Here is a 60,948-nt window from a genome sequence, read left to right as displayed (position 1 = left end):
ATGTAGATGATTCTGTACATTCGGAACTGTTCAAATCTTGGAAAAGAATGCTTGCTGGAATCTGGGACCTGCCCTGGACTTCAGCATACAATTGAATTTCACACAGCATGCAGAACATGTAGCTGTGTAATAACGACTGAGTAAATTATATATGATAAAGTCTTTATATATGCCTATATTTAATAGCTGAGAACTATTAAATCTCACACACACAGAGGAAAATTGTTTATTTATCTACAGCTGAGCTCTGTTTTTCACTCATTTATACCTATTTTTTGAGGACTTTCATTAATGCAATGCTCCTTCATGCCAGATGAAGTCAGGCATCCCAGCCTCTTGACCCTAGCCAATACCAAGGAGTAGCTGGAGGTGTGCTAATAACTGAGTCGTTCTGAAAGGCAAGTTCATCAGCAGTCACCAACACTTGAGCTTTGACTTTGTCCCATGAATCATTCACAGATTTTCCCTATCACAGATAATAATAAAAATATTGGTTAGTGGGGACATCTAAAAGCCAGCTAGTCCAGCTTACTGCTTGGAGAAGGTCTATCACCAACGCTATACCATAATGCACTGATGTTTACATACATATATATATATATATATATAGCTATTAGGCTACACTGAGAAGCAGAGGCAGGAGGCTATTTACAGTCTGTCTGTTTCTAGTATTAGGTTTTAAGATTCTTGGGGGACACTTTCTATGTGTAGCCAAGCCTTGACAAAGCACCCGTTTTACAGTTCAGTGAGAGCCTCAGAGAAGTATGAGAAAATCATGGTCTTTTTTTACATTTTAATGCTTAAGAAAAGAATCTTCACTGCATTTTCTGAGCAATTTAGGACTTGTGTCTGCAATCTCAATAATTTTCAAAGAAATTGTTACCATAAAGTTTTCCTAATTTTTAAAAAATACATATGTTCTTTTTCAGGTTTTATCCAGTGAAGCTGAAGGGGAAAAGGTATCTCAGAAGGGTAAACACAGTCATCCTTTTGCCCTTTAAGTTTGCCATTAAGTTGGCACAACCACTATGCTAAAAGAAGTAACGGAAAAATCCAAAAGGTTTGGTTGAATGTAACAGGGAAGACTTTGATAAGGACCTATTGATTTCATGGTTAAACACAGGGAAGTGTTATCCTCCTGAGCTCTGTTGTAGTCTAGAGCTATATTTCTAGAAGGGCCCCAAGACCTTTCTGGGGTCATGAGCACATGTCCGTTTGATACATATTTCAAACAACCACGAGGAAATGGAGTCCTGATGAGAATGTTACTGTTGGTTGATTCTCCCTGCCCAATTAAGTCAATTCAGAAAACTGCCAGAAAACTGGCTTAGAAATGGCTCCGTCGGCACCAACTCTTCAAGTCACGCACGTGGACGATGGAGATCTTCGATCTGATAATCTGATGGCAAAGGGTGGTGGAATCAATTTATCATAGCTCGGGTCACAAATAACATTCCTGAATGTAACTACCGGACAATGGAAAATGAGAGGGGATAAAAACTAGACCTAAAAGCATTTTGAAAAATGAACCGTATATATTTCCAAAGTCTCCAGAGCCACATAAGGCCAGAACTTGAACTATAATATTACAGAACTAATTGCCAAAGAGCATTCCAGCAAGCCCTCAGAGGCTTGCATTATTCCCCATCAAAAAGGTTTATTTGAGCCTAAGCTTGCAATGCAGACTGGAATTCTGCTGAACTTGCACTTTCTTTAAGGATAATTTTCACTCTACCACATTTCTAATGGTATAGATAAGGAGGACCAATGTAGAACCATTTCACAGCGCAGACATCAACATTATCAAAAACTGGAAATATCTGCAGCACATTGGATTTTTGTCATACAAATCACAGCAACCATTCTAAACTGAATAAAAAAATTCCTAGGGCTTTTATTTCTTTCCCTACTACATTGCATATTTAACTAAATAGATGTTATTAAATCACTAGGGGCCAGCACTATCTCAAAGGCAATACAGTACTTCTGCGAAAAGAGCAACATTTAAAAGCTCAAATATTCAAAAAAACCTGTCACCCTCATAAAATTAATGGCCTTGGGTCAAAACCAATGAGATGTTAAACAAGTAATAAATTTGAGTCCTCCTTTCCTGATGCTCGTTTTCGAAGTTTTTGGCTGCATTCTTTCCAGACTTCTTTGTCTAATCAGGAGGGCCAAAACCATTTGAAACACTGGCCATTTAATATCATTTTATGATTCCAAAAATAGCGCGTTAAAAAGCCACATTTCCTAGGTCACAGGAAAAAATCTTGAGAATTGGCAAGGTGCTATGAAACAGATGGTTTAAAATCTGATGTTTCAGTGGCCCAGATTCTCTAATGGACTTCTGTGGTAGATTCTTGTTGACTGTTATTGATGTCCAATTTAGGTCTCCAAGATCAAAACTGGAATTTTCACTGTTGTACTCAGCATGTAACTTCGTGGGACGTACCCATGACCGGTAGTCCCCATTACCTAAGAAATGCTGAGATCTGAATTCTCTCATCAGTGGGAACAGATTAGAACCCACATTTCTTGAGGCATTATCACCACACCAAAACGCATTACAAAGTTGAAGAGCTGAAGTTATTTCACCGTGGTTAAATGAAATAAGGATAGAAGATGCCAGAAAAACAAACAAAAAGCTCCCCACAAACCGAAGGCAGAAATGAACGCCTAGCTTATCGGTAAGGAGACTATCTAATGTGGGAAGTCCTACTTAAGTGCTTGTGCTCTATTTGACTCACTTTTCTTCTGTCTACTCAAGGTCTACTTTTTGTATGTAAACTATAACCCTTCACCAAGAAGTGAAAATCCCCTCATACCATAGTTGCCTATGAATTAGAAGAACTGGAAGAAAGGGACAGATATATGATTTGAACTATTGAATCTAAAGGTTTCACCTCCTTTGAAACTGTGGTGCTAGAGGTGGGAGTGCAGTCTTACTTACTGATAGTGTTTTAAATGAGTCTTATCCAAAGTTAGCTTTGCAGATCTACTAAAGGTTTACTACTTTATCCAGGTGTCATAAAAGATCAACTTTAACCTTGCCAGCTGCAGTTTAAATCCATATTTTGTCTTGTTTGAAATGCATAAAAATAGCCAATGACTTTCTTCATATCATATCCTAGCCTCATTCTTCTCAGTCTTGGTCCAACCAAAGCCAATTCTTTCAGTCTTTTCTTTTTGAATCTGTTTTCCAGATCCAGACTTACATCATCCTTGTTACTTTCCTCTGTACTCTAGGGTGTTTCTTGATGGGTGGTTGTCAAAATTACAGACTTCACTGCAGTGGAGTAAATGAACACTCTACAAGCCTTACCTACACCAACTCTGGGTAACTTCCAGTATAATGTTCACTTTTTGACAATTTTAAGAAATGATTTGCAACTATAAATCGACTTCATCCAGAACTGTTGCTTTCCCAAGATCCTTTTGTGCAATTGCTAAACAAAACCAAACCCCTTTACTTTGTGAAGAAAAAAACATATGCACCAAGTTTCAAAATGAACTTGGACTGAGGGTCTTGAGGGATGCACCTCAACAGTTATGTTTACACAATTGTGTTGGATTTAAGGCATTGTCTCCTCCAAACACTAAACACAGTATATGAACTACAATGCTGTCTTTTCAGACTGGAGTTTATAAATGCTTAATTTTCCTCTGTGGCATTGTTGAAGCGGTCTTGGATTTTACTGATGGCTGCTACAGGAAGCCCCTATACTGATTAAGGCATGTGTAATTCATTAATGATGGAACTGAAAGCTGCAAAGTGAAAACCTCATGCTTAATGAAGCATTGTTTATTCTCCCACTAAACTTGCACCGAAGCACAGACTTCCAAGTGCTGGTCAGCGGTAGAGCAGAGTGGATGTGGGTGGCAGGATAAGGGTTACGAGCAGGTAATCCTGCCATTCATGAGCTCACCTGGCTGGAGGGCATAGCCACCCAGGGTTCTGGACTCCGGCCCAGGTTGGACTCCATTTACAGCCCCGCACCGGGGTGCCATGGGAGAGGTAGCAGGGTCACATGTACCACCAGCAGGATCCATTTGGAGTACTGTGTCCAGTTCTGGACTCCTCAGTACAAGAGGGACACAGACCTCCTGGAGCGGGTCCAGCGGAGGGCAACAAAGATGATTAAGGGACTGGAGCATCTCTCTTACAAGGAATGGCTGAAGGAGCTGAGCATGTTCAGCCTCAAGAAGAGATGACTGAGAGGGGACTTTGTCGCAGGGAATCTGTCGTGAGGCCTTGGTCCAGTGGGGGAAGAAAGACGCACAAGACACACAAGACACACAAGGATGGTGAGACAAGAGATGTCTACCTGCTCAGCGCAGCAGGCAGCCTTTATTGAGTTTGCCAACTTCACACACAACACATATTCCCACAACAACACCCAGGAATCCAAGCACCTGCACATTATCAAACCGTCTTAACCTTGTACTCCCTGCAACCCAAGGCCGTGTCCATGGAAACCATCTAACCAGCTCCACTGCTCCCATGGAACATGGCCTCACTTTTGCACTACCTCAAACATTAATTGTGGGGCTTCCCCCCACAGGACTTTATCAGCATGTATAAATATCCAAAGGGAGGGTGTCAAGAGGATGGAGTCAGGCTCTTCTCAGTGGTGCCAACCAATAGCATAAGAGGCAATGGGTAGAAACTGATGCACGGAAATTCCACCTTAGTATGAAGAAGAAATTCTTTGCTGTGCGGATGACTATGCATGGGGAAAGATTTTCCAGAAGGGTTGTAGAGTCTCCCTCACTGGACATATTCAAGAACTGTTTGGACACAATCCTGTGCCATGTGTCTGGGATAACCCTGCGTAAGAAGGAAGGTTGGACCAGATGACCCTCTGTGGTCCCTTCCAACCTGACCCACGCTGTGATCCAGGGGAGAGGACGGGGGCAGGAGCTGCTCGGGCACGGCTACCCGAGTGCCCCGCAGGCAGCAGCAGCCGCTCAGGGCGGCCAGGCCGAGTCCCCCCTGGGCCCGGCTGCCGCCCGCCCGCCCACCACACACCCCGCCCCGGCAGCTCCGCGGCACACGCGCGGTGCAGCGCAGGAACTCGCCGTTCTCCCTCGCCCCCAGCACTCGCGAGGCGCACGCGCACTTCAGGCCCGCCGGAGGCGGGAGCGGCGCCCACACCTCCCGCCGGCCCGAACCCCCTCCCTGTTCCCGCCGCGCGCACGCGCGCTCCCACCGGGGGCCTCCGGCCCCGCCCCCCCGCGCCATGGGCGCGCGCGCGCGGCGCTGCTTCCCGGGCCACGTGACATGGAGGAGGCGGGGACGGGAAGGGAAAGGTCGGCGGCGACGCCGGCGGAGGGGGGAGCGGAAGGTCAGGGCGCCGCGGAGCGGAAGTGGGAGCCGGAGCCCGTCCGCCATTGTGGGGAAGCGGAGCCCAGAGCAAGGGGGGGAAGCGGCGCTGCGTCCGGCCGGCGGCTCCTTCCAGCGGGAACGCGATCGACGGCGGCGGCAGCGAGCCCAGGCGGCGGCGGCGGCGACAATCAGGGGGAGGAGGCGGCGGAGGCGAGCGAGCGGCCCCGGCGTGCGGAATCACTCGAGGCCCAGGCGGAGCGGAGCGAGGGGATCGCGGCTCCCCGTGAAGAATGTCAGCCACCAGCGTCGACCAGGTACCGGCCGCGGGGCGGAGGGGCGGCCTCCCGCTCCCTGCCCTTCCCTCTTCCCAGGCCCGTCGCTACCGCCGGCGGGGGGGGCGGCGGCAGGGCGGCCACCTGCACCTTCCCTCGCCGCCGGGGCGGCGCGGTTGGCGGCCTCTTCACTCCCTCCTTCCCTCCTCTGCTTCCTTCCGTCCCCGCCGCCATGGGGAGCAGTGGTCCCTGGGAGCCGGGATGGCAGGCCCCTTTCCCGGCCCGGCCGCCCCTATTTATAACCGCGGATCCGTCGGAGCCGCTCCGCCTCCCGCCCGGCCGCAGGGCCCGCCGGCGCTCAGCTCGGCCCCGCTCAGCCCGCGCCGCCGCCCGGCCCCTTTGTGCAGGACCCACCCGGGCTGGCCCTCCTCGCCAAGCCCTCCCTGCTCTCCTGGTTCTTCGCTCCGCTCCGGGAGCGCCTCAGTGCCAGGTTCCCCGCGGTGCCCGGCGCCATATCCTCTCCCCTGCAAACCCGTAATTCCCTCTGGCTCCTCTTTACCGCATCCTTTCTCTTCCTGCCTTTCGCTTTCCTCACCCACCTCTTCTCTCTCCTTTCCCTCCGGCCTCCGTTTCTTCCACCGGTTGTCAGTTTATCTCCTTGCGCTGTTGGACACTTTTTTTAAGTTGGTCTTCCACGGAGCTTAAAATTTATTATTTCCTTATCTTTGCTAGGCCTCTGCCGGGCTTTCTTTCAGGCTGGAAACGGTTCTGTCTTGCTCTCTGCTTCCTCCGTGGGCTTCTGCCACTCCCCAAAAGTTTTGGCCCCGCAGTGTTCTGTCTCCTTTTATCTTCTCTCCGTGCCTTTAATGTTTTGTTTCTTTTGTTTCTGTGCATGCTCTCCAGTTTCCTTTAAGTACTTATTTCTAGCTCAGTGATCTCTTAGCTTGTGATTGTTCTGACTTCCACGAAGGCTACTTCTTCTCAACTTTTCTAGTTCTGTGTATCTTGGTCTTTACATGCCTTTGTGTCTGGATTAGATTTATCCCACGAGATGAGGTGGTTGGGGTCTTTAAGGTTACAGAGATAGGTCTCTGGTTGTGGGAGAGGGAGGTGACTAACCAGTGCAGATTTAGAGGGAGCAGTGTTGGACAGTGTATAGGCAGCTCTGAGACAGATACACATAAAAGCAACATGGAGGTGGTTACCTCCTAAAATTTCAAACCTCTGAATACTGAGCTCTTCGGGACTAAAAATTGTTAAGAGAGTGATGGAGCCTGGGGACTCACTCATGCTCCGTTGAAAATATGTGCGAAGATGAATTAGGTCTTCATGCACTAATGTTTGTTTTTCTAAACGATTTTATCTTGAGGAATTAAGGATACTGTAACTTGTAGTGTTACATTGATTCTCAGTGCATGACAGATTAACAGTGTTTTGTAATGACTAATCCTAAAAAAAAAAAAAAAATCCTCCTTAAGGTATTATTTCCTTGTGTGAAAGCTTCGTACAGGCTGTATCATTTTCTCAATGTAATTGCCTAGGTGAGGAATGCACAGCCTGAAGTTCGGCTTACAATATCAGTATATATTCCTTTGTATATCTAAAAAACAAGGCATTGTAGATTATTCTCTGATACGTACCTGTCAGTCAATTTAAAAGATGATATATCATAATGAAGTTCAAGTATTGTCAGTAATTAAAGCTACTAATTTATTTTTTTTTACTCAATACATTGTTTTTATGTTTATTGCTTATGTTTTTTGGGGGGTGTGTGGGGCAAACAAAGTGCACTTGTTCAGTTTTTCAACACATTTAAGCTTCATATGCTGTAAATACTAGATTATTCCAAATTTTTTTTTTTGTGAAATTCTATCAGTTTTTGGTTTTGTAATATTTTATAATATTTTATATAATGTCACAAGGTTTTTATAACATGATTTTAATAATATTTTAAAATTGCATTTAAGTTTAAAAGGGCTAAATTGGCAAATAAATGTAATTACCCTGAAGTTAATATTAGAAGATTCTAACTGAACTTGTTTTGCTTTTTTCCTCCCACTTTTCTACATACAGAGACCTAAAGGACAGGGAAATAAAGGTAAGTTAATACCTCACATTTCTGTATAAATCTGTAATGTTGCTGTTTATGGAGGATCATGTGTCTTCAGACAGTCATGAGAAGAGGTTGTAGCTATAAGATATCTTTTATTTCAGAGCAGGATGACAGGAAATTGTGTGCCAAATTGTTATTTCCCAGCATTTTTACTGTGGCCCAGCAGTGCATCAGTTTAAAATGTTTTATTTTGCAGAAGTTTAATGTCAGAAGTTGTACAGTAACATAGTTACTTCTTTTTAGCTGACTTTGTGATACACTTGTATAATCTCTTTTACCAGTACACCTTGGGTCTTTCTGTGCAGTGAATAGAATCATAGGAAGAATACTTTTGAACAGCTTCCTTAGTTTGCTACACAACAGCCACGTGACTAGTTACTCATGTCTGAGCAGAAAGCATCACCTTCCTTATTCTCAAAATTTTTGTGGTCTTTCTTCATTTTAGCATCAGTATAGAATCTTCTATCAGTGTTTGTAGGTCTTCTACTTTTCTGCTTTTTTCATGTTTCTGTCAGCATCTTAGTTTTTAAATATTGTATTCTGTGAGGTTTCTTTCCCACAAGGAAAAAAGGAACTACTAACTACTTAATATTCTTCTCTCTAAAATTGTTGACAAGTCAGTTGTAAACAGCATCTCAGATTGTGTCTTGCAGTTTCTAGTCTGAAATTTGTTTTCTTACTAACATTCTATTTGGAATTTCTTTTTGCCTTAACAGTACACTTGTGCCCATTTAATTCTGAACTGCTTGGCAAACTGAGCTATAGAATAGCATGCACACAGGTACCTTTGTGTGTTAATATGCGCATTATACTTAAGCAGATAAGAAACATTTTTTTTGAGCTCAGGTACTCTTTGCCCCCCTCTGTTCATTATCTGAACTAATCTAATTGTTCTCTGTGAGCCATCATTTAATGTTATTCACAATGTACTTATTCTGTTATTCTGTCTATGTGCAGATTATCTGTTTCTTGTTACATATATTGTTTATGAGAGTTCCCAAATCTTGCTGAATTTGGCCTGTTTTAATTTCTCTGCATTCAGAGAAAAATGAACATGTGTTTACCTCCTCAGACCTTCTTAGGTTGGTCAGTCTTTAATACTTGTTCTCTCATATTCTAATACCTCTACTTTTTTTCCCCAGAACTGCAGTTTTTAACTCCTTCATGTTTTTGCAGTAGTTTGTGGTTTTACCTTCCAAGTTGCTCTTAAATGACAAGAAAAGTCACATTCATTGTAGAAAGTAGTTTGTGGCTTCACAATCATTGAATTACCGTTTCTCAGTTTTAGTGAGGTTACTGAGTTGCATCTGTTAGAGAATCATACAGGTAGTTTTTGAACTATATTATATGTGAATTGGAGTGAAAATATTAAGCATTTGTATTTGGCTGTTATGTTGCAGTGTGTGAAAATGCACTAGTCAGCTCTACTTTGGCTTATTTATGTTAGCATATTTTTGTGTTCTATAATTTGTCACTGCTGTGGAATGTTTGAATCAAAACACATCTCTCAGTTTGCTATGTAAGGAAGAGATTTTTGCATTTCTGAACTTGGATTTTTTTATGGAGTACATCCTTTTAAATAATGAATGCTTATGATGTATTCTCTTGGTGAGAATATGACTTCAATGAAAACTGTAGTGGAACAGAACGATAATCTCTGCTTTGTTAAATTATTTGGTGTAGTGTCTGCTTAGTGAAACTGTTATGATTTAGCATTAGATTAAAGGTCTGTGAGATTGAAGATGGTAGCACAGTGTAGCATGAGTAGTTGGCTTTGGGTTAGAGATTTTTTCAGGAGGATAAATTAAGTCAGTATCAGCAGTCCTTACTGACCACATGTTAGCAGACAATCTTTTTCAATTGTCATGATAGGTCTCAGCTTAAAGGAGCTTTGAAGGAAGATATGATACTGAGTTAACAGACTAATCTGAAGTTGGTTCTGTGCATAAGAGCAGTGATGTTAAAAAGGGTGGTAGAACCTGTCCACATGTCTGGTAGATTGAGAATCTGAGTGAGCAGTAAAAGGGATATGTGCATATTTCATATTGAAATGAAAAATATTAGACCTGTAAATTATATCGGGAGGTAGCTGATTTGTTTTGTCTAGTAAAATGTTTTGGATGCTTTGTTTTAATTGATAAATTTGCGTTCTGTGCTGTTTCCCTTGACCAGAATTTGTGGGATTGACGTTTTAGTGTGTAGAACAGCACTATCCATCTGTTATGTTGGATATTAATGTTCGTATTTCAGAGACTTCAATGACTAAATCATACTGTCGTGAAAGTTTTCTTATTCTACTTGTCAACTACTGTACAGTTGACATAAAACATCAGAACTGACATCAATCAAATTATGTCCTATAGAGGCATGGTGATGGGGAGAAACAAGGCGTTCCTGGAACTCCCTTTTTTTCCGCTTTTGTTTATTGTGCCAGCGTATCACACCTGTCATAGGAAGGTGCTGACTTGTTTTTTACACTTATTTGTATATAATAACTTTGTTTTGTAGAAGGTTTAAATGTAATTATTAGGTTTAAAACAAGAAGGAAATATTACTTTTTCTTTTAGTATTTATTCTTCACATTAAGGTGTGACGACTTCTAATGAAAAAGTTATTCTTATGCCTTTGGCTATAATTTATCCATTTTGGTTATTCCAAGGATAGTAATAGTTAAAAGAATATTAGCTTTAAGTTCCTCTATTTGATGAGTTGTTTCCTCCCAATATGTAATTACATTCTATATTTTCACAGTGTTTGTGGAAGTATATGGTATTTTCAGTGTTGTATTGATACAGATATTTTTAGTATCTGTAGATTAGATTCAATTAGCATTTTCATCACTGCCCTGTTCAGTTGGAATACTTAACATGAGATTTTGGGAATGAGGCATTCATTTGCTCTTGTTAAATGTCTGTGTGGGCTACATTCTTCACTATTAACACTTTAGGTAAAGTTAGAATGAAAAGCCAAAGAAACATGCTTCTAGTGATGCTATTTCACTGAGAAATGTATGTATTTACTAGGAAAAATGTCAGTGTAGAAAAGAAAATACATTTACAGGAATATTCCAAGTTAGTTGTAATGTCAAACCAAAAAATAATTCTGTCTTCAGTGACCTTTGTGAAACAATAAACACAGCACATGCACGTTTTATGAAGATTAGCAGTCAGTATGAGATTAATTTTGATAGGATGCTAGTCTTGACATACAGCTGCCTATTCCTTTATTTGTGGTCGCATGCTTTTAAGAAACTTATATGCTGCTGCCCATGTTTTTCATTATAACAGAATTGTATTTGAGCTGTCTGTACTATTTAGTGAAGTCTAAGAAGTGGGCATGGTGTGGACAAAAATGTTTTGAGACTCATCCCATGTGTAACTGGGCCAAATATAGAGAGGAATATAGTGTTCCAGCTCATTCATATGTTACCATTGTGTGTAAATTCAGGATGATTAATGACCGTAACTGAAACTCTTTATTTATGGGGGAAAAGCACCCCCAACACCTAACTTTTAATTTAAATGTGGTATTTAATTAGGAATATTGTTCTGTGTAGTTCTAGACCCTATTGTGCTTATCATTGCCGGTCATATTTTATTGTAGCTAGTATAGAAATGCTCTGTGCCAGTTTGTAATAATTGAACTGTCAAGTGTTCTGACTTTTAAAACTTCAAGAAGGTATTCAAAACACAAGTTGCTTTCTTCCTTCCCAGATAATTGCTTTAAAAAAAAATTCTGTTCTGTGTTAAATTATGAATTTTTACCTCTTTTTACTGCTGTCTGAAGTTAATAAAATTTTCCAGGATTTTGATTGTTCATTGTGATTATATCTATTCCTTTGTCATTTTTTTTCAGCTAGCTGCATTCACTGAAGGCAGTTTTGTTTTAGAGGTGTTGAAGTTAAATGTGAAAAAAAATTCAAATGACTTAGTCCAGGCACCACTTGGTTTACAATGTGAAATTTGTGTGGCAGCGCCCCTCCACTCAATGAAACAGAATCCCCTTCCAGTCTTAAACACTAATTTCAGCAAAGTTGAAGATTTAGTTATATGGTTGTATATGCTTTTCGGAAGCATTTGCTAAAAGAGGGAAACCACAGAATCACCTCTTAATTCAGTGTCTTAAGCTGTCAGAAAATCTGCTGTTTTGTTGTAACTTCTGCTGTTGTGGTTTCTCAGTGCACCTTACTGATCATTCTGAAACTTTTTTCCCCCCACTAAACCTTTTTGATCTATAACACCAAAAAAAAGTTGCATCTGGAAAACCAGAATTTTTTTTTTTTGAGAAGAGATCTTCATCTTCAAGTTATATAGTTGCAAGTGCTGGTTTAAGTCCTTATTCTGCTTTGCACCATGGGAAACAGTGGAACTTAGCAGAAATTTCTGCAGTGTGGCTTTGTTTGAATAGTAGCCTGGGGGATGGTAGAGAGACACTTCAAGTAATTTAGGCAGCTGGCAAATTCCAGGTAGGTGTAATGCCTTAGATGAAATGAAAGGTAATAGGAGGCCAAGAAGAGCAGGTAGGAAGAGATTCCAGCATATAGTAGCATATATGTTGGGAAAGGCTTGTAATCACCCTTTGGGGCTTAAGCTCTTGTTTCTGTCTTGCTTTGTCCCCTCAGAGCTTCAGAGATGCCACTAAGGCAGTAGAGTTATGTAGGCAACACAGAGTTAAATATCTGAATAGTGGTGCCCTTCACAGTTGTCTTGGTGGGTAACTGCCTTTCTTCCTGGCAGGAGAAAGCTGTGTGTTGCAACTTTCCCTGAACCTATTGAATATGTCTATAGATCTGGTTGGTCTGCACATTTGCACTCGGTCTGGTACTTCTGGAAACACTGGATTTACTACCTGTGGAAATAAAAGTGTGCCTGTAGTTTTACCTCTGTCTATGGATCGCAGGAAAGAATAGTCAGGAATAGTCTGTTCTAGTTGCCATCTTTGCAGACCTCTCCTAAGGTTGGATCATGATGATCAATAGAATGAGCCATTTTCTTTAAATTGGACGGGTGCTTGACAATAATATGTATTTCAATGCACAGGTGATCAAGAAGCGTTACCTAGATTAAAAGTGTGGCATAGATCTTCCAGAAAGTATACTAATACAGATTTACTTTTAGTTTCAGTACAAAACGGTTCGATTCATCAAAAGGATGCAGTAAATGATGATGATTTTGAGCCATATCTAAGTAGTCAGACAAATCAGGTAAGTGAACATTATTTACTGCCTTGAAGTTAATTTTGGTGTTCAACTGACTCCCAGACTTAGTTTTTGGATATTTCTTAGAATTACTTACTTGCCTGACTATCCATTGAAATATAATTTTATATCCTATTTTGTCTTATGATACCTTAAGCAGATAAAGTATTCCTAAGAATTCTGGACAAGCTTCAGTTAAAAAGCATGCTTTGATGTCTCCTGCTGTTGTGCTTATGTTCTGGCTTCAGAAAGATGCAGTACAAGAAGGTTGAGAAAAAAACAAACCAAACAACCAAAACACAACCCCCAAACCAAAACCCAGCCCCTTACATTTGCCACAAAATTATCATCTATTGGATGCAGTTCAAAACAACAGTTTTATTGGCTCTGAGAATATATTAAGTGCTTGGACATGATTTCCTTTGAAGGTGGTAGAAGTAGCTCACAGCTGATGGCATAATAGGTTGAAACTTAATATTACTACAGCTTGGTACAACTTCTCTGCCAAGAAGTTAATGACTTGACTTTCAGTCAAGTGAATTGCCTCTGTAGCCAAAAGTTTGTATGCGTTGTGTTAAGTTTGTAAGGTCTTGAGAGAGGGACAAAGTGCAAATTATTTAAAAACTTTGAGAATTTTGCTTTCCTTCACTTTTTTTTTCCACGAGAATTCAACATTAAGGAGGCATCAGCTAGAGAATGATAATGTGCTTTTTTTCCCCCCGAAACAACATCAGAAGTCATAGGGGCTAGTCCTTCAAATGTCTGAAGAAGTAAATTCTGTGATTTCCCAGGAGTCTATCTGGTGTAGTACTGACTTAAAGTCCATTCTCAATAGCATGGAAATGTTATGGTTTTATTGTTGTTTCTTATGAAACAAACAGGCAGCCTTGCATCCATTTCACTATAGTATTCTGTTGGTGTCTCCAACAGAAGTGAGTAGTGAGAAATTTGACAAAAGCTAAGAATACCAAAACTTAAAATCACAGTTGTAGCCAATTTGCTTTATTTATGAAAGTACAGTTGTTACGACTTGTTTTTTAAAGCTACTTTAAGCTAACTTTAAGTTATTTTCTTGATACTGTTTGCATGGAGGCATATTTAACCTAGCTTAGTAACTAAAAGTAAAGATAGTATGTTACAAAAAATGGGGCTCTTTAATGCTTTGAGGCAGTCCCCTGAAAAAAATGGTCATATCTGACAGACACCCAGTTCATCTTTTACATTGGGAGGAATGGTGAAAGTTACAAGTGCGTTCATATAACCCTTAAAAATGTCTTGGATTGTATTACAGAGTTTTTTTGCTCTGAGCATAATTGTCAATATTGCTGATTTGTATTTTATTTTCTTGCAGAGTAACAGCTATCCACCAATGTCAGACCCATATATGCCTAGCTATTATGCTCCATCCATTGGATTTCCATACTCTTTAGGTGAAGCAGCATGGTCAACTGCAGGTGACCCTCCAATGCCATATTTGACAACTTATGGACAGATGAGTAATGGTGAACACCATTACATACCCGATGGTGTATTTAGTCAACCTGGGGCATTAGGAAATACCCCTCCATTTCTTGGGCAGCATGGATTTAATTTTTTTCCTGGGAATGCAGACTTCTCTACATGGGGGACAAGTGGATCTCAGGGACAATCAACGCAAAGCTCTGCTTACAGCAGCAGTTATGGCTATCCACCTAGTTCTCTTGGGAGAGCCATAGCAGATGGACAGGCTGGATTTGGCAGTGATACTCTGAGCAAGGTGCCTGGGATTAGCAGCATTGAGCAAGGCATGACTGGACTGAAAATCGGTGGAGATATGACGGCTGCTGTAACAAAAACTGTAGGTTCAGCTCTGAGCAGTACAGGTATGACAAGCATTGCAGCTAACAGCGTGCCCCCAGTTAGCAGTTCAGCACCTAAACCAACCTCATGGGCTGCAATTGCAAGGAAACCTGCTAAACCTCAGCCGAAACTCAAGCCTAAAGGTAATGTAGGCATTGGGGGCCCTGCTGTACCACCACCACCAATAAAACACAACATGAATATTGGAACTTGGGATGACAAAGGGTCAGTGGTAAAAGCACCCCCAGCTCAACCAGTACTGCCTCCTCAGACTATAATCCAGCAGCCTCAGCCATTAATTCAACCACCACCACTGGTGCAAAGCCAACTGCCTCAACAGCAGCCTCAGCCACAGCAACCACAACAGCAACAAGGACCTCAGCAGCAGGCCCAGCCTCACCAGTTGCAGCAGCAACAGCTGCAAAACCGCTGGGTAGCTCCTCGTAATAGGGGTGTGGGCTTCAGCCAGAACAATGGAGCTGGCAGTGAGAACTTTGGTTTAGGTGTTGTATCCGTCAGCTCCTCACCTTCTGGTGTGGAAGTGCACCCAGTGCTGGAGAAACTAAAGGCCATAAACAACTACAATCCCAAAGACTTCGATTGGAATCTGAAGAACGGACGTGTGTTTATAATCAAAAGTTATTCAGAGGACGATATTCATCGCTCCATTAAGTACTCTATCTGGTGTAGTACTGAGCATGGTAATAAGCGCTTGGATGCTGCTTACCGTTCCCTGAATGGAAAAGGCCCACTCTATTTACTCTTCAGTGTGAATGGCAGTGGACACTTTTGTGGAGTGGCTGAGATGAAGTCTGTTGTGGACTACAATGCATATGCTGGTGTCTGGTCTCAGGATAAGTGGAAGGGGAAGTTTGATGTCAAATGGATCTTTGTCAAAGACGTTCCCAATAACCAACTGCGGCACATTCGCTTGGAAAACAATGACAACAAACCGGTTACCAATTCGAGGGACACTCAAGAGGTACCCCTAGAAAAAGCCAAGCAAGTGCTTAAAATAATTGCTACTTTCAAGCATACCACCTCAATCTTTGATGACTTTGCACATTATGAGAAGCGTCAAGAGGAGGAGGAAGCCATGCGTAGGGTAAGAAATCAGTGTCATTATGGTAGCTCTCCTGTTTATTATGTTTTAGGAAGCCTTGTTTTTCATTCATTTGGAGTTTCTGTGTGCAAGTGTTGAATCAGAAAGTTTGCTTTTTACCCAAAGTGTCTGTACTTGATATAACTGGCTCTTAGTGAAAAGATTTAACTTCTCATAACTTGTTTGTTAGTGCAGGCATGTGTTTGATTGCAGTACTAACATAGGCCTGAATAAGCAGACTTCTGACATGTTCTACTTCTTCGATGTAAGTGAAGACTGATTTGACTGTATTATCCATAACTGAAGTCTTGTAGTTTAGGGTTTTACAGTTTCTGGATGTCATAAAAAGGGTCAAAAATTACAGAAGAAGCTTACTTTATCTAACATAGCATTTTGATTCAAATTCTGCTTTAATTAAATGTTAACAGCATGATTACTATTAAAAGCAGGTTTTCCCCTTGATTCAGTTTGTTTTTTGTGAAACACTGAAGCAACACAGTGATGACTTGGACAGTGTCAAAATCATTTTTGGACCTTTCTGATAGTGTATTTCCTTAAAAAGTAATGTATAGTTTTCATTTTTGTGAAGAAGAGTATACATGTGATAAATGTGATAAATCTGTAGAGAAAATTCAGTTTTGGAGGTATTTCAGTAAACCAGACAAGGGAAAAAGACATTTAATTCAAGCTGGTTTATAGTACTTGTCTACTTTGTCTTGTGTGTACTCTCCCTAATCATAACACTTGTGTTGACCATTGACCACAATATTTACTTTTCCCGTATTTACTTTCTTTCCAGACTTGCCGGTAACGGTAAATACATGATTTGTCTCATGGTTAGAAACATTTCAGGAGCTGTTGAACCAGTTAGATGATATGCAAGTATTCAGAAATGGGAGTTTGCAGCAGTGCAGTTTGACAGTAGTGATCTCTGTTCATCCTGTCACACCACCCATTGCATAAAAACCCACAAAAGTCTAGGGTTTAGGCTAATTAGGGGCCCTGTGACACGTGAAGTTGCGAATTTGTTCACTTGAAGCTGACACAATTCTGGCTTCCTAAGAATTTCACCTGAAGACCTCAGCACACTGTACAGCTTCCTCACAAGGGGAAGCAGAGGGGCAGGCACTGGTCTTTTCTCTCTGATGACCAGACAGGACCTGAGGGAATGGCCTGAAGTTGTGTCAGGGGAGGTTTAGGTCAGATAAAAGTAAAGGTTCTTCGTTCAGAGGGTAGTTGGGCACTGGAACAGGCTCCCCAGGGAAGTGGTCACAGCACCAAGCCTGACAGAGTTCAAGAAGTGTTTGGACAATGCTCTCAGGCACATGGTGTCATTCTTGGGGTGTCCTATGCAGGGCCAAGAGTTGGACTTCCATGATCCTTGTGGGTCCCTTCCAACTCAGGATATTTTGTGATTCTGTGATTCATTGTGATTTTGTAATGTTTCAGGAGGACTAAGATTATAAGCTCTCTCTGTAGCCTTCATGTTTCAGTATTTTCTCAATTTTTAAAGTTTTGAGGCACTCCAGAAATAACTGGTGTAGTTCAAAAGTACCTACTTTTGAAACTTAACAAAGGAATCATAATTCAGACATACCCTAGCAACTCAAGAAGATTGTGTTTTATTTGTGGTTTTGTTCCCTCAGTAGTAGGTGAAAGCCACAGAATGTAATGGAGAGGGGGAATGTAGGTTATTGGAAGTGTTTCTATGTATGCTAAACTTAAAATTCAAAGTACTAATTTCAGCATTTAGTAGGTCTCTAACTAGATGACTGCGATTATGCATATTTGTGTAATAAAGGAACATTGCTATTTCCTTTAATATCTTCTGGGAAAACATACAGGATGTAGATGACTCAAGTACTGAACTCTGCATTTCTTTGTAAGTAGTTACCTTTCTCGACACTATTAAGAGACAACATACTTGTCAAGATACTTGCACAGTAGCCATTGGCTCTTTTACAGCATCATACCAATTGGTTTTATGACCAATTATGACAAATTGCTTTAGAACTGTATAGGTAGTTTGAGGTTTTGTCTTTGTAGATGGATTTGAGCTATGCCTTAAGCAAATGAATATGGACTTAAAATATAGGAAGTCCGAATTAAACTAATGACATTTACTGAGAGTTCATCTTTATCATTATGACTGAGTGTTGATTTTAAGTCTCTGGGTTTCTTCTTTTATCACACAGTGTACAAGCAGCCTGTCTTTACATTGTAAATGTACAGTTGTTAACTCTTTTATGATTCAAGTTTCAAATGCAACAATTAGTATTGTAAGCTCTGGTTTATGGTTAATTGAGTATTCCTTTATTGCCTAGTGCCAGCTAGGCTTTTATGGAGCTGTGATAAAATATGTGCACTTTCTACTGCCAGTAGAACTGTGTAAATTTGGTTCCTGCTCATTTTCTTTGGCAGTTGTGACAATCACTTTGTTTCCAGTGTTTCGGTCATGAAAAATATGCTTATTACTGTTAATAAAATATTCAATACATCAAACAGCAGTAGTCAGTTCCATGTTCCTTGAAGTTCAGTTAATGTTTTGTTGTTGCATAGGTGATAACAAACTTCCATACAGCTAGTGATCTAAACATTGTAAACAGCATATGATTTAGGGATTTAATTTACTTTATAGCTGTTCATCATTACAGCTAACTTATCCTAAAAAAATTGGTTGTAAAAGTTTAATCTTAACGACTCAGGGGGATCAATAATTCATTTCCAATATGACCTAGCAGTATGTTTTATTAAAACATGGCAGTATACTTGTGAAAGTGCAAGGAATAGTCTCTGATTAACATGAAACTTCAGTAACTTTGCCATTTGATAAAGGTTACTTACAAATGACTATGAATAGTCTCTTTAACCATAAATATTAGAATTCTAGTGTTTACCACTGTTTGATGTGACCCTGGTATCTACAGGGCAGGGTATTTATGGTTGGGATTGTGCAGTAATTGTTCCACGCTTCTCTTACAGTTCAGGTTCCAGTAGCCTATTTTAAACATACAAGCACTGTGATCTTTTACCAAAGGATCAAAGAAATGAATGATGTTTTTCATGAGTTCTGTCAGATGTATATTGAAATAATCTGGAATACCCTTAGTCCTTAGTTAACTGCTGCCTTGTGGTGTAAATATGTCTATTTGTGTGTGTATTATTTAAAAAGATGTTTTATTGTCTTTCAACAGAAACTTGTAGCAATAAGATTTAAAAAAAAATGGAACAGAAGTCTTAAAATATGCCTTTTAAGAGGACATAATTACATTTTAGAAAATAAAAGATATTGAAAATAAAAACACTCCATCTGTAATAGTAGTTACGCTCCTGATCTTCAGTAAATATATGAATCAAATTCAAATGTGGCTTTGATTAAAAATGCAGGTTTTGTAAGGCAAAAAGGTCCTTGCCCTCATGTGGTGGCTTATTAACCTGCAATTACCTGTTGCCCTAGGTCTTCTTTTGGTGCTTTTTGATGGAGAATTCTACTTTTGTTCCATGCATTGGAAAAAAATAAATCATGGTTTTGTGTAACTGTGGAATGTTTTAGATGTTTTTCTTAGTGCGATAGTCCAGAAAAATAATTAATTTTTATTCATGAGAGAAGAATTTGGTATATATTTGTATTTATCTAATTTGCATTTGAAATATTTTTACTTTTCAGGAAACCTTTGAATGACAGATAAATAAGCATTTAAAATGTTAGCTTTCTCCTGTTGTACTGTATGTCTTGTAATAGGAATGCTGACATAGCTAGAACTTCCTGACTCAAAAGGAGTAATTTCCCCCCCCCCCCAATTCTGATACAAATGTAACTTCTGTTTCTCTGGTAGTTGGGTCATAATCAGGCTGCCATATTAAGGAGCGTAACTCCTTTCCTTTCCAGGACATTGCTGACTTTATACTTCATTTGATATTAAAAATATCAGGAGAGAAGGGAGAAAATACCCATTAAGAGTGAGCTGTAGACAGTTCTTCTTTCCCTTAGCCCCTGGCCAGAAAGTACTAGGTTATAATGTCAAAATCAGATGTAGATACATGCACAGTCCTTGTACAAGTCAAGGAGAACAGGTAGTTGACCAAAATTTTTAATGCAGTTGAGTATTTGTACTAGAGGACACTTAAAAGTTTGTGTATTTATTTACATCTAAAAGAGGTTCATGTAATAAACATGAAACCCTCTAAAAGAGCTTTATGTAATATCTTCCGAGAAACATATGAATTTCCTGTATGCTTTTGATGATGTTTCAAGGGACATTATTTTGCAATTTCCTTGAACTTCTTGTTTATCAACAGTTTCATCTTAATAATTGAAAGTGATATTGCAGGTCTCACGTCTGAGAAAGTAGAAACAGGAGATCATTTGTTCTCCCCTGGTAATCATGAGATGAATATTGTACCCCTGGTCATGGGAGAAGAGGATTGTTTGGAGCTAGAATAATTTTGGAAATATTGCTCCAGAATTTCCCTTCAGTGATGGTATACTTATGTACTTTTCATTTGCTTTTGCATCTTTAGTCTTTTCAAAACACTTAAAAATGAGCTGCAAGTTCTTACGTTACAGGTACAGAGATTTCAAATGTGCCTGTTCTCTGTGCATGTGGTAGTCAGTTGTTTCTGTTCCAAGGAAGGGTTTAGAATTCATTAGAGGGTGGGTATAGTATGGAGAAGTCTGGATGTTATAATGTGGTCTTGTATAGAGTAACTGTAGGAGTTTGAATACTGGTGTGGCCTGCCTTTCTCTAGGGATGATGCAAGAGGGAAAGTACAAGAGGGCTGTTGAATAAAAGAAGTGGAATGTAATTAAACTCATAGGCAGTCTTAGTTCATAGCAACACTTGTATGGATCTTGTCACATTTTTCTTTTTGGTTTGAAATCACTACCTGCAAAATCAAGCATACAGAGTCTTTTACAGAGTGGATTTAATTTCTCTGACTCTGGGACTCGAAAGACCAATTTCTCCTGTAAAATAGGGACCCCTATGGGAAAAGCTTGGAATATCAACCAAGTGGTTTACCTTAATGCTCAAGAGACCAGTCACTCTTTGGAATCTAATGTGATAATGTTCTTAAATATCAAGATAGCTGCATAAGACAAGACTTCAAACTTGAATTGAACTGGATCTGTGACAGCTGTACCTTTTTCTAAATGCTGTGTCTTTTAAAGCAAAGGGGTAATTCTAAGTCTCTTGTTCCACAGCAAAAGCAGAACCTTGAGTACACACAAATAGTTGTTAAAATTCATGACGCAGCCTTCTGCTTCCTGCTACATCTCCTCAGATTTCAGTGCTGTATTAAGAACAAATTGATTAGAACAGTGATGCTTTTCCTGCATTTAACAGGAGAGAAATATGCCTGCGTATTGCAAGGAAGTCCCAACCTATGGGTCTCTTCACAAAGTGCTTCAGCCTTGCTTCATTGATTCATACTGCAGATGGGCTAGTTAGCAGGAACTCATTGCTGGTGGTGCTTTCTGGGAAAAAATGGCACTTTAAAATTTACAGATCTTGTGTGTCTATTAAAGCTGTTCTGTAGATTCAGTTGAACTAGTATTGTTTGTTTTATATCAATTGATTTGCTTAAACTTTCATATTCATTTAGTTGAAATGAGATGTTACATAAATTATCAGTTGCTAAGCTGTTTCAGCCCAGTTCTGTGTGGGTTTTTTTCAGAGTTTTGGTCGTTAATATTGACATAATTATTGTTTTGCTTCTATACCCCAGGGGTTATAGTCAGTTGTGAAAAAATAAGCATAAACTTGCATGTTCATTGCATTTCCATATAAAATATAATGGGAAACCAAGATAAAATAAGTTCATGTTTCCTCATGGTAGATTGGAATTTGAGTTACACGTGTGCAAAGAGCATGAGTGGTGAGGCTTAAAGAAAAATTACCTGAGAAATTCTTCCCTAGTGTTTTTTATAAGCCCTGCAGTGCATGTCATTTCCTTTCCAAGGCTAGTATAGATTCCTCAGCAGAGAAACTAAATAATATGTTCTTGTTGTTGCTATGGGCATCTGACAAAAATTAACAGAGGTGTCAGAGTCATCTTTCTACTTCTTTTACTGGGACAGAGTTCATCACTAAATGCAATTTCCGTAGAGTTAGTAAGAAGGTATCTATTGTCAGTCTTCAAAAGCCAATGTTATACTGTGAGCGTTGTTAACAAATAATGGGGATCAAGAGGCTTGGTTTGTTTGGTTTTATTTTTCTTTTTTTTGCTTTTTTTTTTACTTTTTAATGAACTTGCTGAAATGGCCGTCTTGTAGCTAATTAAAGTCTGGTATTTCAATGTGTGATGATGTACAGCACTGAAAGGAAGCACTTCCTACTTGTAGCTAGAATTGGCTGATCCATCACTGAAAGTATCTGCCTGGGAAAACTAGACAGGAAGGGCTTTTATGGCTCAGGGAGTTCAAGCTTGATTTCTGCAGAGCCTTTTCTTGTTGTGTGTTATTGTATGATGTCTTTAAAATAGTTGGATTTCTTTCTCCACCTCTGCCTTCTGAATGTTTGTACTCTGTGGAATTTCAGATGTGGATTATGTTCTTATTGCCTTTATCATTACCATAATAAAGTAATATGGTCTCTCCACGTTCTACTAACAGTACATGAGCCTGCTCAAATTTAAATTTATTTACCTTTTTACTGTAACTTATTCACATTTTTTTCCTATTGCTATGTATGTTTCAGAGACTGAAAATGCCTTCAAAACTAATGGGAAGAATAAATAAATTAGAAGTCTAGGTCTTGTAGCTTTTTTGGAATTTCTTAATATTTATATGCTTGAAAACCTTATATTATGTCTGTAGTTCAAATGATCTGCAGTAGCAGGGTCTCAGATGATTCATAAGATTTACCAGGAGCTACTCTGAAGTCGTAAAACCTCATTCAACTTTGTATGTTAACTTTGATTTTTAATTTGTGCCTTGTGGTTTTCATGTTGCATTAAGGAATAGAAGATAATGAGTGTTTAGGGAGGGGAACTCCACAGGAAAATTTCTAGGTCTGTGTAAGGATTGTAGAGATCCTTCCCTCCTATATTCCCAGAATTCCCAGAAGTGCTTCTCAGAGAAATGCATTTAAATATTTTTATCTAGTTCTGAGATAATCTCTGTGTTCAGGAGATGTACCCTCTCTAGGTTGGAATTCGAGAGTGAGAAGTTAAAAAGGACTGGTATGTCACACAATTTTAAAATTTCAGTAGTCTAGTTTATGTTAACAGCCAATGATATCCTTGTCATTAATGGAGTAAACGATTTCTGTCATTTTTCAGTTTTCTCAGTAATCTGGGTTTTTTTGTTGTGGTTCTCAAGCACTCAACTCAATGTTTATGCTGTCCTAGCTGTATTGGTACACTGGGGTGAAATAATTTGCAGATTGTGACTGATGCCATTAGTAAATGAGATTTCATGAACTTTGCTGTGGCTTTTTCTCACCACCTCTACAGCTGTCTGTTCTGCCTCTGCCAGGTGTTCCTGCCCACGCAGCACAGTTGGCAGAGGAGATGAGTGCCTGCGCCTCACTTCACAGAATGCAGTCTGACATGTTAGCTTACACTGCAGATGAGCAGAGCTTTTAAGTTTAAGATTAAATCACAGTTTGCAGTAAAGCAACTTCTGAAGTTGTTGAAAGAATGCTACCTCTTGGGAGAGGTGCAAAGCAGACAGCTCCAGGCATGAACGCTTTAAACACTGCAGTAAGAGGCAAAGGTTTAGCAAAATTCTAGGGGTTTTTTGCAAGTATAGTTGCTAGTACTGGAGGTACTGCGTGGAAGCTCTGCAATTTGCCTGTGCAACCTTGCAATCCTGGGTAGCTTTCAAAATGGGCACCTTGAAATGCTTACGTTTGCAACTGCTTTAAAAATCAGCTAAAGTCACCCTTTCAGATCTTTCCTTGAGCTTCAGTTTGTGGGATCTTGGAAAAAAAAATACAGCCAAGGATTTTAGTAGTTTCTTCTTGGTCTTATTAGGCTACATTTACATTATGGCTACTTAAATGAGGCTTTTTTGTTTACCTTCTGCATGACAAAGAAATCCCAAAGTCAGTGTTGTGTGCATTTCAGTAGTTTCTTTCAGATCAGACCAGGAAATGTTTTTGTTGCTTTGATTTTTGAAATTTTGTTAGCATAGAGATTTCATTACATCTGAGGATAAATTACATTGCAGCTTCTTTTCAGCATGGGATCATTTGATTAATGCCCTGAATTCAGAGAACTAAATTTTGGAAGTAAGTCAGCCTCACAGTTAAGATCAAGTTAATTCCGTAGTTTGCACTAGATTGATGCACATATCTGTAGCCTAAGCATTTTTTTTAGGTTCACCTTCACTTGGTTTTGCTGGTTTGTGTAGAAAGTTATTTGCATGTGTGAAATCTGCTCAGCACATGGTTTGCAACTGGCAAGTATGTTTAACTAACCCATCTGTTCCCACATTGTTCTAATTCAAATGGTACTTATTTTCCATGTCCTGGTAGTAAACTCCCCTTAAAGCTGAGTAACCTGACCCTGGTGAGTTCTGAAGTGAAGTTGGCCTTTGGCAGGGAACTTGAGTATACAGAAGCTTTTCATCAGGGAGTAGTGCAAGAGAGGTGATAAAGGTTTTGCTCATCTGAACAAAGAAGAAACAAAATTAAATGAGTGAAAGAGAAATGTAGGGTAATCCAGGAGTTTACGCTGGAAACTTCCTCTGCTATTGTGGTGGAAACCTTCTGGGAATAAAGTCTTCTGCTCGTTTGTGTATAATCATTAGTAAAACCCAGAAGAAAAATGCCTTTTGAGACAGGAAAAGACTGCGGTTTTGGAGTGTGATCTGACTTAAGAGTTTGACAGGTGTTAGTTTTTGCATGGAATACCATTGCCTGGGGTTTGAATAAATCAGGTCGTCTTTCTCTCTATTTTGCTATACAGATACCAAATGTCACTGATTACCAGTATTTGAAGAATGTATTGTTCACTTGCATTGAAAAAATGTCAGGTTTGCGTTCCTGCTTTAAGTATTTAAATATAAATGTAGTAATATGTAATTTTGAGACTACAGGGAAGGCGTGTTGATGTTTTGAAGCCTTTTTCCTCTGTAGAATTCAAAAATGACATGAAATTTGCAACACGTCCTTTATTTCATCAACTGGAAACAGGTAGTCAGGATATAATTCCTTTTCTGCATTGAATTTTTATAAATGGATTTTGAGTTCAGGGGCTTCGCAAAGCAGCAGGTCAGGCAGTTTACAGTGCAGCAGTTTGCAATGCAGAGTGTCTTTCTAGACAGCTTGAGTCGGTGGTTACATATGTAATACTTACAGATGAACAGGAGCCCGTGATTTTAGTTGTATACAGGTTGATTTTAAAATTGTTTAATATAAAATATCAGTATTTTAACATTGCAGTTTCATAGGCTCCTACTGAATACCACAGTAGTGTTTTTCAACATTGTGTAATTCTTGCAGTTGAAGTCTGCTGATATTAGAGGAATAATCTGAGATGTGCATGAGCAGACTATTTCTGCATGCCTTACATGCATAGTGAGACATGAGGCCACTGATCATCTGTTTTCAGCCTAGAGTGCATTGTTAACGTATCAGTTTGTATTAATGACTAATACTATAAATCTTACGTTTTAAAAACAGTATCCTACTTTGAAAATATTAGTCATGTCTTTTTGAATTAGGAAAAAATGATTTCTAGGAGAATAGCACAAGTATCACTCTCGCTTTAAATGTATGGAAGTTCTGCCCTAGCAATTGTCCAATCTTAAATACCCAGCTGCTGGGACCGTGAAGCTGCTTATTGGGAGCAAGAACGACCTTTACTTTTTTGGTGTTCATCTTGAAGCAACTTGGTCTGTCTTGGAGAGGACTAGATCACCAGTACAAATGTTTTGTATCCTCTTCTTTCACTATAGTGTCTTTTTAGTGGCATCTATGTGGGTTCATAAGCTAATTTGCACTTTCCCTAAATAGTTTCTAGCATAATAAAGTTTCAATGTGGTATCGGATCGAGTGGTTTTGAAATCATTGTTCAAATGCCTCCTGGGTTATTTTGATTTTCCCTGCTATATTTATGTTCCATTTATAACATGCTGTGTGATGCAATAATAAAAACATGGGGAAGTATTTTTCTAGTTTTTTATTTTTTTTTAAATGGGAATGGGAACCCACCTCTCTTCCATGCAGATATTAATACATATGTATAAAGTGCTCAGTTGTACATATAAAGAAAAGTGTTATGGAAAATGCTATTGGAAGATAAGGTCTTAGGTTTTTACACTCAAGCTATAGTATTTTTTTACAGGCTAGAAGATACATTATGAAAGCAACAAGATATAGTTTGTTGATCAGTTTTTATTTTTTTCCTAGAGGTAGTCATAATGATTAAGTGTATGTTTATCTTGGAACAAAATACAGAAAATGGAGGATGATGATAAAGCACTGAAAGTGTTATTTATTCTGTTAGACTTGTAATGTGTAGTACAGATCTGTTAGTCCCTGACAGAGATACAATGCAATTAGTATTTTAGCCCTTAATGCCAAATGTGGCATCTTGCAATGCAATGAGGGCTTTGTAGTGAGTATGGTTCTGGACTGCAACTCAGGCTCGCATTCAAGAGTTTTTTTGTAGCCACTCCTATCTCACTGATTTTCAGTTTTTGTTATTGAAAGTAATTTCTAAAATAAGTATGGATGGCCTTTTTAAAAAAAAAAAGTATTTTTCTTGCCATTTGTGCCTTTGGATGGAGGACAAGGTATCGAGCCAACTAGTTCCTTTACTAGTTCCTTTACCTTTTGATCTTATGCATTCTGGAACATTTTATTATGTGGGACTTTGAAGGAGATACCTGTGATTACCATATTTTTTCAGGGATATAGTATGTTGAGAGTAGAGCATTTTTGGACAAGCAGAAGATTTAGGAAAACTTCTTGCATTGTTTGTAGGTCCCCTGGTCTCCTTACTAAGTTGACTTTGTGCAATGTATTTTATTGTAAGCTAATTAAAAGTGACATTATAACTCTTTTCTTCTTCATAGCAATTTTTTGGAACATACTTGCCTTTTAGGTTGATGTGTATTTCTGTGTTTCTTTTTAAGAAGTTGACTTAAACTGGATAATTTTATGTTCCTGAAAATAATTGAAGCTTTTTTCTTTAGAGCTTGTTGCCCAGTTTAGATAAATTGCAAGCAATGAAACTGCTGTAATGAGAAGAAAGCACATAATGTTGATCTGTGTTCATTAATGTGATTTTCCTTTTTTGTCTTTGTTTTTTTTCAGGAGAGAAATAGAAACAAACAATAACTATATGGAGATGTCCTGCTAGAATACAACACTAATGATGTAGACTCTGGAAATGCCTAATATGTCTAAGAAGACGTTATTAAAGCTTTTTTCTGCTTAAGGTGACATCTTTGAACACTTTAACACGAAATTGACTCTTCTTGTAATGGTTCTCATCAGTGCATCTGCCCTTATACTCTCTCACCAAACACACTTGAGAACTGTACCTTCGTCAAGCACTTTCTGTCCTGAAGCTTTTACCAGTATCTGCTGTCTTTTGTATTTATGCATCCTAGCTAAGGCACAGGAGACCGAACAATGCAAGGATTCATTAACTCTTTGAATTTGTTAAATACTAACATTTAACCATTAGAAGTGGTTCAATGATGTGAGATTCACATTGCTTCAACTTAATTTTTTTCTTTGTTGTAGTTTTTTTAATTGTCAGTTTTTAGCTATTCAACAGATTAAAAGCAAATCATGCCATATTTAGTCCTGGAGTAAAACTCAAGTCTAAATGTTCATGTGAAAATTATTGTAGTAATCTTTTAATATGGCAAAGCAACTCTAAGCTGCAGTTTAGCCAAATGAATCGTAACATGAAATTATATTAGGATGACATTTCCCTTGTTTCAAACTGTTTGGTGTAAGAGAATATTAATATGCAGCTTGGTGGACACCACCAGTTAATGCACATTTCTTTATTTCTTTTCCTGTAACATGTAAACTGAAAAAAGTGCATTTGTCTGAGGAACTGTTTGTTTGCTACCACTCAATGAATCTCAGTTTTGAGTAAATGTACCTCAGTCTAAATCAGACTTTTTATGACCTTTATAACTACATTTAAAATAATCTTTAATTCCTATTTCTGGGTGTTTGCAAGCCTGACAGATTGCTATCATGAAAGTGAAAATTTACTCCTCTAGGTGATTCACTAGCTAAATAAACATAATTCTTGTTTAGCAAGCATATGCTCTGTTTCTCAAATTTTTTTGTTTCATTGTCCCAACATCCAGGTGTTTGTCCCCCTGTTTGAAAATATTTTGAGAAAAATACTTCGGTCCATGGAGTTAACATATTCATAGCTATATTAAGATGATTTTTGTTAGAACCGTGCAACAAGAATTTGAGAGTACATATTAAACTGGGCAGTTATATACAAGTTTTTACCTTCTAAAAATATATCTTCTGTTTCAGTTCATACAGCAACACATTGTCTGCTGGAAGAGAATACTGAAAAACTGTTAAGCGGGTGTATTGACTGTACAAAATACTGAACAACCTGTACCAAACTCCAGGGATAGCTTTCTCTTTTTAGAATGGCAATGTAGAAGTCAGATATGTTATAGCTTAAAATAGCAATAGCACATATTATTTGAATGTGTTTCATGTCTTACTGTCCAACACCGTCGTTTTTATTGTGTTTCAAGTCATTAATTTACAGATTCTGGCAATCAAAAGTTCTGGAGCTGAAGTAGCAAAGGTTTGTTTTGAATACAGACTATTTTGCTAACTTTTGCTTCCTCTCTTCTTAAGCCCCTTGCACTCTTATGACCTTGCAAACACAAAAAGTTCAGTACACGCTTGTTATTTGAAATATTGAGACTTCAGAGTAGCAGATATAAATTTTAATTTTTACTGGCAGTTTTCTGGAAGCTCAAAAGGGAAGCTAGTCCTATATTTTGGAGTAAAGAAGCAATGTCACTTAAATGTAGATGTTTAACAAATAGCAAGTGGGATAAAGGAAGGATAAGCAAAGTGCATATTGTAAGAGGAGACTAGGAGATAAAGGTTTCAAGCCCAATTACTGTGAAATTTGGCTTCAGCCCAAAAATTGCTGCTTCCATGCATATCTGTTTCTTGCTAACAGGTTTTATAGCTATTTGTTTCCCTCTGTTGGCTGATTTATGGATTACTGCCTATTATTCCAACTGTCATTGATCAGCTGAAGTGGCAAAGGTCAATGTTGTGAGTCCAAAGAATGTAGTTCTTCTGATGATCCATCAAGTGGTCAGCATGTTTCTGCTTCTTTATGACAAAAATATCTTATGAAAATGCACAGAAGTTTCCAGTTAAAAGAAAGCTGCTGTTAGAGTCAGGCATTCAGGAATTGATTGCATGTGCAACCTTAGTTTGCTTCCACTGCAGTATTCATATTTTTGCAGGCTCTGTTAATATTTCTTGCTTTACCCCATGCCTCTTTTATTCTAATAGCATGAGCGTTGCTCTTGGATTGAATCAGGTTTAGAAAGTGGGTTCATCACTCTGTTGCAGGCTTTGAAAGCTTGGAAAATTAGACAGGATTGTGAGAAGAAGGAGGTGATCACATTAAGAGAGCTGTGACAGTTCTTACACTGTTCCAGGATTGTTAGCAAATCTACAAATAGAAGAGTTTGATTGCTGATGGTGTTAGTCATGTTGTGACCGATTTGCTGACTGCTGAGAGTTTAGTATGTGCAGCTGAAATTAAAAGGAATTTTATGTGCATATAAAGTACTGTAAAAATAGTATATAACATTGTAAAATCAGCTGTGGAGTGCTGTATTAGTTAATGGACATGTGAAACTTCTAGCCTTCAGCTTCCTAATGCACAAGTTCTTTTCCTCCAGAAAGAAAAAGAATGGTGCTTAATATCTTAAATAAATGTAGAAATACCCTTTTTGGTCTGATTTTTCAATACGGTGAAGCTGTCGTAATGGCTGCTTGATAACTTGCTGATGGAGGAATAAGTGGAACCCCTCTTCTGTTCCTGGTGCCTCCTCCTTTGTGCCAGCGTTTGTTTTCCTGTGATCCAAACTGAGCCAGTTCAAGCCATTTTCTTCTTGCTTAATGGTTGACCAGTTCTCTGTGAGGTTAGATGTGCAGAAGGGAGATGGTGGGAGGGTAAGGAAGAAGATTTGTCCTTTCAGAAGGAGGTACCCACTGTTTAATAGACTTAGCTGCACTGTAACTACACACCTGTGGGTTGATGAGCCAGAGATGCAGCAGAATGTTTAAAACTGGAAAGGCTCCTCATGGAAAAAAAAATCCAATTCTGTTTTCAGTGTCAAGATTTTGGTAGTGTACAAGTGAGATACAATGTTACCACACACATTTAGTGACACAAGGAGGAGGGAGGAAATGCTGAGTATTTTCCATTTTGAGTGCTTATTTTGCTTTGAAGAGACCTGAGAATTCTCATAGACAGTTGTTGCTGAAAGGCTTGTCCTACCAACACAAGTGGAACAAAATAAAGTTGTATGAGCTTTGCTCATCTTTGAGCATCTCTTGACTTTGTAACATCAGCATCTTTAATGTAGGTTTTTTGGTATTTGACTTTCTGACAGCTGAATGTACAATTTGCTGGCTTGAAGGAAACTTCGGCACTGCTTTATTTTGAGGGACTTAGATTGGAAAAAAGTCAGTATTCACAACTAGACAAATTTTACTTCTTCATGTTTTTTGCTATTCTAGGCTTAATTTATGGAATACTTGCTTCTGTGCATTCTGGTTTGTGGGTTTTTTGTGGGTTTTTTTTGTGGGTTTTTGGGGGGATTGGTTTTTTTTTTTTTTTTTGTTTGGTTTTGTTTTGTTTTTGATACTCTGGCAGTTTCATAGTTCAGTGTCTGCAAAATTTAGATGCAAAAACCCCTTGCCAAAATGATTCTTATTCCAGAAAAATCTGTGGCACCAAACAAAAGATAATATTGAGGTCAAGTGCAAATAATGCACTTAGGAGGAAGCATCTGAAATATTTTTCACTGTTTAGTCCAAGTTCTATTTTTAAGTTGCTTTCTATTTCATAGGAGAATTTACACACTTGAAATATATTCACAAAATTGCAGAATGGGTAAGGTTGGGAGTGAGGTCATTTGGTCCAATCTTCTTGCTCAAGCAGGGTCATCCTAGCAAATTCCTAAAAAAAAAAAATCAGTGCATCTTTTATAGCTGAAACTGAGTTGAAGCAACAGTGTTTTGAATTCTGTAAGTAGCCACTACCTTAATTTTTCAAAATTATTGGGGACTCTTTTACCAGAAAGATGTTTATATACTTCAGCTGATTCTAGTTCGGTGAAAATCCAGTGGAGACAGTCTTTGAATTTTCTCCAGCACTGTTTTTGAAATTAATAATTCTAGGCATTCAAATACAAATTACCCTATAGGAATGGATTAATTGTATTTCAAAGCCATTTGTACTAATTTTTCCTACAATTTTTTTAAGGAAATACAGGAAGATTTTCAGTGTCTTGTTTATATCCTTTTGCCAGGTGAAGATCCATATAATTTACTGATAGATTGAGAGCAGTTCTTTTCCATTCAAGTGCAGCAAACCCTAGATTTAAATTTTGTGGGGGGTTTTTTGTCTGTACCATTAAAGTATAGTAACTTAGAAGAGAATTCTTTGGCACAAGAATTGACCATTCAGTCTTATTAAATATGTTTGAAAGTTTTCACAAAAGCAACCCGTTCACGTCCTTATTTGTTCTGTTTTCAGCCTGACAAATCCACTGTAGTTTACTGTGGGAGAAGAAATAATTTCTCTTCTGATCATAGGAATTTTAAAGTAAATTAATTTGGCCTCATAAAAGTATTAGTGTACAACTGGCATGTTTTCCTCAAAACATCTGTTCTATACTGTCTGTTCTACTTTATATATTTTAATAAAGTGCATTTTAATATGATGAATATGAACCTTTCAGTTCAAAATTTAAATTTGTATCCAGTCCAGGCTTTCAACAGTTTTTCTCTTCTCATAATAATCCTGAAGCATTCTTATTAATGATACTGTCAGTGTCCAGGGATCTCTAAGCCAAATATTAATAATAAAAATTGCTGCTTATTAATATAAGAGGATGCATAATGTTTGTGTTATCTGTTCTTTTCTGACCTTGTCCTTCCCCACAAGTGAAAATGCAACCTACAGAAGTCAATAACCAGTTGGACGTCTTCTCCAATCAATTTCCCTACGTATTTCACAAGAAACTGTTCTGCCACAGTGCGAGCAGAGTGCAAATAGGTGGGTCTTCAAGTATCTTCCTCCAGAAGCCTATTCTTAATCAAACATTCAAGAGACAGTGAATTTCTTACTCCCATCTAAGTAACCATTCCTTTCCACTTCCCTACCTTTTCTGAGAAAATTCCATGTTACGTCTGTCAGCTGTATCCTTCGGATGCCCATTAGAGAAGCCTGGCTTTGGATGCTGTTCTCACAATCTACAAAAAAGTTCCCGACTTCACTTATTTCTTTCTCTGGAATGAGGGAATCTTCTGAGTTTAGCGTGTCTCAATCTGTCTTACCTTGTTTGCCACAATGTAAATAGAGAAATATTGCTTTATAACTGGATGAATTCAGTCTCCCATGTGGTGTATACCATTTTTTAAAGTTAACTCTTCAGCATTTTCATTCGGAGGTGGAAACAGACAGTATTTCATTGGAATTTTCAAGGGCATACAGTAATTAAAATACAAGGGTCCACTTTAAGTGTTCTTCTGAATTTTAGTGGTGGTGATAACCAAATGTTAACAGTGAGAGTTTATAAGCTGTTTGCATATCCCATGTGCATTTACACTTGTCATCTTAATACTGAATTAACTTCCTTTGCCTGTAAAATTAGTTTGTAACACTTGAGAAACTTAATTTTTTTTGTTGTTGCTTTGAATTTCATCCACTCAGAGATACCATAACTTTTTATCTGCCTGCACAAGTTTACGTGCATCTTGAGAATGAAGTGGATATTCATGTAAAATGAAACAAGATACTCTAGATTGATGACTGTATTTTAAGTTGAGCTTATGGACTGTCAAATGAACAAGCTGTCTTGATTTGTGCCCTCTTATGTGAAGCATTACACTTTAATCTTGAAATCTGAATTTATGCATCCTTTCTTTCCTGTTCTGCAAACATCTGAAAGAACCTCAGATGTTAAAAAAATAAATCCTGGCTTTACGCTTAGTCCAAGAATAAAAATTTCTAAACTAAGCATTTGAGCAAGCTAAATGGAGGCTTAGCTTTAGTTTGAGCTAAGCTATTACATTTCAGCAAAGGAGTGAGATTAAAGATTGTGGATTATTCATTATCTACTGTAATTGTATATCTACTGTTAAGAAAAAAAAGCTGAAATTTTATTTTGCAAGCATTAATATATACAGCTGCTGTTCAATATTACCCAAGAATCTTACCAGTATTTCCATCAGTTTGGATTAGCAGCTTTGTAAAATAGAGGATGAAAGGACTGAAATATTTTTCCTGGAATAAAGAATTGTTAAATTGATTAAAATTCAGATGTTTGTGATGTACGACTGGAATACATTGGATGTTATATCTATCCCTCTTCTGCTAGTTACCTGGAAAACATTGCTACTAAATTCTTATCTTTTTTTGTGTTTTTTTTTTCTTAATTTAAATTGGCTGCCAATTTGTTTTTAGCTGCTTAACTGATTTGCAGCTTAGTTCTCATGAGATGCTTCACTGGGTCTTGTGAGGTGTGGTGCTTCATCAGAAAATGTGTAAAACTGTATTTAATTTCTTCAAGTTAATGTAATGTAATTGCTATTAACTTGATCTGTATTCCATTCAACTTCATATTTGATGATAATGCTTGGTCTTTCAGTTGTATTGATCTTCTTTAATTTCAAGAATACCACATGCAAAACAATTCAGAGAATTTTTTTAGTTACTGAAATTTATGCTTATTTTAAATGTTAATAAATAACTATCATTATCTGCTCTTTGGGTTGCTAGTGAGTATTGCTGATTTTTTTGAAAACTGAAAGGGAAAGGTGGAGGAGACAGGAGTACTTGTCCTGGGAAGTAGATAAAATGCTGGAACACTAAAGAGAAGTCACAACTGTATGAGAGAAAGGATGTTAAACAGCCAAGAAAGTTGGTTGTGAAGTTGGGTCTTCACTTACATTTCAGTGTAGCTTTTCAGATGCTGGAAGAATCTTTTGAGCAAAATATTAAAATTAAGTACATTCACATAGTCCAGTTGAACTCCTAATTTGATCTGCTTTGGGTTGGTTTTTTGTTTTGGTTTGGTTTTTTTTCACCATTTATCTCATGTATCTCTCTTCTGCTTTTCACTTAACATTATGATTTCACTCTTGGCCTTACATCAGTTTACAGTCTTAGAGTTACCTTGCTTTCCAGTAAAAAGGTTCCCTGTTTCACTCTTTCTTTAAATAAGCAGTAGATTTTGCAAGGCTTTGAAGGTTAGTTGTGTTCAATGCGTAGGCTGTTCCCTTGCCCCAGGTCATTGTTGCTATTCACTAGACTTACTCAGCTGATCCCATGGCCAGTCGTTTTTCTATTCTTAATGTTACTTATCTGAAGAAGTTACTCAGTTACTAGTTTATTTATGAGAATAACAGTCTTTGGAGCAGACGATACTGATGAGTTGCATCATTTTTATTCTCATACTGATTAAATGACAAGTCAGTGAAATATGATTAAGTTTTACATTAGATTAAAAACATACTGAAGTGTTCCCACACAAGCTGTGTTTTAAACACTTCACTGCTTAACTTTCTTTCAAGTTCTAGTTAGTTTTCTCTGTGCCAAATTGTCTCAATGGTGTTCAAGTCTTCATAGGGGGACTGAAAAAGTTCCTGTTAAACACAGCTTTTCCGCAGCATTACACCATGATGGAGTGTTTCAGTGTCTTTCTTTATATCTAGGAGTAAGATTGTGATTGAGAAACTTGAATCTCATTCAGGGAACCTGCCTGCTTTCTCTGCAACTGGAAATTCACTTGAAAGAACACCTTGACTTTCTGCCTTCTTTTAATGTTTTTCTCCCATTCCTTGCAATTCAGTTAATTGTACCTATGGCAGATAAAAAAACAATGAGCTCTTGGTTTATTTGGTTGAAACAAGCAGGAGGAATAATGGGAGGTCTTTCAAGAAAATAAGAAACAGATTGAATTGTGTGGTGTTTCTAACTGCAGGGAGCAAATGCACCAGCAAAGCCTAAGGTAAGAGGAAATCGAGGAAACGCTGTCCAAATGTACTGTTTTGCTATGCATTTGTATGTTGGTTCAGTATGGAGCTAAGTTTGTCTTATGTTTTGGGGTAATTTTGCTTGCTTCTGGGGTCTTTTCATAATTGAAGCAGTTTGAATGTCTCCCTACTGAAAAAAACCCAGCTTTTAATTCTTAGTGATCATCAGAACTGTAGGTTTAAGATCAGCAAAGTTCCAAATTTTATTTTATTTTTAAAGTTTGGAGGTACTTCTCCTTCGACTTACAAACTCTTCCCTGTACCGTTGGTGTAACGCAGACAATTGTACAATTAGTTGTGAAATTCGTGAGCTTGGAGGCAAGCTACCAGCCCACGGAGGAGCGCACAAAAAGCAGCACTGAGGCACTGCTGCCTGGGTGACCCAGGACGATAATGCAACTCACTTTTCAAGATGAGACTGTGAAAAGAGACTTGAAACAGGTTATGCCTACTTCAGATCTCTGATCAAATGAGTTGCTGGTTTCTATAACTGCTCTCAAAACTTAAGGTGCTGCTGAGGCAACAGACTTACTAGAGACCCCATGTGAGACCATGCCTGCTGCAGAGTATTCTCTTTTCCTGAGCAATGGGAGAAGAAAGCACCCTCAGAGTACAGATTGGCAATTAAAGATTTAATGAAGCGTTAGGATAATGGTGTGATGAGGTGCACAGTGTGATGAGGTGCACAGAACAGAATACCTACATACTGTGCTGTGCTTTTAAGTCATTCAGTGTGATAAGATTTATTTAAATAAGCTAGCTAATTTGTCTTAAATTCTGGCATCAAAATACTGCTGGAGAAAGAGGAATTGTTACTCATTTGGCAGGTAAGAGATAATCTTGAATATGATATTTTAAATGTTTATTTCTGCAAAGGTTGGTGTACACAAATTTCTCCTCTTTGTATTTTTAGACAAACAGATCTGCAACCAGAATGCACAAATGTAATGCAGTAATTCTTACATTTATATCTAGTCAACCATCAGCTGGCATAAACTCATCTATATTTAACAGATAGTGTAATATTCCTATTATAATAAATCAATTTTCTGCAGGAGAGTTGGAGGACACACAAAGGGTGAGACGCTGCAGTAGACTCTTCACAGATGAATGTCCCTGGACTTAAAAGCTTCTAATGAAGACAGACTGAGGAAACAGGGATAGCTGAAGGAAGAATGTACTGGCAGCAAATACTTTTTGTTTGTGTGTGTAGTGGGAAAAGGGTTAAGTAGAAGTCAATAATAGTGGGATACGTGGAAACACTATGGAAAAGACCATGAAGGTAGAGGCATACTAGGGACTGAAAAGGATTTAGTGGGGGAGGCACAGAAAGAACCAAGGATAGAGAAGGTGTAGAAATGGATGCAAAGGGATCTTGAAATAAATTTGTTGATGGTAATTGAGGATTTTTTTAGTCTAAAGTTTTATCTGTGAGAAAGGAACTATAGCACAAGTATTTCATCACAGTGGTAGGAGGGAAGAGTTGGAAGTATGGGAGCGTGCTCCCAGGATGGCTGCTGTTCTCTGGTGGTTGCAACTTTCCACATGAAGGTAAGAGCTTGACCTTGAATCACATCTACCTGAGGAGGGAAGTCGAGGGAAACATCCAGATTGGTAAGTAATTTACCCCCTAATCTGCTAACAAGATTTAAGAAAGGATGAGCTCTGTGCAGCTTTTCAAAGACAAGAAATGCTGAATCTGAAGGGAGACTATACTTCTGAATGTGAAATCTCTCCTGAAAAATTTTGCAGATTTAAGACAGTTTGAGCCTTCCTGTATCATCTAGCTCACATCACTAATAATAAAAGGCTCATTGGCTCATTTGGATCCAATTTTGTATGTCTCCTTACAATCTGTATGGAATGCTCTGATATTGCAGAAAGTTTTGGGGCCATGTTCTTTTTAATCACAAAGCTTCACAGACTTATGATGAGGCTGAAGTCCTTGGTCAGTAATGTCATGAAGACTAATATGCAATACAGATCAAGTTGAAATCTCGCAGTAATGTAAACACAAAAAAAAGCCTGTGTAGGAGTCTTTTACCCCACAAACCAAAATGTTGGATGCAAAAAAGATGTATTAAATTGCACAACGTTCATTTTTTTCATGATTCTTTCTAAATCAAATTATTTTAAACACTTTCTTTTGGCTTAGTATTCATAACATTGTGCTCAAAAAAGATTCTAAAAATAAATACATGAAATATGTAAATAAAACTGAATTTCATTTTTTTTTACCTGAACTGAGTTCCAGAAAGTATGAAGATACTTCGGTCCTAAGTTTTAACAAGTTCAAGAAGTTTGTTACAAAAATATTTTTAAACTTAAACTGAGCCCCTTTTTGCAATAAGAATGGATATGCCAGTTAGACCAAAAATCTGGCTAATCTGATATCCTGCCTCTGACCATGACCAATTGTGAACAGCAGAAGAGAAACGTAAGAGCAAGGAAAGCAGAAGATGCCTCTGGCATGCTCATCTAGCCTCCAGCTAGCTGAGACTTTCTAAATCAAGACCCTTTCTGGATTTTTATTTTTTTGAATTATTTAAGTTGCTTTATGATTTGTGGATTACATAAGTAGCTCAATGCAACTTAATCAGACTCAGAAAACCTTTAACATAAGGAAAATTCTGTAGCAAAACATCGGTTTTTAAAGTTTGTTGCATCATCAGCAGTAGCAACCTGAATGACTTGACAGTCAAGGACAAAAAAAGTCCATTCAGGACTCAAGGACAAAGTTAAGCATGGATTCTCTCTGTTAAAAAGAAACTTTAACCAAAAATGAAAAATTATCAAGATGATAAATAGAATGTTATTCTCCAAGCAAAAAGGCACTTTGCAAAATAAAGTCTGTACTGCACATGACAGAAATGTGGGTGGAAAGTTTGTGTTACTATGTGTGTCCAGAAGGGCTACCCTCAGACTTTTCACACTGTTTTCTTCTGGAAAAATACCTCAGACCTCTAGCAATTAGTTACCTTGAAGTGCATTTGGTCAAAGTTTCCATATTTATATGTGTTTGGTATTCCAGAGGAAGCATACTAAAGCAACCTACAGAAGAACTAAATATAGGATTTAGATGGGGGCAGGTGCTGCACTCCCACTGAATCAAGTGCTTCTGTCCCTGTACAAAGACAAAATGTACTTGATGTTTGGTTGGTTACTGGTTTGGGTTTGTTCTTCCCTATTGATTTCTTCCCTCATGCTCATGTTGGGGCCTGTGGGAATTAGCATAGGGAAACCTGTTCCCAGGTGAAAGTTGAATCCTTTGCTTGTAGCTGAAATGTAATTACTTGAGAAAATACTTTCTGAAATAAAGAAAAGGTGCTTAGGAATCAAGGTTTTCCTTCTAGGAACTTCTGTTCTCAGGGTAGGGGTGACATGCTGCTGGATATTCCCTCTTATATTCTACAGATTTTAACATGAGTATTTAGCCTTCTTAACAGAGGTAGAGCCCTTTTGTAAGAGATTGAATTTTCGAGTGTAGTGTAATTTACACTGCTTAGATTATTTTAATGCCAGTAGAAAGATGTTTTTACCTAAACGAGTTTATTTTTTGTGAAAGAGTGACAGCTAGGATGGAAAAAGTCCATTTTATACACTGTGGTCATTGTTACCTGTGTAAGTGCTCATCTAATTGCCAACTGTTTTTATGCACCTCTGCTGCCTGTGTGCCCACCTCTGCAGCACAGCTCTGGGCTCAGCTTTGGTACTTGGATTGCTCTCAACCAGACTTAACCAGTTCAGCAGCACTCCTGGACTGCTGCAGGCTTCTGTCTCACAGCTGGATCACATCTGGGGAGTTCAGTTCAAATCCACCAGGTGAGCAAACAAAAAGACATCTGATACAACAGGTGCATCTGCATTGGGGTGAAATTAGAAGATTTGGCTTAATTCACGGATTAACAGCATTACAGAAAAGGAAGGGACAGGAGATGGTGCCTCAGACTTGCTGTGGAACAGCAAACATCCTTTAATCTTCATGCCTTGGTTTCATGTCAGTAATGGTTCTCCTTGACCTAGCAGAGGTTAGGGAATAAATTAATTGAGCATGCAAATACTGTTACGATGAGTTTCACAAACTTCTTTCGTTTCAGGCTTTCTGACACTTAGTTGATCCCAAGTCAGGCTAATTATTCCAGCTCTGTAGGCTGAGTCTCGAATAGATGCAAGAGAAGCTTTGGGAGGCTGTGTTCTCTCTTCTGTCTAAAAAAACACAGAGGGAGCTTGATCACTTCTCACATTAACTAATTGTATTCCTCTTCTACCCCCTTGATTTCCAGCATCAGGTATCTTGAAGTGGCAGGTCTGAGTGTGCCAGGTGGTTTTTTTGGCTCTGTAATATCAGCAATTCTTGTATGAAAATTGCTCCTTCCAAGCCTGCCAGTCAGGAAAGTAATACCAGTAATGCCAGTAAATCAGAAATCATGCAGCAGTTTGGCTGAACTCGAGGAAATAAAGATGCAGTTTCTTACAAACATGAGTGCAAAAAGTTTTAATCTGGAGGGTATTAATATACTGATCACTCTGTTATAACTGTGTATTTGATAGTGATGCCTTAAGATTCCTTATGAAGAATTATTCTTTGATGTGTTTTGAACATTCTAGTTAGCTTTTGCCATTGATACTTGTATGTAGTATCTACCTCTTAAGAAGATGATGAAGTAGTTTGTACTTGCAACCTAGGCAAATAAGACCAGTATTACATTCATTGGATGTGGACTTTTATAGCAAAAAACATGATTGTAAGCTGAAGGCATATGGAAAATTTAAAATATGGAGCTATTTTAATATTATTTGGGCAGATTTCAGTTGAAATATTTCAAAAGCTCTTTCAGATTTTATTGTCAGTATAGGATGATCTACCTCCAAGCTAAATCTGGGATGTTAGAAACATTATCTATATTTGGATGGGTAGAATTTATGCATGAGCCTAGCCCAGTAAAACAAGAGAGCAAAGCCATTTCATGCTGAGGTTGTTAGTAATAAATCAGTGTTTGTATCTCCTTACAAAAAATAAAATAGACTTGCTCCCTGTAGGTGAATTAGCCTACCACTATTGTAAAAACATACAGGGAAAAGTAAAAAGAAAACAACAGTTGAGATCTAAAGGATGGATTTGCTCTGGCAAAGGTATGGGAGGAGTGGAAATGTGATGGTTTTTAGCATGTTTCCTGGAGTAAGGTGATTGGGATAGATGCAGTGAGTATAATCTTTAGGCAAAATTAGGCTGTAGCTGTTTGATACCTTGGCAGTTTGAGGAGAGAGAGACTGTCTTCCACCAGTTTGAATGCATACTGAATGAAAGGTAGAGAAATACAGTGCGGAACACCCAGCAGTCTCAACTTTCACCGCCAGATGAATGAGACGACTGCTGGCTATTTAAGTGTGTACACCTGTTTGGTTTAGACAGAGCACCATAAATGCACCAAGAACTCTGATGTGGGGTCCCGGTAGAGAAGGGTTACAGCTGGGCATGACAGAAGCTGCTTAATTTAGAATGATGAGACCATCGAATACTGCAGCGTGTGAGGGATAAATATAGCTCCTGGTTTGGGGGTATCAGGTTCTGAGTGGAAGGAAGACGGAAGCAATTGAGAAAAATTCTGTGACTGTGGAAATATTCACTGATGTCATTCCATTAACCTCAGGAACAAAATCTATGTTCAGGGGGCACTGAGGAACTGTATCACTTGGCAGTGCATGCCTCTGCTGGGCGGCCGAAGAGGGGGGAGAACCGCTGGTGGGGATGACCCTCTTCGACTGCCTCCCCCCATACACACCGTGTGCCTGGGAGGTGGCTTTCACAGACTGTCTAGAAAGCGAAGTACTGAAGTATTTTACTTTTCTCTCAAACTTACACCTATGTGCCCAGCACTGCAGATTTTTATTATCTTCCTGTTTTGTACATTGCTGGGAACAAATTACATCCTCCAGAGTTCTTTGTTCTTTAAGGGCAGATCCTAGGTTCTGATTCTTTTGAGGGACCTGTTGGCTTCTGCGTCTTGGAGTTAGATCCCCAATGGAGTACTTGTTGCTGAGCTTCCTACCAGGATGCCAAGGGTTAGACAAGTCCTTGTCAGCTATGTGGCAAGACACCCTGATATTGCTGCTTTGCTACTCACCTGTGCCAGGTAATGTCCATTACCTGTCTCTTGGGCCTGGCAAAAAACAATGTGAAATTCTTGCCAGAGGCAGCTCTCCAGCTTGGTTAATGGGTGGTGGAGCCTCTTTTGTTTTAGGAGAAATATGTTCAGTCTCTAGGACAGTTCCCATGGCTCTGAAATTTTTTGTTACAAATCATTTTGTTACGAATACAGTTGCTTCATTCAAAGTAGTCTGGCTTTGTTCGAGTCAAAATCCCTATGTCAGCAGTCGAACCCAGCTCGAATCCAAAGCTGATGACAAAGATGATAAACCATTCATAAACACTTTTCCATAATACTATGTGTAGCTGTTGTGCAAACATGAAGGGATGCTACTGTTCCAGCCTTGATAAGCTGGCATTATATTGCACTTTGAGGAATTTGCTTTTGGATAAAGGTGTCTTTGGCTCTTTAGAGCTGGCTCATTGTATAATGTGTGAAAATACCAGATATTGGCTGACTGGGGAAGGAAAAAACTTTAAAAAAAATTACAAAATTACAAATATAATGAAACTTCTAAGACGTGACAGCAGAGGGAGCCATTGAGATTTAGTTGGTTTGCTTCTCCTTTAAAGGAAAAACCTGGAACTTCCAAGTTATACTTTTCCCCTCCACATTTAACTGAATTAGAATTTGGGGGCAAAAAAGTCCATGTTAGTTCAATACGTTTTACATTAGTGTCACTAGAGGTATTGAGATGCTCCAGATAGTTGATTATATGAACATTCTTGGCAGCTTCTAAATAAATTCTGGGGACACGACTTTGTGCACCAAGCAGCAGCATTAGTGTGTCAAATTCATGAAGTCTCCACTAGAATATGGGGTATTGTTTATTAAAATCTGTACTATAAATCTGTGTTATTTTTATCCTGCATTTATTACTTGCCTCGTTTTTTACCTCTACTAATACTTCTTTCTACTGTTTTGTGTTTACTTCAGTCTGTATATTCCCATATGTTTGCACAGTGCCTGAAGCTGTGTGGGCTTTGCAAGAATGTTAACAGAAGTTCCCAAAAGCAAGCTATGTGTGCACAAAACGTGTTTCCATATTTTTAAAAGTCTTGTTAACAGATAGATTGCAGCAATTGGCTAAGAAGGAAACGAGCTTAAATTCTTATGATTGACTCTTCTGGTTACTTGCTAGAAACCACAACAAAAAAGTGCTAGCTCATAGTGCTACACGCTGTCCCCAGAAACACTGAGGCATGTGGTCTCTGAATCAAATGGTGTGGCATAAACTGTGGTGTGGGAGGAGAAAGTGGAGGTGGGAAGATTAAGTTAGCTGCCTACAGCAGATCAGTGCCAGTTGAGATTTTACTCTAGGCATCATAGTTGCTGTAAACTAGAGCTAGGTGATAATGTTTGCATTAGCAGCAGTGTTTAGCATGCTTACTGCATTTAGTTTGCATCCAGACTCCACTATTATGCAATACCCATTATCTAGTTTTTGGACAGCAGTAGTAAGGGTTTCAGGTATACTCTTAATGATGACTCCCATTTACTTACATCCTGAACGCACATCGATCAGTCTTATAAAGCAGCTATTCTTCTTCAGTTCACAGGTGTGGGAGTTGTTTGTTTGTTTGTTTTGTGAAAACATCTGAGATACAATCCTGATTCAATGTTTGAACACTCCTTGTGCCTTTGAGGGGAAATTTTAATTTTATTCTTTTTTTGGCAATTGTTCTGGTGTACCTTCTAGAGCCACTGAATATTTTCTGACAAATACAGATGTTGGAATCGACCTCAAGACACCTCTTTTTTTTTTTTTTTTTTTGTTTTGTTTTAGCATTTGCCTGTGTGGCCAGACAGCATGCCGATTCATCTTGTTATCAAAGAGAACTGAAGGTTATCAGTTTTGGATATGAAGAAGGGAAACTTCTAAGTTGTTTAAATGGTGGTTCATAGTCATTGTTTTGGTGCACAGAATTCTGTATAGATCTGTCAGAGTTCAGTGCCATTTATTAAGTATTTCTTTAATAATAAAAGATTTAACTGGAGGTTGTTAGGCATCTCCACAAAGAGATTTAGCTGAAGACAAAAATGTGCTTGGAACCAAAACCTGTGTTCTCAGTTTAGCAAACCCAGACTCTCATATACACAAACAGAAATGAGAGTCCGGAGACTACATGCATATTGAAGTGAGATTTTATGGGCATGCTAGAAGCCCTAACTACAGCCAGACTGCTTGATATGTTTTTATGCTGCATTTCAAGCATTGCTGCTCCTGTACCACCTGTAGAGCTAAATATATCATGAAGACAGACAGATTTGCTGACCCTCTCACTTCTGTGCAGTAACCACCTCCCTGTATGTTGGTGCTGACAGTAGTTTCGAAACAAAATTAGGTGGTAAACTAAGCTGCCGAAGGGTTTATATATAATGAGAGCTCTTAGAAGTGCATTATAAAATCAAATCTGGTGTTTGCAACTTCCAGATTCGTGGAAAGCCCTTGTGCAGTAGATGATATGAGGTATAAGCTGCTGCACAGAGATGGTGTGAAAAGAGGAGAATTTTTAAGTAATATCTGTGTTGTCTTAATCCTTCTCTGCGTTTTGGTCTCTGGTCTTTCTTAGACAGTCCCTGTACCTGGGTTGCTCTCAGAGCAACCTGTGCCTGTGTGGTGTTGTGATGTGTTGCATCTGCATCTGGGCAGCCAGGGTCCTGCTTATGCCAGTTTCTGAGGTGCATCAAACCACCTCCCTAGTAGGGATAAGGTTAACTTGTTTGGTTGCTGCTAATTGAGGTAAAAATCTGCAAGGAGATTGTTACAATAAAATAAGCCTGTAATCAGGTTTATTTTATAGAGAAGGTCTGCATCCTCTGTAAGCTTTGGATTTCATTAATTGTAGAGTAAACTGCTGCTCAAAAGAGTAGTAAATTAAGTCCTTGTGGCTTGAGGATAAATTCAGTTCGGAATTTACATTATAAACTTGTCAGGAATAGGAAAATATCAAGAGGGATGAAGGGAAATATCAGGTACTGTTATACTGGGAATCTGAGACTTTACCAGATCACTCAGGAATGATTTCTACCAAATGTTAAATGGGTAGCCATGAGATCATGGGTTTGTCTGTGGGGTTAGCTATATAGTTTTGTATTTGGAAGGAGAACAAGCAATTTCTGAATATAGTGTGAACCAAAGGATTAATATAAGGTGAAGAAACCAAAATGGTTTTCAGCTGTAAATGATAAGCAACTTAACTACAGAACACCTGTATCCGGTTGGGGTAGTGGCAGCCCAAACCCAATGAAAGTGAATAAAAAGGTCAATGTCCTATGGAACTGGTAGGACCGACAGAGCTGCATATAGAAGCTGAGTGCTTGGCTTGATGCTGATGTCTGATATGACTCAGCTGAGAAGCCCAAATGTATGTTGTAGTATCTGTTGTATTGAGTGTATCTAAATTAACTTCAGAAATTGTCAAGTAAAAGTATTCTAAAGTAGACAATAGTCATGTGCAGTCAAAATAATCCAGAAGTCCAGCTCTGACATCGTCACTAGGGAAGGAGAGAAATTCATATTTGCCAACAGGTTTCCAATACAATTAATGAGATGTGTGCCATTAGGTATGATCCTGCAATATTTCTGTACCCACAAAAGATGATTGCTTTCTTTAAACAGAAATGATAGAAATCCTTCTTGTTTTGATGAATCTATTAGTACTTGCTCTAAACAACAAAATGATGCTTCCAGGAAGAAATCTGTACACGTAGAGTTCTGTAAAGAAAACACAGGCAATTAAAAGCAAGATTCTCAGCATTTATAGAGTCTTACTTTACTATAAGTACCCACACTGACATAAAAATAAAAGCACAGTCTTATGTTTTGCCTGGATTTGGGTATTTGCTGTGAAATTGAAACATCAGAATATGGACTTTTTCTTGCTTTTGAATTTTCTAAAAGATTGAATTAATATCTAATATCTTGAGATTTAGGCTTATAAAAATTTAGAGCTGGACAGAATGAGTAGTGTCTTCATTTTTCTAATTCAATAACTGCCATAGCTGTAATTTGATGGGATTTTGCATTGGACAGCAAGGAAGGAACAGTAAGCTTCTCTCCTTTTTAAAGACTGCCCCTTCTGAAATGTAATAGCAACAATTTATCTGCCTTAACAGATTTTCCACTGTTGTTCACTCAAGTGGATGTGCAAAAGTCTGGGGACATTAGTTTTTGGGTTAAAGAAATAGTAATTTTTAAACTGCAGTTTAAGACTCTGTTTGAATCAAAATTAAACTTTACATTATGTGTAGTAATTACATTTCAAATCCTGTTATACCAGCTAATTTTTCAATTGAGATTATCAATGTTTTACTTAAAGTATCATTTAAGAAGTGTATTTTATTTTTTCAAAAGGTCACTGAGACCTTTTATGAGTCATACAGATATTTCTAATCTCCTTGATGTTTTTATTTTGAAAAATTTCTATTGTTAACAAAAATGAGGTTTGTAAAAGAACTTTATTTTACTTAATCTTATTTTAATGTATGTTTATGGCATGAGAGAGTCCTTACAACTAAAACAACCTTCACACCATCCTTATGGTTTGTTTTTCATTCTTGCTCCCGCTCATTCATTCAAATTATCCATTTGCTGGTGGAAGGTTGGCCATCTTCCTCCTAGAAGAATTATGGCCATCATTCATTGTTCATGAGTTTTAACAGTTGATTTGAAACAACCCCTGAGTCTAAAATGCAAAAATCTAATAACCTGAGGTTATAGAAACTTGCAATTGATTTAAACATGTAAGTTAAAAAAAAAAAAAAACATAAAAAATGAGGAGAGAAAAAAAAGTTGATGAATTTGGATTAATGTTTTTAACAACTACTAGGTTAATATACAGGTTTCCAGTATATATTAACCTTTCTTTTACTTCAGTAGTTTTGTTGATATCATTCTTTCTTTTCTGCAAACTAATAATGACATTCTTAATTCCAAGACACAGCATCAAATGGAAGCTGGGGCACTCTGACACATCTGTCCATTGCAATTATTTTCTTAAGATTTTTTTTTTGGAGACAGGTTGACCTTCTTAAGTTCCAGCTGTCATGACAACATAGTATTATATGCTACAACGACCTTCATCTTCCCATATGTAGTTGTCCTTCCTTATTGCCATTCACATGTCTAGATAGTTCTCAGTTACAGCCACTAAAATTATGAAGCTAATGCTGAAACTCTGTCACTTCTTGCAAATGTAATGTCTGACCTTCATAGCTGTACTCTGCCACTGGGGCCCAGAGATAAACAACTCATCTTGTTGGCACTTTTATTCCTGTAGGCAGATGTACACTCATGAGATCATGAGGTTGAAGTCACTCTATGAACTCTGACAACTTAACTGCTTATTAGCAAAGCATTAAAAAGACAAGGCAACCAACCACCACCCAGGGAAACCAACTTGTGGCTATATTCGGAATAATGTTGTTTGGTGTTACGCGTAGAAGTATGAGTCCACTCCAGAGTATAGTCCCTTATGGAAGTAGTCTGCGGTCTGTAAACTGTGATCCCCTATTTTGGATATTGAGCTGCAGCTGGCTGTTAGCCCTTGGAGATAGATCTTCATGCCTGAAATAGAATATTTCACTGATGCCTGGAGACCTGTGTTGCTCCTCAGAAAGGCTGAGATCTCCTCTGTGCCAGTGATATCGAAGGTTGCTGATGCCTGCAACTAAATTTCTCAGAGGTTATTGCTGAGGCCATGTAATCTTTTATATCCTTTAACTTTAATGTTGTTAAAGGAGGCTGAATTTTACTGCAGTTGCATGAAGTTAGGATCTGTTTACTTCTCCCAGAGTGTGCTGTTAGTTCAGTATTGAAATATTTGCTTTTAACCAACTTTGTATTAATTTGATTCATTCTGGCTTCAAAGAATTATGAGGGTTTTTTTTAACTGGATAATTTTATGACCATTTGTAGATATTAAACAAGGTGTAAGGGATGAAGTTCTCATTTAAGAAGGTTTTTCATTGGCCAAGCACAATATGATACTTTTTTGCATTCAGAAATTTCTTTTCTTTCTCTGATTAACTATAAATAATAGATCTAAACCAGCTATTATTGAAGAGTTTATCATTCATCTGATGTTACTTATTGTTGTTATACTTGTTGCAATAGATATTTCATATTACTTACTTGAAAAAGGATATGGATGATATGCAGTCTGGATGGCTGCTTTCTAAATACTTGATCCAGGGACCTTTTGCTAGAATAGTAAAGCACAACTTCTTGAAAAGTGGGATAGAAGATCTGCAGTGAATTGCATTGCATTAAATATCGGGTTATATACTCCAATACAATCCTAAACATCCACTGGTCAGACTATGTGACCAATACATCTGTTCTCGAACAGGCAGCAATCACAAGTATTGAGGCCATGTTGCTGAGAACACAGCTGCGTTGGGCTGGGCACATCTCTAGGATGAAGGACCACCGCCTCCCCAAGATCCTGCTTTACGGTGAACTTGCCACTGGCTGCCGCAAGAGAGGAGCCCCAAAGAAAAGATATAAGGACTCCCTGAAGCAACAACTCAGCCTTGACCATATTGATCACCATAACTGGTCTACTCTGGCCTCCAATTGGAAGGCCTGGAGACAAACCATTTATAACGCTGCTGATGCTTTTGAGAAAGCACGCAGGATCACTCTCGAGGAGAAAAGACAACGCAGAAAGAATCGAGCCTTGCAGAATATACCACCTAAGGAGTCTTTCTACTGTGTCTTTTGCAACCGGTCATGCCTTTCTCGTATTGGCCTTTTTAGCCACCAACGCGCTTGCAAGAAACGTGGGTAGAGCCCTTCCCAAATCTTCGTTCGCAAAGCCTAGCCATGATATACTCCAAGGGACAGAGTAGAAGCTGAAGTATTGTGAGATGCAGTTTGTACATTAGGTTTGCCATGACATTATTACTTCACTGTCTTAGGGCTTAGATTAGCTGCTTCCTAAATGGGAATGGCAAAACACAGTTTGAGGAGTGAGCTTATCCCTCTGAATAAAACATTAGAAATAAATAATAAACCAATAGTCCATACTTGTTCTGATGCTGATAAGGCAATTAGAGAAAAATATACTTAATCTAGTAAGCCTTTGTAGTGTTTATTACACTTTCAAAATACAGAATGTAGTTTTGTACTTGTTCTTCTATTAAGTATAGAGCTTAGGGGCTCGAGTGGACAACAGGTGAGATACAGTATTTTCCATTACAACCAAAGAAGTCCCCCAAAGTTATAAGAAGAAAAAGAAACTGCACAAAGAAGGGGGAGGAAAAGTATTCTAACACTTTCAAGTTTATAATATTTGGAATATGGAAGATTATTTGTGAGTTCCAAAGCATGTTATTTACCACACTCAAATTAGAGCTCATAGGAACTTCAGAGGATGCACTGCTTAAAATATTATTCAACAAAGTGTAATAAAAAAGAAAATTTAAACATTAAAAATTAGCCACAAAAAAGCAGAAAAACAAGGCTTTCCCCCAAAGCATATCTTTAAATAATTAACTACACTCATGTTTGATGTTCACACTTAATTCAAATTCAGGATAGATTCCAAATCCAAACTGAATGAAAATGCTGATATTTTTCCTCTCATTTGCAAGATCTGTGCTCAATGCCATATTTCTTGTTTACTTCTCTATGATGTTCCATTTATCTAGTTATGTTCCATAACACACATGCTTTAATATTTTATCATGGAAGCTGGATTCCTGGGCAAAGAGAAGGCTTCATCTCTTGAGACTGCCTAGATCATAGGTCAAAAAACTGAGCCATAGATATACTTTCCTCTGACTCAAATGTGAATTAACACTTCAGATTTAGCATCAAATACCCACTCTAAATTGGCTTCATGCTTTGTTTCCCTTGCTCATTCTCCAACTGTTGATCTATCAGTGTTGATATCGGCTCCTGAGTTTTCCCCTCCTCACTTTTGCTTCTCCAAGATCACTGGAAGTCCTATCTACTGTTATTTTCTGTTCTAGTTCTGTGTTAGGCCATTTTCTATCCTGCTTCTTTCCCTTGTAGTCCCCACAAGTGATTCTCATGAACTCCTGATAATTTCTAGTTCTTAACAGTGCTAATACTGACCTTGACTACATGTATTTGGTAATCCAGACTGGTTTCAGCTTTTATTCCTCTGTTCTGTTTTGGTTTTGTTGTTTTTTTATTTTTGTTTTTTTTTTTTTTGCTGTTGTTTCTGTTAATGGTTGATTTCATAGTTGAGTTGTATTTTTTAGAGATTTATTTCTATACTTGGAAACTTACTCTCTGTGGTCAAACTACCTTCTTCACACCCCCACCCTCGCCCCTCCATTCTATCCTTGTGATATCTTTTCCTAAATGGCCAGTCATTAACCGAAGTCCCCAAATGGTCTGTATTTATAGCCTTTATATTTCTATAAATACAAATGTTTTATTTCATATATGCACACATACATATATATATATATATATATATATATATATAAAAAAGGATATGTATAATATATAAAAAGAAATCAAACTGTCCTTTCTGTTATAAATGGCAATCTATTTTTGGGTATTGTCTTTGCCTCTCTTGCATGTTAAAACCAATTATTGCAGATTTTTCTGGTATTTCCAATCCAATTGCACAGGTAAAATTTTTTCCTAATTTTCTGTGTCAGTTATTTTATAATCTATCTTGGCACAGGAATTGCAGCCTTACTCTATTCAAATCTGCAGGACAAAGTTTTCAGCTTTGTCAAAATTCTTTTTTTCCTCAAGCCATTGCTTAGACTTTATCATTTCTTTAGCACATTGCACACAAACTTCATTTCACAGTTTCTTCCCAGCCTACCCACCATTTCTTCCACTGTGACTATGCCAACTTCTTCCTCTGAAGTAATCTAAGATGCCAATTTCTTTTTATGTTTTAATTTTCATAGAAATACCATAGTTCACTTTTCATGCTACCATCTTATCTCAGCAATCTCCTTCAAAATCTTCATCTTCTCTCTGCCTTTATAAAGGATTGTTAAGTGATGTGACCAGAAAGGCTGATGCTGACCAGAAGCAGCTCAGCTCTTTGTACTTCCCTCACCATGAGGTGAGGTTCAGCTGGCTTTTATACAGCTGCCTGTTTTAAAGGAGTCATCCATAAGTAGTGCCTACTGTCCATGGCAAGGCATGAGGGCAACTTGCTGCATTCTGTGATGTGAGTCAATTTATAGATTAAAGTTTATAGAGTTATAGTTTACAGAGTGATGATTACAGAACAAAGATTTTCTTTTTGTTTGTTTCCTAAGGCGTGACCTTGTTCTATTGAAAAATTCTGAAGACTGGTAAAATCACAAAATCTATGTTCTTTCCTAAAAGAGTTGGCAGCAAATTGTTTGCTGTTACTGCTATTATTATTTTATTCTATCTACAAAGTTTAATTTTTAATTGAAAAAATTTAATCAGTTCTAGAGCTGTGAAAGATGCTCTGTTTTGGGGGCTGACACCTGAGTTTTCAGAACTGAATGTTTTAACTTCTAATCAGTTAATCCCAAAGAAATGCACAGGAAAGCTCACTGCTGGTGTTCCAATTTGTATTGATCAACTGACCCACTCTTTGGCCAGGGAAAATAAAAAAACGTCAGCACTGTAAATTTTTTGGTGAAAATTATGTAGCACTTTGGCACTCAAAAAGCTAGCAGGAAGGTTTGTTGAGGTCTATGTCATGTGTTGCTGTTCCTGTCACCAAAGACTGCTCTGGATTTCATGCAAAACTTAAACTGACTAACAAGAGGAAGAAAATATTATGGTGTATTGACTTTGCTTTGCACTCTCTCTTTGTTTCCTGTTTTGATTGCATAGATTAATCATTTTAAAAAAAGTATTATCCAACAGGTCATTGCTTTTTAAATGTCTCCGGTAGCTCCCACCATAGTCAATAGGAGCTTTTTCATTGTTTCTAATAAAGAAACATTTAAGACTTGATTTTTCTTGTAGGAAGGAGAATACTTTCAAAAAGGGAGCAGTAATATTAATTAGTGCTACCAGTGCTGCTGGCAAAAGGTGATGTGCTTTCCAAGCTTGTGGTATCTCTAGTGGTAAGCTGAAGACAAGTGCCTTGCTGCAGCCCTGGAGCTTGCAAATGCATTATTTCCAGCCTTAGCACTTCATGGTTAAAAACACTACTAATTTTTTTTATTTGTTTATTTTAGACTGAAACCTGTACTCTCCTATTTGCCAGCAGGTGGCAGTGGTGTAGGAGTGTTAAGCGTTACCATAAAAAACCCAAGGGCTTTGCTACCGCTGTTTTCAAGCTCCTGTGTACTCAGTCTCTTCCAGCTGCGAGGGGATTATGAACATATTTCTACTTGGTCTGCATAAGTTGATTCATCTCATCAGCATTTTGTGATCAATTGATACATTTTTGAAAGAGTGTTTTTGGCAATTGCTTTCTAATGTGTGAAATGATACCATCTTGGGTATTAATGAAAATGGATGCTAATGCAATAAACAGAAGTACTTTTTACATCAAGGCCCTTCCCTAGTGACAGAGGAGCATTGAGCATCTTCAAGTGTTTTTCCTTTTACAAATGGTCAGGTGAACATTTTCTGATTTATAAATTTGTCTTGTAAAAAAGCTGTTTGCATCATGATGCAGGATTTGAAATCAACTTGTTTTGGTAACTTTTAATTTCTAAGGATGCATCGCTCTGCATTTATCAGAAGTGGCTTTATTGGAGGGGGATATAAGGAGCTGTTAACCCCTCGTTTGCATGAGTGGATATGGGTCTTGCTTCCATCTGCAGTCCTGACTCCAGAGCCTCCTCCCACTCAGGTCAGGGCTGGAGGGGGGTGCTTGTTTCCCCAGTGTACTCTGCTGATGAGTCATGCCCTTCAGTACACAGATGCCAGAAGGTAAGTGTTTCGTCTCACACTGAAACTCCCTGCTCAACTGCTGCCTAAACCTGACTATACCCACACTCTGCAAGTTTACTGATTTTGTATGTTAATTAAAAAATATAAAAATGCATTCAGTGCAAGGCCAGAATTGTTTTCATTTTGCAAGTGCCAAGCATCCCACTACCTTATTTGTGCTTAAGCCTTTTTGGGATTCAGAATACTGAGCATTTCTCTGCTTATGTCCCTAACCTAATGGATGAGATGCAAGACTGACAGAATAGGGTGCCTCACAAATTTGATTGTTGCTTCTGCTCTTCTTTTTAGTGCAGCTGAAGTCTGATATAGTGATTCTTTTTTATGGAACATCTTGTTTTGTAAGTGCACTAAGGGTTTCTCAAAAGCTCTTGAAGTCAGCAGCTCAGCTTCACCACACCTGATCAGGAGCTGGCTTCCTAGTTGTTGGAGGGAAAGAGGCAAGTTGTCTCCTGTCATGACTAGGGTCTTAAGAACATGGAAACAACTCCCAGAGGCTCTTTAGGTTTTGCTGTGTAAAAAAAGTTTAAAACTACTAGTCTCTAGCCTCTGCATCTAGACTTTCAATGTAGGATCTTGGTCAGATGACTAAATTTAGTTGATATGAATCTCTACCACAGCTAGGATTTTGAGTGAAGGAGGTTAGCTTGTGTAGCTATTCCTGAGAGTTCTAGAGTTAATTTGAAAAAAACTCATTCGAGAATGAATTTTAGTGACAAGTAGTTGTATAAGTAATTGACTCTAGTGGGATGTCTTGTAAAGAATTATCACTCTGGAAGAGAACATGAGAAAAGTGGAGAAATTGCTAACTGTAGATAAACAATGTGCAAGTACACATTTCTCTGCAATAAATCCTAGCCTAACCCCATTTTCTGACTGAATTGTATTAAGTATATAAATCTAATTTACTTTTAAGTGTAATTAAATATGAGATAAAATGCTTCCGAGAGTTCCATATTAGACATGGCAGCTTTAATTTTATTTAATTTTACTGTATTTTCTTTATTCCCTGGGTTGGCCTCAGCTTAAATCTTGTGGCCACATAGGAGGGCCATGCTTAGTATAGCCATGAGAAGCCAACCCACAGAGGGGATATTGAATCACTGGTCCTACTGATTACTGGCATCTGAAACTTCAGAAGTTTGTGGTTACTTCTGTTATTGTTACTTCTGGTATTGTTTTCAAACTTCTATCATGTTTAGAGAGGTAGTGCTAAGTGCTGTTTACCTGAGGAGAAAGAGGCACCATCTATTGTCAATTATCTCTTATCAACTGAAGCCAAGCATGTAATTGCTTATGTATTGTGAAACTTACGCAGGTTACTGGCCTTTCTGGAATATGCAATAGTTAAGATTTTCTACTTATTTCAATGTGGAAGAATTTTGTCTTCTATTTTGTAGCCTGCAGGTCATTTTATGCTTCAAAATAATTGAAAATATGTACAAAAATGAGGAGCTGTCAAAGATTAAATTAGTTCTTTAAGGAAAAAAATTAATTCTCAAATGCACACCATGACTTGGTGGTTGTTTGCAAACATTGAGCACACTGGGGTTCTGGGATGGAAATACAGAATGTTATTGCAATACAAATAAAGATTGCTCACACTTTAATGATTTAACATACTGCTCATGGGGCCGGTGAACTGCAACAGTCAATGCTTTCTGTAAATACCAAAAACTGTTCATGTGAATAATCAGCATGCTTATGTAGCTCCAATATTGTTTGCTTTGTAGTATACCTTTTAATTTTTTATGGCACTGCCATTTTGAGAAAGGTTTTATGTAGTGTATTACAGAGAAGGAGGTATATTGTATTTAAGGTGAAAAAGGGTTCACAGTATCCAAGATGAAATAAGAATGTAAGACTCATTTCTCTATTCACCATTAAAACCTATCCATAAATAAAAAAGCAGGTACAGGTTTGCCCACAGAAGCATACGTATGTGTCTCACAAGCACCCTTTAGTCCCTACTCCCATGAACAGAATAGAGGGAGTAGGTTATATACTTTCTTATCCTTGTTGGATGAAAATGATAAGCAAAGTTCAAATTCAAAGGAAAATGGGTAACAGGTGTAGAAAATTAAGGTAGTAGAGCAAAGAGTAATAAACTGTGTCACTGTTTTTGTGGTTTTTTTCATCTCCTGAGGTCTTATACTATCCAAGTTGGTGAGGGGGCTGCAAGGAGGCTGGTGCCATGTGAGTAGAGGGGCTGGGACAGGGAAGTAGGGAGAGGGAAAAATCTTGGTAGTTGATGGAAGCATTAGCAGCCAGCCTGTCAAAAGCACTGCACAAAGAAAGGAGTGATGTTGCAAATGAGGACAGGTGCTTGCAATGGTAGGCGACAATTTCAGTGACAAGAAATGCCCTTACACCACCAGGATGTGGATCATGCTCTCTCTGATCCTCACAGGGACAGGGCAACAACATACAGTGACAGTTAGAAAGAGATGTCAATTTGCTTTGTAGGTGTTGTGCAAACGTTATCTGCAGATACCTGTTGAAATTGTGTTCTTGCAATGCTATTACAGTTGCACGAGTCACCTACCCTTTTGCTCATGATTCGTGAAGGAGAGGGAAGTTAAGCAAACAGGTAATATTGCTGTGTACTTTGTGTCCTGTTGATGGAGACCAGATTTTATGAATCTAGTGATGTTTTGGAATGCAGTAAACTCCGCTAGAATATGATTTTTATGATTACCAGAAATGCCATAACATTTCAAGGTACTAGCTTCTGAGGGTAGATTTATATGAATGAAAAATCTTGGAGAAGAACAGATGTGAACACTGGAATTAAATGAGAGCATGTATTTCTCACATCTGTCCCTTTAAATTTCTGCATCTTTGTGAGTCTGTCTGGAACTGGGGGATGCTATATCTGTCATATGCCAACAGATGGCAACATAATAAGTCCATTTTTAAAGATAGAAATAACCAACCTCTCAGCTACTCCAAATTTAGTCAGAAAAAAAAAAAGAAGAAAATTAATTGCATCTTTCTTTGGATGTAAAATGAGTTTGTGTGCCAGTTAAAAAAACCAGCAAACTACCCCAGAAAAGCCTCACCAAACCCCCCACAATCACAAGTACAGTTCCTTCTCTTTTAATAATTCATCCAACACCTCCAGTATTTCTTTCTATTACATACTTTACATTAAATTTAATATTCAGTGTTGTTTGACCTGGTTTTATTACGTTACCCTTTCACGAGTATGTATGAAACAATGTTCAGTGATGTTTCCTAAGCCTTTTGAGATCCCAGAAGTAATAAAACTAACATAGATAGACATCTCAGGTGTTTTCTATTGGTTTCTTTAATATGTTTGTATAATATTTTATCAGAAGCAGCAACAGCAACACAGAAGTCACAGGGTGAATTCCCATTGTTTCACATTATACAGAAATCTGATGAGATGAGCCATTGATCCTGCCAGCTTAAAAGTACGGCACTTTATTATAAATAATACTGAATGAGATTCAGACCAAGCCTTTACAATATATGAATAAAGCAATTTGCTTGGCTTGCTTTAGCTTGCTCACTCATATCACTGGGCCATGCATGGTGCATTGTAGGATAGGGAGGCTCATGGCAGCTTCTCCAGCCTACTCAGCAATTCAGAGAGTGACTCCAGGAGGTAGCACAGCAGTGCTGGGTGATGAAATGGGGTGGAAAGTGAAGATATCTCAGGAGGAAGACCTTAAAGTGTTGTGGTAGAGGTGCAGCCTAATTGGGCACAATCTTTAGGGGATCACCATCTTACTTGAAATTGTGTCTCTGCTTCAGAGTTTACTGATTTTTTTTTTTTCTGTATGTGTGTAGTTTTAAAATTTATATTGTATGCCCAGCAGATCTGCTTTGAAGTGTAAGTATTGTTCTAATTTAAAGTATCTTCATTGAAACAAAATATTTGTTGAGTATACATCCTTCATCTGTTTTCTAAAAATAATGTTCCTTGACATTAAATTTGTGAGCAGACTGTAGGTGTAATTCGCACGAAATCTAAGGTATAGGCAGTCAGAGATGGGCAGTACTGAGAGCAGGGACAGGAGCAGGGGTAGGAGCATTGCTGGTGGATAAGCATCCTCCAGGCTAAAGGCCCTTGTTTGAGGTCATATTTTTTACAAAGAGATTCTGAACATATAAAGGGGAAAAATCCTTTATAAATATAGATGATTATAGCTACAATTGTGGCTGCTATTAGAATGTGTGTGTAAGTGTCAGCAACTGCTTGGAGTTCTACAGAACAGTATCCTTGAACTGAAGAGTTCAGAGAATGTAATCCAGGTAGGACTCTTGATTTTGCTACAAAGGAAAGACTAATGACACCACTGTAATTTGGCTTTAGGCCAAAACCTGTTGCCTTTCATAATTAATTGGCTTGTTAGCTCATGGAGAAGAAAGAGTATAGGTTGTACTAAATCGTGTCAAGTCAATCTTAGAAGAAGGCAGTACAACGTATCTCAAGGGTCTGCTCTTGAACTTTTTCTTCATTGCTAGCAGGCAAGTCAGTGGAAAAAGTACTGTGTGTTTTTGATGGTTAGGGCATCTGTGATAGCAACTGCTTTTCTTCCCACTGAATCTTAAATACAGTTTGCTTCAGATATGAACCATTGACAGATATACTGCCCAGACTGTGTTTTGGAAGTTTGTTGCACTTAGAAATTAACTGTTTCATCCACAATATCTCAGTATGAGCTTCAGGAAGAAGCTCTCTGTGGTGTGCCCCACACTATTTCTGAGGTCTACATTTCTGTCATGTCCTAGTTACAAAATCTGAGATGGTGCATTCCTGTTTTCCCTCCTGTAGTCCAGTTGATTCCCATTGGGGGACCAGCTGAGTCACACTACTTCTCTTCAGCTGGATTACTTTTAAAGTAACATTAATATCTGGAAGTGAGAAAGGGTGGTGCCTCTCACTGTGTGCTTGAGAACCAAGAGGAGGAGAGAACCCAAATTCACTGGCTTCATAAAAGTTGTCCTGCAAGTGCCCATTTCTGGGCCTTGGCTTGTGTTTCTAGCAGCTGGTTCCTGTATTTCACTAAAGCACTCTCTCATTCCATTGTGTGTTTGATGAGCCATGTCTTGGACTTTTTTTGAAAGTGTTAAATTAGAAGACAGGCTGTGCTATTACCAAGGCTTTATGCTGCTGCACTCCGTGCGAGATCTGTCTATGACTATTGAGCATCAACAGGGTAACTTCTGGGCAGCCTGAGAGCTGTGAGGCTGCAGCCTGACAAAACAGCCAGCCCCTTGAAAAACCCTTAGATACTGCAGCTGCTCACAAAGCAGCCTTGTGGGAGCAGTAGATCAACTTTGTAAAAAGCCTGCCCCTGATTTATTTCAGGACTAGTGCATGATTATTTTAGTCTATGAGACTCCATGCAATGTGGGATTTGGCCTTTTTAGAAAATACCTGGTGCTGCTGCTCTGATATGGGACTGTACCTGAGGAAGCTTGCAATCTGTGAAATGTATAGGACCAAAGGACATTGATTCATCCTGGTAGGTGTCAAGAATGAGATCCGTTCTCTGTGTCACCCTTTGAAAGACAGAGTCTCACTGGGAGACTGTGAGGAAAGGTTTCCCGTGAAGAAATGAATTGTGGGTGAGAACTGAGCTCTGTGGCAAATAATTGAGAAATTGCCGTCCCTAGCAATCCACTTTGTTCTTCATATTAGGGGATGTTTTATTACTATATTTGGACTGTTAGTTTTGGTGGCTTTCTGGGGCCAAGTACAGTGTGAACTGGAAGACAGAGGGATGCAGTCACAGATATGCTACTGTGACATGGTACTTGCATATGGGACATGCTATGGAGGACCCACTGGTAAATCCGTGATGAAACTGCACCTGAATGTCTGAGTTGTACCAAAGAGACTTTCAGAGTCTGTATTTGGAACAGCCCAAGACAGTTAGGTGACCTTTGATCAAGGCCCTTTTTCTTGCTAGCTTTCTCAGTTGCTACTTCCTAACCCTTCACCCTTGACAGAAGGGGAGATCTCTTATCTATTCAAGGTGTCCTGATAATATATATAAATAATACTGAAGTGCACCAATGGTCACGTGAAGCGACCTGTAAGCCATGATAGCAATGTCACCTCAACTTACAGGATACAGACTGTAGATTTATGCAAGTATTTAATAGTGGCTTGCCAAGAGAATCGGTGCTCTTTTCAAAAGAAATCTTTCTTTGTGTCTTTTGATATTTAAAGAGCTATAATTACAATGGCAAAGCTTTGAATTCTTTTTTTTTTCTGTCCTCTTTTACACATTAATTTATGGACCAATCCAACATTACAGACAAGCTAATGAAAGAACCACACACTCCCTTTATAATTTTTTCTTCTTTTTACAGTTTTACTTGTGTGGATGAATGCAAAGTAGTTAATGCTATAAATAAGTTTAATGATGTATCTCTTCTCTCAATTGCTGGTTGTTGATGCTGCACTCCTGCGTAATAGGAAAAGAAAAGAATTGAATTTAAGTCTTTGTCTCTCTCTTTCTTTCTCATGCTCTGAAAGGTTCCTCCAGATACTAAATACAAGTATTGCTCTCTTAGTTCTATTCTATATATTTAAAGCTCTCAACATGATTCCCTCCTCACTTCCCTTCCACTCCCTATTTTGGTATTTTTAGCTTTGTGAAATTATCAAAATTACATAAGCCAATTTGCTTCAGCAGAATCAGCAAAATCTGGTAACCTCCTATGAAATATCTTTTCAGCTGGTCAGGGTTGGTGGTGAACAGCAGCAGTTATAAAGAGGAAAGAAGCTCCCTTTGTGAGATTTTTATTACTGCCTCATGCAGCATTCACATGCTGTCAGACATATTGTGAGGAAGCCTGGGACTACCAGTTTTCAGGACTGAGCATGACATTGAGCCCCAAACAGCAAAGATCGTGCAACTTCCACCTCCAGAAACTTAATAAAAATCTGGTAGTAACCTGAATTGGGGAATATCTGATTTGTCTTTTGGAGTTTTTTTACGCAGCTTATTATTCTGCAATCTCCTGCTAACATGACTACACAACTTATAGGTTTTTTTCCTTTGCTTAGTCTGGAGCATAGACAGAACAAGCCTAACTTTGCCTTGAAACAATAAAAGTAGGACTTCTACAATTCCTAAGTGATAATGTGGAAAGCTTATAAATAGCTTGCATAAAACTAAAGTTAGCATCACTAACTGTAATGGTGTTGATGGGGCATGTTCTGCTCTCTACACAGGGAAAAAGTACTATGATCAGAAAGACTACAAGGATAACAAAGAAGTTGATCTCATCCATCCCATGTTTTTGCAACAATTTTGGCATGATCTGCCTCTGATGGCCATAGCTATCTTGAGAGCTGGGAGGTAAATTCCACATAAGGAATATCTGCTAAGTGAAAGGTCTAATTTTGCCCTTTTATCTAAAGAGGCAATAATAATGTAAAATATATTCCAGGATACCTTTGAAAGCAATGAGCTGATTTTACAAAGGATTGTAAAAGGTACAGATTGCCTGTCTGTCTGCAATGCAGATGCAATGGTGTGACAATCTCTATCTTGAAGGGTTCAGGAAGAATCTGAGCTATGGGATTGGGGTTGCAAGATGCTATGGGACCGTGTGTAGAATCATGGCAAGTGAAACAGAACATGGTTCTTCACCATTGCATCAAGGAGCTGGGACTGCCAGAAATCAGCTGTGTCTCTTTGGACAGGGATGTAATCCAGTTCCCTTGGGATGAAAGTACATAGTTTGTGCTAATCTCATGAGACCGCAAAATCCTAGGGTGCTTTGATTAGATAAAAGTTTTTAAAAGTGACCAGTGAGTGACATGTAAAACTACTATCCTTGGGAGAGGTCCAGGTGTGTCCTGGAGACTATTTCTTATTGCTATCCAAGCTCTCTTTTTCCTTTGTCCCACTGCTAATTAATTCTTCATTTGTAGTGTAGAATAACTTCTATGGCAAGGGTGGAGAATGCCGCAACCCCTGTTGGCTTGGACAGCAATGCTCTGAGTTTAACACATAAACCTGAGGAGTGAATGCATCACTGAGCTGTGAACTGAATATTTAGCCACTGAGCTGTTCCACAAAATATGGCTTGTCTTCTTTCCTGTTTTTTCACACTACAGTGCTTTAGAAATAGAGAAGAGGCCTCCTCTGTAAGGAAAGAATTCAGATGCCTGCTCCCAGAAGCGGATCCTGGACTGCTGATCTTGGATGAAGCATGGTACTAAAGACCATGCAATGGGTAGAGTTAATGAAGATGTAGTGGAATATCCTTCTGGGTCCTTGTGTATATGTGTAAAGATATTTAATTCAGGATTCATGAACTAGACAACTAAATACTTGCTGCCTTTTGCGGGTCTGCCTTGAAAGGATGAGGCATGAAAGAGAAAATTAAGAAGCCTGCCAAAAGAGCTGGTTGGATCTTGAACCAATTCCAGAGGGAATCCCAGATTTCTTGACTTTCTTTGCATTTTGTTCAGACCCAGGATACTAAATGTTCTTGGCCAAAAAGATTGAACTGTGTTGTTGAGTCCTTCTGACATTAATGAAACTCTAACTGAAAAGACTCAGAAGCCCTTCAAGATGGACAAGAAGGAAGAAGGAAGATCCAGTGAACTACAAACTGAACCTTACCTTGATCCCCGGGAAGGTGATGGAGCAGCTAATCCTGGAAACCATTTCCAGGCATGTTACGTACCAGAAAATTGTCAGGAGTAGTCAGCAATTATGACTTCTAACTTGATCAACTTTTGTGATCAAGTTTGGTAGATGAAGGGAGGACAGTGCATGTTGTGTACCTGGACTTCAGTGAGGCCTTTGACACCATC

General features: G+C 38.4%; 1 protein-coding gene across 1 annotated transcript; it reads left to right on the top strand.

Annotated features, from left to right (window-relative positions):
- The first annotated feature begins 5,266 nt into the window (after nt 1-5,266).
- Nucleotides 5,267-31,947, top strand: YTHDF3 (YTH N6-methyladenosine RNA binding protein 3). The gene is made up of 5 exons (XM_027705340.1): nt 5,267-5,640; nt 7,672-7,696; nt 12,829-12,914; nt 14,260-15,852; nt 27,117-31,947. The coding sequence occupies exons 1-5, from the start codon at nt 5,617-5,619 to the stop codon at nt 27,138-27,140; spliced, it is 1,752 nt and encodes a 583-aa protein (XP_027561141.1). The 5' UTR covers nt 5,267-5,616; the 3' UTR covers nt 27,141-31,947.
- The last annotated feature ends 29,001 nt before the right edge of the window (nt 31,948-60,948 follow it).

This window comes from Neopelma chrysocephalum, unplaced genomic scaffold, assembly GCF_003984885.1.
Source record: "Neopelma chrysocephalum unplaced genomic scaffold, ASM398488v2 Primary Assembly neopelma1_22, whole genome shotgun sequence".
NCBI classification, from domain to species: domain Eukaryota; kingdom Metazoa; phylum Chordata; class Aves; order Passeriformes; family Pipridae; genus Neopelma; species Neopelma chrysocephalum.
Note: the sequence above shows the minus strand (reverse complement) of the source record. Positions and strands in the feature narration are given on the sequence as shown.

Bases quoted from the DNA above. Each gene is read 5' to 3' on its own strand.
- YTHDF3 (XM_027705340.1), top strand. From the start codon at position 5,617: ATGTCAGCCACCAGCGTCGACCAG. The intron at 7,697-12,828 runs GTAAGTTAATAC...ATTTACTTTTAG, and splicing joins TAAAGGACAGGGAAATAAAG to TTTCAGTACAAAACGGTTCG. The intron at 12,915-14,259 runs GTAAGTGAACAT...ATTTTCTTGCAG, and splicing joins TAAGTAGTCAGACAAATCAG to AGTAACAGCTATCCACCAAT.